The sequence below is a fragment of the Leucopleurus acutus genome (genome assembly GCF_964270905.1).
Source record: "Leucopleurus acutus genome assembly, chromosome: 2".
Lineage (NCBI taxonomy): Eukaryota > Metazoa > Chordata > Mammalia > Artiodactyla > Delphinidae > Leucopleurus > Leucopleurus acutus.
This window is the reverse complement of record NC_139143.1, coordinates 147,589,595-147,661,088: the sequence shown is the minus strand read 5'-3', so window position 1 is coordinate 147,661,088 and position 71,494 is coordinate 147,589,595. Positions and strand designations below refer to the sequence as shown.

Genomic DNA, 71,494 nt, shown 5'->3' with positions numbered 1-71,494 from the left:
GAGGGATAAGCTGGACAGACCAGTGGGGCCCCAGTGAAGTCTGAACTTGGAACTGAAGGTCTGAGCAGTGGCAGAGGCTCACAGGCCCACAGTGCTGTGTGTTTTGGGGGGCAGTTAACACACAGGGACTCTGAAAATCCCGTTACCCTCTGGAGGGCATCTCTTCCTCAGGGGCACTCAGCAGCGCAAGGCGTGGGACTGACAGCCTTTATGTCCCTCCCTCTCGCCCCAGAACTACTATCCCGGCCCTGGAAGTTATGCGGAGAAGGGCAACCCGTGCACGAAGCTGGAGGAGAGTGCCTGGAACCGGTCTCATTCCAAGGGCCTCATGTGCAGGATGACCAACAAACCGCCCCCCTTGGCTCATCAGGTATCCCCCTACCTTGGCCAGGCCTCACCCACCTTGCTGCATAGACCTGGGGTGGGGGACTCCAGGGCAGATGGGGAAACTGAGGCCCCAAGGGGTGATGGACCTGCAGGGATTGTCCTCTGTTCCAGGGGAGCAGTCTGGCACTGGGCACCTACACCTTCAAAAGTGGCATCGAGACGTACCTGGCACGATCCATGGACACCCGCGGCCTCTATGACACTTTCTCGGGTGACCAAAGCAAGCTTCAGCCTTATGGACATTACTCTGTGCAGGTGTGTACCCAGGCGGGCTATGCCTTCCCTGGCAGGAAAACAGGCCTCACCTACCCACAGCACCCTGTGTGCCAGGCTCTGCGCAGGACTCTTCCCATAGCCTGCTCACTCCCCGCTCCCAGCTAGGGCAGGGTAAGGCACCCTGTGTTAGAGGAGGAGACTGAGGCTAGCCACGCAGCTGGTAGGGGCAGAGCCGGGATTGAACCCCACGGCATCTGTCTGGCTTCACCTCCAGTCCCCTCTCCTCTGTACCAGCACGAATTGCAGGGGAGGTGCAGGGGGCCCCAGTACCAGGCCTGGATGGGAGACAGGCTGCCAGGCCTGCAGGGACCTAGATGGTGCAGGCCTGGGTGTCCTGCTGTTTGGGAGACACTTCCCAGCCATCTCAGACCCAGCTAAGCTGACTGGGTTAGTGGCAGAGAACTGGAGGGCTGGGAGGGGAAGCTGAGGTAGAATTTTAGCTTGATGTCCCCCTTTCCTGCACCAGTCAGATTCCTGTTGTGTGATCCCGAGCACCGTGGGCTTTGCTTTCACAGTAATTGGACTTAAGTATTTGTCTAACTGTTTATTTTGTCTCTACTGTGCCTTCACTCATGTGTGCCTTGGGCCAGGTAATCGTCTAAGTGCAGGGGAACCTGCCCCAGTGGTGCTTACTTTCTAGTAAGTGCTTACTTTCTAGTGCAAAAAGAAACACAGTCGCAAGTGAAAACAATATAGAATGTCAGCAGGGAGTGGGTGCTGTGGTAAAGGCATCAGGAGCGCTAGGAAGTGGCGGTGGTGAAATGTTGAAATTCTTCGGGACCAGCTGGTAAATAGCCACTGAATGAGCCCTGCAACCTGGCTCCTCCCTGGGGCTTCCCAGGCCTCCCCATGACCAGCTACGAAGGTGTCCTGTCAGCAGAGCAGGGGCCTCAGACGCTCCGTAGGCCCTAGAGCCAATGCCCAGGCCACAGGATATTATTTTGTGTTATCTAAAATATAGACATTTTAAAGAGCAGTTTTAGGTTCACAGCAAAATTGAGCAGAAAGTACAGGGTTCTCATGCTCCCTCTGTCCCCGCTGCATGCCCAGGCCCCCACTATCAGTAATCAGCACCAGAGGGGAACATTTCTTACAATCAGTGAATCGACACTGACACATTATTATCGCCGAAAGTCCGTGGTTTACATTAGGACTCACTCTTGGCGTTGTACATTCAATGGGTTTGGACAAATATATAATAACATGTATCCACCATTATAGTATCATACAGAGGAGTTTTGCTGCCCTAAGAATCCTGAGTGTTCCCCCGTCACACTGGTTTTTAAATATTTGGACTATCGCTCCTGCTTAGAACAGTGCCTGACTCAGTAAATGTCCACGAAACAAGTGAAAGAAAGAAGAAATGGATGAAGGCAAGCTGGGCTGCAGGGCACCGCACGGAGGAGTGGCTGTTAGAGACCCCATCAGACTGACCCCACCCCTGGCTGGGGGGCTTTGTCTCTGTCGCCCAGGTCAGGGTGGACTGGCCTGGCCATGGGACAGTGGCAGGCATGGGGGAGAGTGATGCCTCATTGGACCACTGCTTGTCTCTGATTGTGGTAAGGGTCCAGCATCGCAGCTCTTGCTTTTCCCGACATAACACATTCTTTTTCCTCCTCTGTTTCTCAGAAAAAACAGCCCAGGGAACTGATGAATTTCAAGAGCTTCGTGGAAGAACTTAACTGATGTCACAATAAGAAGCATGGAGTTTTTTCAAAAGTTCCCCGCAACCCGGAAGCCCCTCCAGAAAGAATTTATTGGGCCACACTTAGCCAGTGTCCCCCAAAACTAGTCACAGTGCCCCTATGGCCTTCCTTCCTTCTTCTCTTGGAAGGGGGCTTTCCTGCGGGGGCAGGGTGGGGTGGAAGTGGCTATTTCAGCCGAAAGCTCACCCTTGGGTACCAGACTCACCTGGCTCCCAATCCTGGTATTGTACTTACTAGTCACATTGGATCAGTGTCTGTCACTCTCTGAGCCTTGGTTTACATGCTTGTCCCGTGAGCATGATCAGGTGGCTGTGAGAATTCATTGAGGTTAGTACTAGAGCCTATAGCATGGAGCCTGGCACCCGGGAAGTGCCCAGTGGGCATTGATCTCTGCTCTCCCTCCCCTGCAGAGAGGATGAGGGGAAAACTGGAGCGGGACCAAGTGTGAATAAGGGGTTTGCCTGACAGAAGGCCGCACACCGGTTCTGTTCAGGGGAGCGGTGGGCTCCTTTCTGGGGTTCCGGCAGCCAGTCATCTGAGTAGGCTCTGGACATCAGTCGACCCCCAAGCAGGTTCTGCCTCCCAGGGAGGGAACTGCTAAGGGCTTGGGAAGGTGGGCGTGTCCAGAGGAATGAAAAAGGGTACCAACATTTCCTGAACACCTGCTCTGGGGAGCGCACATTTCAGCCCCCTGGAGGGAGGGATTGTCTTTTGCATTTCATGAAAGGAAACTGAGGCCCAGAGATAGGAAGGGATTTGCCCAGGCTCCCAGCAAGGGGGAGGAGCCAAGATTGGAGCCCAGCTCATTTAGCTGCAAAGTCCGTGTGGCTTCTGCTCCCCAGACTGGGGTCTGGAGCACCTCTCTGGACCCTGCCAGACCGGGAGAGCCCTTGGGAACCTGGAAAGAGGTTTCAGGCTGATGGGTGGGCATAGAGTGGGTGGCAGGGGTCATGAGAGTACCGCAGGACCCCTTCACCCCCAGAGGATGGGCTCCTGGTAAGTTGGGAGGTGGCCAGGTACCTCCTACCATCCTTGGCTCAAGTCTCAGGGCTGCCAGGGGGGTGAGGTCAGCTGCCCAGAGCCCTCATCAGGCCTGGCCCCAGGCTGACCACCGCCAGACCTCGCCAAGCTTTCAGCCTTTGTTCCTCACCTCTAGGCCATGTCTGGTCCCAGTATGTGGCTTCCTCCAGAGAAGGAATGCAGACACATCAACCAACCACCGTTCCTGCTGTCTCCCAAGCGGATAGGCATAAAGGCCTCCCCGATGATTCTGGGAACCTGGGTGAGTGTGTCTGGGTAGGGGATACACAGTGAGAAGCAGGGAACACTCTCCTAATTCTACAGGCAGCCCCAAGTTCTCCTTCCCCCTGGGAACTGATGCTCTGAGGGAGCCCATCCTACCTCTTTTTTTTCTACCAGGGACTAACTCCCACTCCCACTGTCTCATTTCTCTCAGGCAGTGGTTTTTCAAACTTGAGCGGGCATCAGCCTCACCTGGAGGGCTTGCCCCACGCCAGACCTTCTGATTCAGTAAGCCTGGGGTGGGGCCTGGGAACTTGCATTTCTAATGAGTTCTCAGGTGATGCTGATCCTGTGTTCCAGGGATAAGTTTGAGAACCACTGTGCTAATGGACATCACCCAGAGCCATCCCACTCTCTTATTTTCTAGGGAAATGCTCCCTCCATTCTCTTCATATTTGTCTTGAGGCCTCAGGGGCAGCTCAGGGAGTTGGCCCATTTCTCATCTCTGGTTGAGCAAGGACCCTCTCCTCCCCCTCCCCTCTCCTCCCCTCCCCTCTCCTCCCCCTCCCCTCTCCTCCCCTCCCCTCTCCTCCCCCTCCCCTCTCCTCCCCTCCCCTCTCCTCCCCTCCCCTCTCCTCCCCCTCCCCTCTCCTCCCCCTCCCCTCTCCTCCCCCTCCCCTCTCCTCCCCCTCCCCTCTCCTCCCCCTCCCCTCTCCTCCCCTCCCCTCTCCTCCCCCTCCCCTCTCCTCCCCTCCCCTCTCCTCCCCTCCCCTCTCCTCCCCCTCCCCTCTCCTCCCCCTCCCCTCTCCTTCCCTCCCCTCTCCTCCCTCTCCCCTCTCCTCCCCCTCCCCTCTCCTCCCCCTCCCCTCTCCTCCCCCTCCCCTCTCCTCCTCTCCCCTCTCCTCCCCCTCCCCTCTCCTCCCCCTCCCCTCTCCTCCCTCTCCCCTCTCCTCCCCCTCCCCTCTCCTCCCCTCCCCTCTCCTCCCCTCCCCTCTCCTCCCTCTCCCCTCTCCTCCCCCTCCCCTCTCCTCCCTCTCCCCTCTCCTCCCTCTCCCCTCTCCTCCCCCTCCCCTCTCCTCCCCCTCCCCTCTCTTCCCCTCCCCTCTCTTCCCCTCCCCTCTCTTCCCTCCCCTCTCCTCCCCCTCCCCTCTCTTCCCTCCCCTCTCCTCCCCCTCCCCAGAGGCAGCCATCCCCCATATATGACGTAATCTTCGGTTTGTTGGTGTTCGTGTAAGACAGCTAAGCTCTTGCCTTCGTGTGCCTGCCTTCTTCATGCACCAGATGGCATTGGGCATCAGCCTCATTCCGTTTCTCATTCCTGTCCTTCATTTTTTAAGCCCACCTTTTACTGGGGTCTAATAACCATACAGAAGGGAGCATGAGTCCTAAGTGAAGAGTTCCATGAATTGTCACAAAATGGACTCACCATGTAACCACCCCACAGAGGATTGAAGGGCACGTTTCCAGCACCCCAGGGCCACCCCCCAACCTCCCTCCCCGTCAGGTGGTTCCTCTCCTGGCTTCCAGTAGTGCAGGTTAGTTTTGCCTGGTTTTGAACAGCTGTTTTTTTTTTAATTAATTGAGATATTTAATAGACAGTGCAAACCATAGTTTCATCTGATTATAAATGTATGAGTTATCTATCAGTTATCACAAACAGCAACAAGGACCTTAGAGCTACGTTAGAAAAATGTATAGCTGGGACTTAACTCTAACAATCTCACGCGCTCTCAAGAGAACACCATCCGTTTCAAATCAGTGTCACAAACTCCAAAAAGACCAGGGGAGTGGGAGTGAGGAGTGGGCCAGAGTGGGAAACACAGGGGCCAGTACACAGGTGATGGACAGAAATACAGCTCTCAAGGAAACCAAAATCAGATGCATTATTACAGCTAAGGACAAGGAAAAGCTTATGGCTTTTAAAAAACAACTCCTGGGCTTCCCTGGTGGCGCAGTGGTTGAGAATCCGCCTGCCAAGGCAGGGGACACGGGTTCGATTCCTGGTCCGGGAAGATCCCACATGCCGCGGAGCAACTAAGCCCGTGTGTCACAACTACTGAGCCCGCGTGCCACAACTACTGAAGCCCGCGTGCCTAGAGCCCATGCTCCGCAACGAGAGAAACCACCGCAATGAGAAGCCTGCACACTGCAACGAAGAGTAGCCCCCGCTCGCCGCAACTAGAGAAAGCCTGGGCGCAGCAACGAAGACCCAACACAGCCAAAAATAATTAAACAAAATAAATAAATTTATTTAAAAAATACAAAACAACTCCTGCCAGTACCATACAAGTCTTACAAAGAGATGTGTGACAAGTCAGCTGACTTAAAAGGACAGAGGCTACATCTTCAGGTCATTTCAACTGCAAACAGTCGACCCTATCCATTGAGGTTCAGCAGTGGAGTCAGTGTAGTCCAGAAGCTCAATGTTGGATTTGCAAATACAGTTTATTTTACAGAAAGTCAACATTATAAACAGCAGGCACCTCCCCCACCCCTTGCCTGTCCCACTGGGTGCAGACCATGCTATGCAGAGTGAGAGTGATGCTGCCCTACTGCTTTGGAGGAAGATTCAAGAGTGATGGAACCTGCCTGCCCTGCACACGCACGTGCCTGCCCGCCGCGCAGGCCATCAGACTGAGCCCAGCCCGCACTGACCGGTTAAGTGGATCCAGCCCAGGTCTCCAATTCCTTCACGTCGTCGTCTTCCTCTTCCTTCTTCTTGGTGGGTTTTGTTGGTAGGGATATAGAGGGAACATTTGGTAGAGGGACTGTTTCCGGTCCACTGATTTCCAGCATATTCTTGTCTAGTTCCTCCTGTTCTAGTTCTTCTAACTCTGTCACGAGCTCCTCCTCGTCAAACTGTTCTCCAAACCCTACAGATTTTGAAATAGCTGTTGAAGTTTCTTCTGCAGGTTCCTGCTGGTCAGCAATGTCCTGCGTTAACTCCTCAGCTTTATCGACGTCCATGTTGTCGTGGGCAGCCTTCATGGCCTTGGTGGCATAGCCCACGTTCTTGAGCACCTCGGTGTTGGTGTTGGCATTCTCCAGGGCCTCTCGCTGGAACTCGACGGTTGACAGCGTGCTGTTGATCTGTACCGACTGCTTTCCATACCTCTTTTTGCGCTTCAGTGCCTAGAGGGCAGCACGCTTGATTTTGGTGTCGTGCTTCTTGGCGGCCATCAGCTCCTGCTCTATCTTCTTCTCCAGGAATTCTTACTTCTTACTTAGCATCTCCTCTGTGTTCCAAAGCCTCTGGATGGCCTCCCGGGGGTGGGGGTGGGGGGCGGGTTGGGCCGCCCTTGCCGGCTTTACCCCCTGCAGCCCCGAACAGCTGCCCAAACACTGACACTGCTGCTGCTGGACGTGCCAGCCTGCACTGCCCGCTCCCCGCCCTGCCACCCCCTGCCGCCGCAGCCCTCCTGAACAGCTGTGTATTTTTAAGCTGTGGCTTTCTCCTGGTTTCCCTGGGAACATCTTGCTTGGAACCTGCCTTCCTACTAAGCTCCCCCTGCCCCATCCCGCAGGCCCACACCCCAGCTCTCCCTCTTCCACTCCACCTCCTTGTCTCCCGAGCGATGCCTTGGCCCCCAGTGTGCCCACACCCCCTGCCCTGCTCGGTTCTTGTGAGGTCCAGACGGTCAGGTCCCTACATTCTTCCTTTTCTCACCTCCAGCCTGCACCTCCTCCAGGGGAGAGAGTCTTCGCTCGGGGACCCAGTCTGACCTTGGGACAGATTCTATACAAGTGGCAGGTCCCTGTCCTGCCATTCTCCTGCCCTCACTCGTCACTCTGGACAGGTTACATCTCCTCTCTGAACCTCTCCACTGGCGTTTCTTGTACTACAACCCGGGTTTCTGGGTGGGATGGTGTATTCATTTCCTAAAGCTGCCATAACAAAGTATCACAGACTAGATGGCTTAAAACAACAGAAATTTATCCTCTCTCAGTTCTGGGAGCCAGAAGTCTCAAATCCAGGTATCGACAAAACCGCATTTCCTCTGAAACCTGTAGGGGAGAATTCTTCCTGGCCTCTTTGTAGCTGCTGGTGGTGGCTGGCAGTCCTTGGAACTCCTTGGCTTGTAAGTGCATCACTCCAGCCTCTGCCTCCATGTTGTATGGCCATCTTCCCCCTGTATGTCTCTGCTTATGAGGACACTAGTCACATTGGATTAAGGACCCACCCTACTCCGGTATGAGCTCATCTTAACTGATTACATCTGCAGCTATTTCCAAATAAGCTCACACTCTGAGGTCCTGGGGATTAGGACTTCCACATCTCTTTGGGGAACACGATTCATTGTGTAACAGATGGAGTAAGGAGGAGCCTAGAGGGAGGGGAGGAGGCCTGAGATCAGGTTTCCAAGCCAGACATCCAGCTTGTTAATGTCCTGCCTCTTCTCCCTGGTGCAGAACCCGGTGGGTGTGGGTCGCTACCTCAACACCCAGCTGATGGAGACAAAGGACCATCGGCAGCGATACCGGTCCCTGTTCATGGGTGGATCCAAGCGCTACCTCTCGGACACAGCCCAGGACAGGCTCATGCAGTGAGTGCCACTGGAGCTCCAGCAGAGGGGCAAGGGCACAGAGGGGCTTACTCTGGGCTGGGCTGGGGGCTCCAGCATCTTGTGCTTGGTTCCCATGGGAGCACAGCTGCCGCTCCTAGTGCCAGGCAAACAGCTGTGGCAGTGGAAAGAGTTCAGATCCTGGCTCTGATGCTTACTGGCTATGTGAGGTGGGGCACATCGCTTAACCTCTCTGAGCCTCACTTCCCTCAGCTGTCAATGAGCAGGGGACGGTGGAGACCCAAATGGAATATTCTGTCTAAAGTTGGTGGTAAGGAGAAAAGGAACTCCATCGAGGCTAACTCCTCCACCCACAACCCACACAGTCTAGGATTGCCTTGCATGGCATCACCACATGGAATCTGCTTCTTGGTGTTGAAAACGGGGCTGGTAAAACTCACCTCAGGAAGTTGTTGTGAAACCTAAAGAAAAAAGTGCATGGAATACTGTGGCTAACTGTAAAACAGCTTGCAAATGTTAGCTGCCGCCGTGTCTTATTGACCTAAGAGACCATCAATTGCCGTATAATCTCAACTTCAGAAATGTTAAAATATGAATAAACATGCACTTTAGAATTGGAAATTCTGTCATTCTGTCATCGGAAATTCTGGTGAGAGCATGAGGACCAGATTCTGGGGGACCAGATCTAAATATTTAAAAACAGCTTTTAGGGCTTCCCTGGTGGCGCAGTGGTTGAGAGTCCGCCTGCCGATGCAGGGGACATGGGTTCGTGCCCCGGTCCGGGAAGATCCCACATGCCGCGGAGCGGCTGGGCCCGTGAGCCGTGGCTGCTGAGCCTGCGCGTCCGGAGCCTGTGCTCCGCAACGGGAGAGGCCACAACAGTGAGAGGTTAAAAAAAAACAACAAAAAAACCCCCCAGCTTTTAAATATTTTTATCAAAGTAGACCTGTGTCTTCTTTTTTTTTTTTTTTTTTTTGCGGTATGTGGGCCTCTCACTGCCATGGCCTCTCCCGTTGTGTGAGTGCTACAGGATTTCCCTTGTAAACTGGCTTAGAATTCTGTGTCTACTCCTCAGCTGTGCGACCTAGGACATGTTACTTGGAGACAGACTTTCATCTGAAAAGTGAGAGTAAACAAAATAACCACCTTGTAGAGTCTGCTTTAAGGACTGAAGGCCATAATGCATGTAAATGTGCCCTGCCCTGTGGATGATGTTTTGTAGGTATGTTGTAAGTGCTGGCTTCCTGGGCCCTTAGCTACCGCTAGGCCTTGGCCGAATTCCGTCATGTTAATACAAGGGTAAGTTCCTTTTTTTTTTTTTAATTTTTGAATTTTATTTAATTAATTTTTTTATAGAGCAGTTTTTATTAGTCATCCATTTTATACACATCAGTGTATACATGTCAATCCCAATCTCCCAATTCATCACACACACACACACACACACACACACACACACACACACACACCCGCCGCTTTCCCCCCTTAGTGGCCATGCGTTTATTCTCTACATCTGTGTCTCAATTGCTGCCCTGCAAACCGGTTCATCTGTACCATTTTTCTAGGTTCCACATATATGCGTTAATATACGATATTTGTTTTTTGCTTTCTGACTTACTTCACTCTGTATGACAGTCTCTAGATCCATCCACGTCTCAACAAATGACCCAATTTCGTTCCTTTTTATGGCTGAGTAATATTCCATTGTATATATGTGCCACATCTTCTTTATCCATTCATCTGTCGATGGGCATTTAGGTTGCTTCCATGACCTGGCTATTGTAAATAGTGCTGCAATGAACATTGGGGACAAGGGGTAAGTTCTTTACAGAGGCTGAAAATGCACATCACCCAGGAAAAGAAACTACAATGGCTTAAATCACCCTTTGTTGTCAAAGACCCAAGGAAAAGACTACTAAGATGGAGATTTGATAGAGACAGGGAGAAACAGGAGGGCATTTCACCCTGAGGGAGGGTGGGAGCTTTGAAAGTAGAGGCCAAAAACATTAAATGTGACAGTGAAATACCAAAGGTTTCTCATGAAGTCAAGAACAAAACAGGGATGCCTATATCAGTGGCATTATTCAACATTGTTCTGGAGGTTCTAGCAAATGTAGTAAGATAAGAAATAAAAATATTGGTAAAGAAGAGCAAAATCATCACAATTTATAATGGTATGTGTGTTTACCTAAAGAAATCCAAGAGAGTTCATTTTATTTATTTATTTAAATTCACTCTTTTTTTAAAAAAAATAATTTATTTTTGGCTGTGTGGGGTCTTCATTGCTACATGCGGGCTTTCTCTAGTTGTGGCGAGCAGGGGCTACTCCTCATTGCTGTGCATGAGCTTCTCATTGCGGTGGCTTCTCTTGCTGCGGAGTACAGGCTCTAGGCGTGCAGGCTTCAGTAGTTGTAGCACACGGGCTCAGTAGTTGTGGCACGCAGGCTTAGTTGCTTCACGGCATGTGGGATCTTCCCAGACCAGGGATCAAACCCATGTCCCCTCCATTGGCAGGCGGATTCTTTACCACTGCGCCACCAGGGAAGTCCCGAGAGTTCATTTTAAAACTGCAAAGTAAGGAAGCAAGTGCAATAAAGTGTGTAAATAGTTTCCTTTGATACTGCAGCCACAACAAATAGAAAACTTAATTGAGAAAAAGAAAAAGATTCTATTCTTATGAGCTACACAATCCAATGCATTGGGATAAAGTTAATCAAGTATATTCAAGGCATAAATGGAGAAAAATATAAACCTTTACTAAAAGATGTTAAAGAAGGCCTGAATAACTGGAGCGAATACCAGGTTCATGGATGGAAAGGCTCAATATTGAAAAAATAGTAATTCTCCCCATTGATGTACACATTTAGTGCCATTTTTAATCAAATTGTAAGGGGGTTGGTCGGGGGAATTGAATACATTTATTATAAGCTTTGTTTGAAAGAGCAAATACATATGAATATTAAAAAATAGGAGACTAACAATCCCATTAACAAATGCGTTGCCACATGCATTTGACAACACACCATGGAGGACTAGGCCCCAGACTGTTGACCATGGTTACACCTGGGGGGTCTTTTGCATTCTACCTTGTTTTATTTCTGAAATGTTTGAATTTTTCAAAGTAAACATATATTATTTTTATAATTAGAAAAAAACAAATAAAAAAAGGACAAGAACTCTTGAGGGAGACTACACCAATTATGGGTTCTTGTGGACCCATCTCTAGCCAAGAGTCACCCTTTGTCTTCCAGACCTCAGTTTTCCCATCTGTAAAAGGGAAATACTTTATACCCTACAGGACATGGCTGGGCATAATTAAGGCTTATGAATGCTACTGAATGGAAGCCAACCATCAGGTGCCTGTGGGTGTCTGATGGTCAGGCCGGCGCATGATTCTCACTGGGACTCAGGTTCATTGTTCGCGAAGCCCCAACTCAATTGGACTCTTGGGTCAGGAGGACTTTGCCACGAGGCACAGAAGGTAAGTCATAAGTTGGGAAGAAGGATTTCCTTATATGCTCTTTCATGGATTGATTCATTTGAAAGGCCTGTTCTGTGCTTGGTTCTGCCCTGAGTATTGCTGCGCTGCTGACTGTTTTCAGGTGATGAGAAATGTTCTCTCATTCATTCACTGAGTTTTTTGTTTCTGAGTTCATATTTTAATTTCTAAGAGTTATTTTTGTTTTCTGAATGTTCCTTTTAGTAACAACATGCTCATATTTCATGGATACAATGCTTTCTTATCCTTTGAAGATATTATTAAGACAAATTTGCCTGACATAGTCTCCTTCCGTTTCAATTTTTTTTTTCACATGTTTGTTTTGGCCTCAATCTTCCATATCAGAGATTTTTCTCAAATATCTGGTGATCCTTGACAGTGCACTCATGTCTAATTGAAAATCCTGCTAGAGACGCTGGGGCACTTGTTGACCATTGGTTCACCATAGCATGACCAAGCTGAGTGTTTTCACTGGGGGAATTTCAGTGTCAGTGTTGTTAGATCTTTTTCTCTTGGCCTTGGCTGGAGAAAGCTCTTCTGAGAGATGTAAACCTGGCTGCCAGAATGTTACGTGGGGGAGAAGAACGTAGAGATCTCAATATTTAGTGATCAAACTCCCATTTGATTCCCTGTTTTAAATAGGATACTCGTGACATCAACTCTTCCCGGTATCATCCTGTACAGAGAACCTCTCTGTCTCCAGAGAATAAATTCTGCAATCTTCATTCATGAAGGGTATTCATCTGGCTGCAGAGAGTGGAGAGGGAAGGTGATATTACACAGACATTCAATCCATATCCTTGTGTTGGTGCACTCCCAATTCCAGAGGTACCTAGTGCTGCCAATTCCTCGGTCTTTTGGAGTGAGGGAATTCTTAGCTTTAACTTCTTCTATTTTAGGATTTAGCTTTCTTGGGTATGCTAACATAGTTACCATTCTTCCATCTGCTTTTCAACTTCCTAAATATTCTCTCTTACTGCTGTTGCTTCTATGCTTTTTGTCCTTGTGGGTATATGAGTTTAAATTTGTATTCCTTTACTCCTGTTTTAGTGAGATTTCAGGAGGGATGGAGGTTAATATATGCATTCAATCCACTAAAAGTGTGGTGAAATTTCAGAGTTTCAAAAGTAAAATAAAAATCTTGGAGATGTCAGATCTAAGAAGACAAATAACCTATGATCTAGATAAAAGACAATCAGACATGTTTTGGGCCTCTCTTCTGAAACATGAATGATAGAAAACACTGTTTATACCACAAGAAAAAGACTTGAGACTAGAATTCTCTATGTAGCCAAACTATCATTCGTGGGCAAATAGAGATGCACAAGAATTTGGGATGTATACCAAATGTACCTTTTCTGAAAATATTACTGGGGGATATACTGAAAGTGAAAAATGAATTAGCATAGGAGCTCAACAAAGGGGAAGACATAAAATGTAAGAATATATCTAGCTATGATTTACCAGATAAATGTGAACAACAGCAAAAAGTGGTAATACAAATACCAAGCAAAATAGAATTCAAGGCAAAAATATTAAATGGGACAAAGATGAGTATTTAATCATGGTAAACAATGAAATCCATGAAGAAGTTATAAAAACCGTGAACCTTCACACACTCAAAATAACAGCAACAAACTCCCACAATCATAATGGGAATTCCTTTTTTTTTTTTTTCTTTTTTGCGGTACACGGGCCTCTCACTGTTGTGGCCTCTCCCGTTGCGGAGCACAGGCTCCGGACGCACAGGCTCAGCGGCCATGGCTCACGGGCCCAGCCGCTCCGCGGCATGTGGGATCTTCTCGGACCAGGGCACGAACCCGTGTCCCCTGCATCGGCAGGCGGACTCTCAACCACTGCGCCACCAGGGAAGCCCGGGAATTCTTAATAGACCTGAGAATTTGACAGATAAGGACATGTAAATAATTATTTAGAGGATTTGAATAGGTGTGTTTTACTCCACATCATTTTCAGATATTCATGGAACACTTATAAAAGTTAATCTTCTAAGAAAATTTCAGTTAAAATATCTAAATTAAAAACACCCTACATAGAAAAATTTAGGTTACTTTTTCTAAACAGAGTACAATAAAACAAGACATTAACAATAAAAGGATAACCCTCAAAACCAAGTACTTGGAAACTAGTAAGTAGTCTTCTTAAAAGCTCTTGGGTCTAAGAGAAAATCTAGTTTGAAATTACAGTCCATTTAGAAATTAATTACAATAAAAACTCTATATCAAAACCTATGTAATATTGTCAAAGCACCCATTAGAGGAAAATTCATAGCTTTAATAGCTTTTAATATTAAATATGAAAGATTGAAACCAACAGAAGCAATCATTCTACTCTAGAAGTTTAAAAACGTCAAAATAAATTTAAAACTAAGGCAGGAGTAAAGAATTAATGAGAACAAGTCGAGTCTGGAAGGGTGGAGGTGCTCTCACTGGGGCCTCACAACTCCTCCATGTTGATGTGCCATTGTCAATCCCTGCTTCGGCTGTAGGATGCGGGCCACGACTCAGTGTGGGTGTGGATGGAGAAGTGTAGGGTCCACAGACTGCGAGGCTGCTGTAGAAAGGCAAAGAGCGATGGTCAGGGCTGTCTTCCCATCTTATACATGAGTGCCTGCAGAGGTGGGGGAAATGGCTCAGAGGCCCGCAGCCAAACAGGCAGGGCGGGGACCAGGGCTCTGACTCAGGTCCCGTACTTCAGCCTCTCCTCCTTGGCCAGGTTTGCAGAGGCCATGGGTGTGGAACACAACTTGGCCTTGAACAATTTGCTGTCTTCAGTCCAGGCGAGGGAGGGCGTGTGTGGGAGAGTTGTAAAGTCTCCTTCTGGAATGTGTAGTGACAGCTAATCTTTCTCACCTGTCACTGCCAAGCCTCACCTGCTTCTTCCTGCCAAACCGCTGGTTCTGGGCTTCCAGCGAGGCAGCCTGGGATTTGACTCCCATGTGGAAAGGCAGCCTTTTGCTTTCCATTATTTACAGCTATACACACAGGAGGTGCTTCATAAATGTGGCTGATGGACCCATGGAGCAAGTTTTCCACCTGGTCACCTTTCTGGCTGTTACAGCCTGGTCTCTTTACTCCATCTGGCCACCCTCTGGCCGTGTGGACATGCTCGCTTTGCACTCCAGCCAGGCCACGCTTTGGCCACACTGTGATCTGTTCTTGAAACACTCTTCTCCTAGTTTCTGTCTGGAAAATTCCTATTTCTCCTCCACAACTCTGCTTAAATATGAAGGCTTCCCTGATTTTTCCAGACGATGCCTCCTTACTCTCAGCCTCTTGTGCATTCCCAGTTTGGAGCACTTTCCCTTTATATTGTAATTATTTATTCACATGCCTGTGGTCCCTACTAAACAACTTCTCTATTCTCAAACTCCAGCGTCTGGCTGGCACGTGTAGAAGGAGCTCAATGCAGATTTGTTAAAGGATGAGTCAGTGCTCCACGCAAAGGAAACTTCCAGTTCGGTCTGGCAGAAGCTTATTTCTCCTAAGTGTTTTCACTTGACATTTTTTTACGAAAAATTTAAACGTACACCAAAATAGAAAGGATTTTACAGTGCACCCTTGTATATGCATCACTTAGATTCTACCATTAATGTTTTATTCTTCTTGTTTTATGACATAGCTTCCTGTCTGTTAATCTATGAATCACCTATCTATGATCATCCTTCTACCCATCTATTAATTACCTTACAATCTGATAAATTTCAAAGTAAATGGCAGACATCAATACTTCCTCCTAAATACTTCAGTAGGCGTACTAACTTTTTAGTATTTTTAACTAAAGTCACATTCCTCGTCCAGAAATCTGACATTGAAATCATAAGTATCCATTTTTATAACAATAATAATAATAAATTCTTATATCACTAGAGTATATTTATAATATTCAAAGTGATTTTATATGTATTTAATGTATACGATAACTTTAAAAGGTAGGAATTACTCTCAATGTTTTTCAGTTGAGACAACTGAAATTTGGAGAGAGAAAGGGATTTCCTAAAGCTGCTGCTAGGCGACAGCATTCATGCATGTAATCTTCAAAAATGAATTGAGAACTTGCTATGTGGCAGGCACATCTTGGGACATGGCAGAAGAGAACCAGACAGACAGCAGTTCTGTCCCAGAGTGGCTCCCACATTTCTGAGGAAGGCACTCAACCCCCGTTCTACAGTTACAGGGTAGTGTGAGAAGGATGAGGGCAGGAGGGGCCTGGGACTTTTCTATGTCCAGAATGCTCTCCTCACTCTTTTACCCACAGCGTTCTGGAGGGTGAGACCAGGAGAGAAGGCCCTTTGAACCCAGGAAGGCTAAGGCACAGATAGCCTTCACCATGGCCAGTCTTCCTGTCCTCGCCCCACCTGCTCACACCCGGTCACTCCCCTTGGACCTCCTGGGTCTCTGTGCATGCTGCTTTGGTGGGAGATTTGGAAGTTTGAACAGGAAAGGGGGACTCTTAGGAAATTCAGCACAGAGTCCCCCTTCCCCAGGGTTCCAAGCTGTGTTCTTTCCACAAGTGTTCACTTCTTTCAGGGAGGAGAAAAATTAGGACAAAGGAAAGAGCATGAACAAAGGAAAGGAAGCCAAAAAGCTCAGGACCTGTCTGGAAAACCCTAGATGGTTCGATTCGGATGATGTATGGAGTGTGTAAAGGGGAATCGCAGAGAATAAGGCAGGTGAGATTGGTTAGGTCAGTCCTTAGAGGGCTTGATTGTGAAGCTAAGCTGCTCAGACTTTATCTGACCTGTGAGAAGCCACAGAAGGATTTTTGTAAAAGTTAGATTTATAACAGTAAAACTTACAGCCAGTAAAATTCACCCTTTTTAGGTATATAGCTCTATGAGATTTTTTTTCCAGTTCTGTGAGTTTTGACAAATGTATATAGTCATGTAATTAATCACCCAAACAAGCAAGATAAAGGATATTACCATCACCCCTAAACGTTTCCTCGTGCCATTTGTAGGTCCCAGCCCCTGGCAACGACTGATGTGATTACCAGCCCTATAGTTTTGCCTTTTCCAGAATGTCATATAAATGGAATCATGCCGTATGTAAAATCTTGTTTCTTTCATTTTGCATGGTGTTCTTGAGATTCATCCATACTGTTGCTTATATTAGCAGTTTGTTCCTTTTTAATGCTGACTTGTGTTCTCTTGAATGGATATACCACAGTTTATCCACTTTCAAGGAGAGGGCCATTTGGGTTGTTTCCAGTCTGGGCAATTTTGAATAAAGCTGCTATAAGCAGTCTCATATAGGTCTTCATGTAGACATATGCTTTCGTTCTTCTTTGGGAAATCTCTAGAGTAGGATTTCTAGGTCACTTGATAAATGTATGTATAACTTTATAAGAAACTGCCCAACTATTTTCTGAAAAGGTGGTATTCCCACTAACAATGTATGTGGATCTAATTGCTTTACATTCTTGTCAACATTTGGTATTAAAAGGCTTTTTTTCCTTCCAAATTTAGCCATCCTAATAGGGGTATTTCCTTGTGGTTTGAATTTGCATTTCTCTAACGACAAGATGTTGGGCATTTTTTCATGTACCTCCTCCATATCTCTTCTTTTGCACATTTTAAAAAATGGTTACTTGTTTTCTTCTATTAAGTGTTGAGAGTCCTTTATATATTCCAGGCATACATCCTTTATCAGACATGTATTGTGCAAATATTTTCTTCCGGACCCTCAAAAGGGTTTAAATGGGAAGTAACTCTTGTGTTTTAAAGACGTACTCTGTGGCATTGTTGGGTAGGGGAGTGGGATGGGGCCGGATGGAGACAAGGAGGGCGACTTAGTGTCAGGTGAGAGCTGAGGCTCTGAGCCAGGCCAGGGGCAGTGGGCTGGGGAGGACTGAAGAGCAGAAGGCACGGAGACCCACCGGATGATCATAAAGGCCTCTTTGGCCCTGTAAGCCCGCCCTCCTGCCTGCCTTCCTTTGACAGATATTTGTGGACACCACCTTTCAAGCACCTGAAACAGTCTAGGCATAGGGGAAATATCAATGAAGACATCAAAGTCCTGTCTTCATCAAGTTTACGTCTTGGTGGGAAAGACAGACAATGAACAAACACATACATGTGTGCACCATAATGGCTGGTATATGCTGTTGGACACACAAAGCAAGGGGTTCTTATAAAATGCCACCTTCCAAATGGCTTCTGAGATGAAACCAGAGAGAGTCCTCATGGGTTCCACCCTTAGGAAAGAATCCGAGCAATGGGAGGGATGTTGGACTGTGGTCAGGGGCTCTGGGCTGGAATTCTGGTCATCAGGGTGACCTCAGACAAGTTCCCTCCTTTTTGTGACCCTCAGTCTCCCTATTGGGATGGTCTTTTAGGTGCTAGGATTTTGTATTTGAAGTTCTTACAAACCGGTTTGGGGGCTCTGATGAGCCAAAGTAGGTGCATAGCAGAGGAATTTCCTCCTTAGAACCAGGCTGTTTTGTTGGAAAAGCTCTAGAGGTTATCAATTTTGGTACTAGGAAGCACCCTGTTCATCCCCTGTGGGTGCCCCGCCAGGGATGGGGGGCTCAATCTCTTCCAAGGGACCAGTTCCATTTTCTCTTTCTCTGTCTTTTAAAGGGAAAGAATCACACCTTTTACTAGGGGGAAGTGCTCTCCAACTGTGGATTACAATTCAGATCCTATTCCTTAAAGTCGCACATGAAGGACAGCCTGCAGTGACCGGAGGACCCAAAGGCCTGAAGACAGATCTGGGAATGGGAGGGTAGGAGTGGGAATGGGGGGTCTTGGAGAAAGGACACATGGGAATGCCTGGAAGAGGGGAGAGGTGTGGTGGGATCACTTTTGCTGGAGATGTCTACCGGGAGGTCATGATGTCTCCTGGACCAGATATCTTTTGATACGAGAGATCAATTATCCTGAGAATTGGCTACTGACATGAACATGGGAGCCAGACAGCAGATGGACTAAAGGGGTGGAATGTGGTTGACACTCTTGGAACCCCTTTTATTCTAAAGCCAAAGTCCTTGGATCCCTGATCAATAAAACCCAAAGAGAGTTGGGAGAGTGGAGCATATGTCCTAAGGTGGCTGTAGGCCCTCTCTGGGAATACTCCATCTCCATCCCAGGATGCTCCTGGAAGCTCAGCAGGGCCAAATGCCATGAGGAGGCTGCTGACTTCCAGGAATCATGCAGTCATTGGGAACAAACAGTTCCAGTCCCAAAGTCAGAACTCGTGGGCATGCCAGTCTAGCCCAGAGGTGGGTCTGTGCGGGTTGGTCACAATGTCCTGAGCTTCTGCCCTCACTGTTTTTGGACAGTGAGAGATTGGGTGGGATGGCAGGAGTGTGTTGTCTTTAGAAAAGAGGAGACAGATTCACAGCCTCAGCCACAAAGTTCACATAATGATAAAAAATACTTCAAACAATCTTAAGAGCATGAGTGCCTTACAGAAGTTACTTCGTCACTCATGTCAAAATGACTGTTTTGGGAGAAGTAAAACTGAATTTATTCACAGGCATGTTGTCTATCGAAAAAAAAATACTACTGAATCCTCAAAAAGGTTGATAAGCCAAACTAGGTGCAAGTAGGTCTAATAAGTCTGCAACGTTTCAGGAAATAAGATCAATATACCCAAATCAACTATTGTTATACACTAGCAATAAACAACCATAAATTGAAAATTGAAAATGCCATATATAATAGCATCAAAACTATCAAATACTTAGGTATAAATTTGACAAAAGAGGTATAAGACTTGTACAGTGAAAACTATGAAATTTCTCTCTGCTGAGAGAAATTAAAGAAGACCTAAATAAAGGGAGAGACATACCATAATCATGGATCAAAAGACTCAATGTTGTTAAGATGCCAATTCCCTCAAATTCATCTATAGATTCAATACCAATCAAAATCCTAGTAATTTTTTTATTATTACTTTTTTTATACAGCAAGTTCTTATTAGTCATCAATTTTATACCCATCAGTGTACACATGTCAATCCCAATCACCCAATTCAGCACACCACCATCCCCACCCTCCTGGCGTTATCCCCCTTTGGTGTCCATACGTTTGTTCTCTACATCTGTGTCTCAATTTCTGCCCTGCAAACTGGTTCATCTGTACCATTTTTCTAGGTTCCACATACATGCGTTAATATACGATATTTGTTTTTCTCTTTCTGACTTACTTCACTCTGTATGACAGTCTCTAGATCCATCCACGTCTCAACAAATGACTCAATTTCGTTCCTTTTTATGGCTGAGTAATATTCCATTGTATATATGTACTACATCTTCCTTATCCATTTGTCTGTCGATGGGCATTTAGGTTGCTTCCATGACCTGGTTATTGTAAATAGTGCTGCAACGAACATTGGGGTGCATGTGTCTCTTTGAATTATGGTTTTCTCTGGGTATATGCCCAGTAGTGGGATTGCTGGATCATATGGTAATTCTAATTTTAGTTTTTTAAAGAAGCTCCATACTGTTCTCCATAGTGGCTGTATCAGTTTACATTCCCACTAACAGAGCAGGAGGGTTCCCTTTTCTCCACACCCTCTCCAGCATTTGTTGTTTGTAGATTTTCTGATGATGCCCATTCTAACTGGTGTGAGGTGATACCTCATTGTAGTTTTGATTTGCATTTCTCTAATAAATAGTGATGTTGAGCAGCTTTTCATGTTCTTCTTGGCCATCTGTATGTCTCCTTTGGAGAAATGTCTGTTTAGGTCTTCTGCCCATTTTTGGATTGGGTTGTTTGTTTCTTTAATATTGAACTGCATGAGCTGTTTATATATTTTGGAGATTAATCCTTTGTCCGTTGACTCGTTTGCAGATACTTTCTCTCATTCTGAGGGTTGTCTTTTTGTCTTGTTTATGGTTTCCTTTGCTGTGCAAAAGCGTTTAAGTTTCATTAGGTCTCATTTGTTTATTTTTGTTTTTATTTCCATTACTCTAGGAGGTGGATCAAAAAAGATCTTGCTGTGATTTATGTCAAAGAATGTTTTTGCTATGTTTTCATCTAAGAGTTTTATAGTGTCCAGTCTTACATTTAGGTCTTGAATCCATTTTGAGTTTATTTTTGTGTATGGTGTTAGGGAGTGTTCTAATTTCATTCTTTTACATGTAGCTGTCCAGTTTTTCCAGCACCACTTATTTAAGAGACTGTCTCTTCTCCACTGTATATCTTTGCCTCCTTTGTCATAGATTAGTTGACCATAAGTGCATGGGTTTATCTCTGGGCTTTCTATCTTGTTCCATTGATCTATGTTTCTGCTTTTGTGCCAGTACCATATTGTCTTGATTACTATAGCTTTGTAGTATAGTCTGAAGTCAGGGAGTTTGATTCCTCCAGCTCCATTTTTTTCCCTCAAGACTGTTTTGGCTATTCGGGGTCTTTTGTGTCTCCATACAAATTTTAAGGTTTTTTGTTCTAGTTCCATAAAAAATGTCATTGGTAATTTAATAGGGATTGCATTGAACCTGTAGATTGCTTTGGGTAGTATAGTCATTTCCACAATATTGATTCATCCAATCCAAGAACATGGTTTATCTCTCCATCTGTTGGTATCATCTTTAATTTCTTTCATCAGTGTCTTATAGTTTTCTGCATACAGGTCTTTGTCTCCCTAGGTAGGTTTATTCCTAGATATTTTATTCTTTTCCTTGCAATGGTAAATAGAAGTGTTTCCTTAATTTCTCTTTCAGATTTTTCATCATTAGTGTATAGGAATGCAAGAGATTTCTGTGCATTAAATTTGTATCCTGCAACTTTACCAAATTCATTGATTAGCTCTAGTAGTTTTCTGGTGGCATTTTTAGGATTCTCTATGTATAGTATCATGTCGTCTGCAAACAGTGACAGTTTTACTTCTTCTTTTCCAATTTGTATTCCTTTTATTTCTTTTTCTTCTCTGATTGTCGTGGCTAGGACTCCCAAGACTATGTTGAATAATAGTGGTGAGAGTGGACATCCTTGTATTGTTCCTGATCTTAGAGGAAATGCTTTCAGTTTTTCACCATTGAGAACAATGTTTGCTGTTGGTTTGTCGTATATGGCCTTTATTATGTTGAGGTAGGTTCCCTCTATGCCCGATTTCTGGAGAGTTTTTATCGTAAATGTATGTTGAATTTTGTCAAAAGCTTTTTCTGCATCTATTGAGATGATCATATGGTTTTTATTCTTCAAGTTGTTAATATGGTGTATCACATTGATTGATTTGTGTATATTGAAGAATCCTTGCATCCCTGGGATAAATCCACCTTGATTATGATGTATGATCCTTTTAATGTGTTGTTGGATTCTGTTTGCTAGTATTTTGTTGAGGATTTTTGCATCTATATTCATCAGTGATATTGGTCTGTAATTTTCTTTTTTTGTAGTATCTTTGTCTGGTTTTGGTATCAGGGTGATGGTGGCCTCACAGAATGAGTTTGGGAGTGTTCCTTCCTCTGCAATTTTTGGGAAGAGTTTGAGAAGGATGGGTATTAGCTCTTCTCTAAATGTTTGATAGAATTCACCTGTGAAGCCATCTGGTCCTGGACTTTTGTTTGTTGGAAGATTTATTTATTTATTTATTTATTTTGCGGTATGCGGGCCTCTCACTGTTGTGGCCTCTCCCATTGTGGAGCACAGGCTCAGGACACGCAGGCTTAGCAGCCATGGCTCATGGGCCCAGCCACTCCACATCATGTAGGATCATCTAGGACCGGGGCATGAACCCGTGTCCCCTGTATCGGCAGGCAGACTCTCAACCACTGCACCATCAGGGAAGCCCCTGTTGGAAGATTTTTAATCACAGGTTCAATTTCATTACTTTGATTGGTCTGTTCATATTTTCTATTTCTTCCTGGTTCAGTCTTGGAAGGTTATGCCTTTCTGAGAATTTGTCCATTTCTTCCAGGTTGTCCATTTTATTGGCATAAAGTCACTTGTAGTAGTCTCTTAGGATGCTTTGTATTTCTGCACTGTCTTTTGTAACTTCTCCTTTTTCATTTCTAATTTTATTAATTTGAGTCCTCTCCCTCTTTTTCTTGATGAGTCTGGCTAATGGTTTATCAATTTTGTTTATCTTTTCAAAGAACCAGCTTTTAGTTTTATTTATCTTTGCTATTGTTTCCTTTGTTTCTATTTCATTTATTTCTGCTCTGATCTTTATGATTTCTTTCCTTCTGCTAACTTTGGGTTTTCTTTGTTCTTCTTTCTCTAGTTCCTTGAGGTGTAAGGTTAGATTGTTTATTTGAGATATTTCTTGTTTCTTGAGGTAGACTTGTATAGCTATAAACTTCCCTCTTAGAACTGCTTTTGCTGCATCCCATAGGTTTTGGGTCATTGTGTTTTCATTGTCATTTGTCTCTAGGTATTTTTTGATTTCCTCTTTGATTTCTTCAGTGATCTCTTGGTTATTTAGTAACGTATTGTTTAGCCTCCATCTGTTTGTGTTTTTTACGTTTTTTCCCCCTGTAATTCATTTCTAATGTCATAGCATTGTGGTCAGAAAAGATGCTTGATATGATTTCAATTTTCTTAAATTTACTGAGGCTTGATTTGTGACCCAAGATGTGATCTATCCTGGAGAATGTTCCGTGCCCACTTGAGAAGAAAGTGTAATCTGCTGTTTTTGGATGGCATGCCCTATAGATATCAATTAAATCTATCGGGTCTATTGTGTCATTTAAAGCTTCTGTTTCCGTATTTATTTTCATTTTGGATGATCTGTCCTTTGGTGTAAGTGAGGTGGTAAAGTCCCCCACTCTTATTGTTTACTGTCAATTTCCTCTTTTATAGCTGTTAGCAGTTGCCTTATGTATTGAGGTGATCCTATGTTGGATGCATATATATTTACAATTGTTATATCTTCTTCTTGGATTGATCCCTTGATCATTATGTAGTGTCCTTCCTTGTCTCTTGTAACATTCTTTATTTTAAAGTCTATTTTATCTGTTATGAGTATTGCTACTCCAGCTTTCTTTTGATTTCCATTTGCATGGAATATCTTTTTCCATCCCCTCACTTTCAGTCTGTATGTGTCCCTAGGTCTGAAGTGGGTCTCTTGTGGACAGCATATATATGGGTCTTATTTCTGTATCCATTCAGCAAGCCTGTCTCTTTTGGTTGGAACATTTCATCCATTCACGTTTAAGGTAATTATCTATATGTATGTTCCTAGGACCATTTTCTTAATTGTTTTGGGTTTGTTTTTGTAGGTTCTTTTCTTCTCTTGTATTTCACACTTAGAGAAGTTCCTTTAGCATTTGTTGTAGAGCTGGTTTGGTGGTGCTGGATTCTCTTAGCTTTTGCTTGTCTGTAAAGCTTTTGATTTCTCCATCGAATCTGAATGAAATCCTTGTTGGGTAGAGTCATCTTGGTTGTAGGTTCTTCCCTTTCATCACTTTAAGTATATCATGCCACTCCCTTCTGTCTTGTAGAGTTTCTGCTGAGAAATCAGCTGTTAACCTTATGGGAGTTCCCTTGTATGTTATTTGTTGTTTTTACCTTGCTGCTTTCAATAATTTTTCTTTGTCTTTAATTTTTTGCCAATTTGATTACTATGTGTCTCGGTGTGTTCTCCTTGGGTTTATCCTGTATGGGACTTGCTGCACTTCTTGGACTTGGGTGCCTACTTCCTTTCCCATGTTAGGGAAGTTTTCAACTATAATCTCTTCAAATATTTTCTCGGGTCGTTTCTCTCTCTCTTCTTCTTCTGGGACCCCTATGTTGCGACTGTTGTTGCGTTTAATGTTGTCCCAGAGGTCTCTTAGGCTGTCTTCATTTCTTTTCATTCTTTTTTCTTTATTCTGTTCCACAGTAGTGAATTCCACCATCCTGTCTTCCAGGTCACTTATCCGTTCTTCTGCCTCAGTTATTCTGCTATTGATTTCTTCTAGTGTAGTTTTCATTTCAGTTATTTTATTGCTCATCTCTGTTTGGTTGTTCTTTAATTCTTCTAGGTCTTTGTTAAACATTTCTTGCATCTTCTCGATCTTTGCCTCCATTCTTTTTCCAAGGACCTGGATCATCTTCACTATCATTATTCTGAATTCTTTTTCTGGAAGGTTGCCTATCTCCACTTCATTTAGTTGTTTTTCTGGGGTTTTATCTTGTTCCTTCATCTGGTACATAGCCCTCTGCCTTTTCATCTTGTCTATCTTTCTGTGAATGTGGTTCCTGTTCCACAGGCTTCAGAATTGTAGTTCTTCTTGCTTCTGCTGTCTGCCCTCTGGTGGATGAGGCTATCTAAGAGGCTTGTGCAAGTTTCCTGATGGGAGGGACTGGTGGTGGGTAGAGCTGACTGTTGCTCTGGTGGGCAGAGCTCAGTAAAACTTTAATCCTCTTGACTGTTGATGGGTGGGGCTGGGTTCCCTCCCTGTTGGTTGTTTGGCCTGAGGCAACCCAACACTGGAGCCTACCTGGGCTCTTTGGTGGGGCTAATTGCAGACTGTGGGAGGGCTCACACCAAGGAGTACTTCCTAGAACTTCTGCTGCCAGTGTCCTTGTCCCCACGGTGAGCAACAGCCACCCCCCGCCTCTGCAGGAGACCCTCCAACACTAGCAGGTAGGTCTGGTTCAGTCTCCCCTGAGGTTACTGCTCCTTCCCCTGGGTCCTGATGTGCACACTACTTTGTGTGTGCCCTCCAAGAGTGGAGTATCTGTTTCCCCCAGTCCTGTCGAAGTCCTGCAATCAAATCCCACTAGCCTTCAAAGTCTGATTCTCTAGGAATTCCTCTTACCGTTGCCGGACCCCCAGATTCGGAGGCCTGACGTGGGGCTCAAAACCTTCACTCCAGTGGGTGGACTTCTGTGGTATAAGTGTTTTCCAGTCCATGAGTCACCCACCCAGCAGTTATGGGATTTGATTTTACTGTGATTGTGCCCCTCCTACCGTCTCATTGTGGCTTCTCGTTTGTCTTTGGAAGTGGGGTATCTTTTTTGGTGAGTTCCAGTGTCTTCCTGTCAATGATTGTCCAGCAGCTAGTTGTGATTCTGTTGTTTTCACAAGAGGGAGTGAGAGCTCGTCCTGCTACTCCACCATCTTGGTTCAGGCCCTTGACATTGTGGCTTTATTGTCAATAACCTTTTGATTTGTTCACTGTCGTACACATTTGCTTTTTATCTTAGTAAAGAAATTTCTGAAAATAATTAGAAATAGCCAAATTTTAGTATTTTTCTATTTTTATGTAACAATCTACCTTGATTTTGCTCATCCAAAACAATAATTCATCTTATTTGACTCAGTCCTGTGGAATCACTCATTTTCTCAACATTCAGTTCAACCTTTTACCCACTTGCCAATGCCTCTTTCCTACACTCCTTCTTGCTCTCATCCTGTCTTCCTAAAAACTTACTCCTAAGTATTTTATTAACAAGGAGGCATAATTGATGAAAAACAACTTAATGTTTTCCTTTCTGAAATTATTTGCATTTTAACCCTTACATTAACAAGATGGGACTCTAATGGAGGAATTGTAGGCATCCATCAGAAGGTTGGAGCAGATCCCTACAAGCAAATCCTATAAAGTGGTGCTTATTCTTCTTATTTTAAGGATTTGGGGGTATTACCCGCTCTGTTTACTCATCAGTTAAGCTGCAAATATGCTTGATATACCTCAAGTCCTTCATATGAGTCAAGGTGGCAAAACAGAGAGTTCGCAATTTCAGGCAGAGATTACCTGTTGTTGCAATGCTGGGATGCCTAGCACAGGGCCAAGCCTACAACGAATGCACAACTATCTGTTGTTTAACTGGTCAACCAAGATTGATTCAGGCTGTGGTCATTGATCCCTAGATTGCTGACTTTATTTGCTTTTACTGCCAATCCCTGCAATTCTGTTATAGATTATATGCAGGAGATGGTTGTGAGCTCTGTTCATGGTTCCTTCATATATAGAAGAATGAATGGTCTTACAAAATCAGGAACATGCCTAATCAGGCATGATCAATTATTAACTCCATTTCCAGCCCCTCTCCCCACCCTGGAGGATGTGGGTGGTGGTGGCAGGGGCTGAAATCATGGCTTGGCCTTTCTGATGACCAGCCCCCATATAAGAGCAATCCAGGTGCTCACCCAGAGTCACCTCATTAGAACAAAAGACACCCCATTACCCAGGAAATTCCAAGAGATTTAGGAGTTCAGTGTCAGGAACCAGGAGTGTCTATCAGCTATCTATCTATCTATCTATCATCTATCATCTATCTATATCTCTATCTATAGATAGATATACATTTATATCTATATTTATTTATATTATCTTACAGTGCCCCATTTTTTTTTTCTTTATCATTCCCTTGGATCTGCCCCCTAGGGAAACCCATGGGGAGGAGTATGATGGGCAGAGCAGGATTCAGCTATTTCTGGGTTCCTTGGCTCAACTATCTTCAAACCATCTGTCATCAGCAGTTCAGGCTGCTATAATAAATTACCACAGATTGCGTGGCTTATACAACAATTTATTTTGCATGGTTCTGGAGGCTGGGAAGTCCAAGATCAAGGTGCTGGAAGATCTGATGAGAGCCCTCTTCCTGGTCTGCAGATGGGCATCTTGTATCCTCACAAAGAGGGCTAGCTGTTTCATTTCTCTTCTTAGGACACCACTCCTATCATGAGGGTAATTACCCTCATGGCCTAATTACCTCCCAAAAGGCCCACCTCCCAATTCCATAACACTGTCAACATATGAATTTCAGGTCACAAACAGTCCATAGCATCAAAATACCACCTCCTAGAAATCAACAAAGCCTCCCCATCTTTCACAACCTGCAATGACTGCAGCGGTCCTACAGGATGAAACCTGTAGGCCATCTTAACACCAGGACATAGCTAGAAAACATGTTTTTGAAACACATCTACATTTAACTTGTGTAGTGTGTGTACGTGTGTGTGTGTGTGCATGCGTGTGTGATTTTTCTTATATAAGCCAAGTTTGGAGAACCAACTGTTGCAACTCTGGCATGAATGTTGGTGTCTGGACACTGCCCACAGTGCCCACAGGGTCTGGTGGGGCAAGACGGTTCCCTTGCAGAAGGAACTGCTTTGGGTCAAAGCAGGACCCTCTGCTGATCCCTAGTGGCTTCCTTTCTGAGCTGAGTTCACGAAGAGATTCCTGACTCCCCACTATGTGTGTGGCTCAGCCAAGGGTCTCATTTCACTGTTTCTAGACCTGGAACTACGGTCTTAACTAGCTCGGGGTGAGGCTCTTGAAGCATTTTGATGTTTTAAGACTAATGAGTCTGCATCCTTGTTTAACTCGTTAATGGCCTCAGTGTGGCCTCCAAGCAAATCACTTGACCTTTCCTGAGCTTCACTTTCCTCATCTGTAAAATGGGGATAAAAACTGACCTGCTTTTGTTACAGGACTGTGAGGATTAAAGAAGATATTGTATGTCGCATGCTATTCAAATGTAAGGTGATATTTCAGGTTTCAACTACAAAATCTGTTTTAAGGACATTAAAGGTTTCTCCTCCTTTAAGGAGAATTTACAAATCCTGATTTGTGAAACTGAACAATTGGAAAAAGAATTTCCTAAGGGGTTCCTCTCAAACAACTTTAGGATGGGACCCTGACATCACATATATTTTAGGAAAATGTCCATCATGAATATCTATGCATTTGCATAAAACTTTATTGCACTAAACTCAACCCGTGTGTCTCTGTTCATTTAAGCCTGACGACCTGTAACAATTAGGGTGAGCTAAATTGCTCTAACAATTAGTCCTGAATACGCAGTGACTCAACTACAGTGAAAGTTTATTTCCTGTTCCCAGACCAGGCCTAAGTTCAGGTTGGTGGGCAGTTCTCCATACAGTGATTCAGGCACCTAGCTCCTTCCCCTTGTGACTCTGCTACCACCTATGGCCTGGTTGTCATCTGCGTCCAAATAACAGAAGAGCCAGGAGAACCTCACACAGGGCTTTACCACTTCCGCTCACAGTCTCCTAGAGCGACTCTAACCCAAGGGCCCATCTGAGGGCGAGGGAGGCTGGGAAATGTAGTCCAGTGGTGTGCTCAAAGGGAGGAAGGGGTTTTAGTGGACAGTTGGTGGTCTCTACCAGTGTGTAAATGAGGAAAGAGTCTCAGTAGGATTAACTGATTTGCCAAAATTAGTTAGGTCATCCAAGTGACAAAGCCAGGACTGCGGCCCAGAGCTTCTGTCATGTCTGGTGCCTTAAAAAGCACAACCCCACCTCGATCTGAGCCCCACCTCACCTGAACTCTTCTCACTGGTCTCCTAGCTTCCAAGTTTCTCCTTGTACTCTGTTCTCCACCCTGCAGATAGGGGAATATTATCAACATCTACGCCAGATCATTGTGACGGGGACGGAAATTCAAAAACAGTTAAGAAAATCACCCTGGTCCCTCTGCCCTAACACACCTGTTCCTTCCCCCACGCCATCTTCTAGCCCTCGCGGGTTCAGAGGGAAATTAGAGCCTGCACTTGAGCCAGGAGTGCCTCTACGTCGGGGTCCCCAGAGCAAGACACGACAAAGGCTACTTTCCAGATCACACTTTTATTCTTACAGAAGCGGGGGCCACACAGCCATAGGGACATGAAGTGTTCAGGCAGCAGGCACAGCGCCTGCAGCTGCAGAGCCTGCTGGGGGGTGGGGGGGACCCAGGCCTTTTTCCGTGGTCCCCACGATTAAGGAAAAAACTAAAAATCACACAGCATTCACTGCCGCCCCCATCCCCACCCCTTCCCTCTCAGTAACAGCTAATTAGATTATGCATCCTTCCAGCCAAAGAAACTGGCTAGAATCCGGATTTTACAGAAAATCTTCATGCAGAGAAACTCAGCGTTCCGGAAGGGAGAGGCCTCTTCTTATACTTTCCACACACGCTGCCCCACTCCCGCCACATGCCAAGTTTAATTCCACCTGAAACCACCATCTGGATGGGTAGTGACGAGACGGGCTACAAGAGCGAGCTGGTCACTCAGCTCAACATGCTTGGAAGACTGACCCTTTCTAGGCAAGATATCACAGAAGCGAAACACTAACCTGAGGCTGGTGTGATCCCCAGACCCTCCCTCCCTTCTGAGCCCCGGGTTCCGAGTGAGGGCTGCGAAGGGCAGGATTTTTGCTTTGTAGGACTGAGGGTAACAGAAGCTGCTGGCATCTCTGGCCACACTCCCAGGGGCCCAGGGACGGAGGCCCCACTGGTGAAAGGATGGGACCTTATCTGTGGGGCTAACCTAGCTCGGGCTCCCCATTCCTCTACAGTAAGTAGGATCATCAGTTTAGCGCCGAGCGGGAAGCCCACGGGCCCACTAGGAGAGCTAATGCCAGTATTCACGTGCTTTGCATACAAGTGAGAAAATGAGGTTTCTTATTTTTTTCTTACGCCCCCTCCAGAGGCCAAATGGGGAAGAGTGGTTCCTCTGCCATCTGAGTGTCCTGAATGCGCCCAGAACTCCCAGGACCGCGCCGAGACGCTACAGCGTGCCAAGCCCAGGCAGGATGAGCGAGCCTTGGCAGCCAAAGCACGGCTCTGGGAGGATCCTGGCAACCTGTGGTGACAAGACTGACACTTCCGTGCAGGCCATGGCTGCGCCTTTCTGAAAGATGAGAGCGGGCCTTGGGCTGAAGGAAGGACCTTAAAGGGGAGACAACCCCCAAGCGTCCACTTGGATCATTTGTTTTTCCTCTGACTATCCACACAAGAGGCTTTTCATGGGGTCTGCAGTCGTGGTGTTTAAGACAGCTCTGCGCTCCTACAGCAGAAGGGCCTCAGGTGGTCTTGTGTGCGCTGATGTGACAGATGAGGAAACTACAGCTCAGAGGGACAAATGACTTGCCCACGGGTGCAGAGCTCGTGAGGAACACAGCAAGGACTGAAACCCAGGCCTCCTGGCTCCTGGTGCAGTGGTCTCTCTCTCTCTCTCTCTCCCAAAATGTCACTGCCTGGCACAGTTCACTTAATTCCAGCTTCCCTTACACAATTCCCTCTCAGATTCTGGGTTTTCAGCAGAGGCTGGGCAGTTCTTAAGACAGAGCTGCACAAACAACCAAGCTCTACTAGGCGGGCAGGGACCTGGGAAGGTTTCCTTCCCTCTGGAACGGAAATGGAGCTAACTTTTCTCTGAGCTTAGGATTTGTAAGGCACTAAAATTAACTACAGTTGGGGGCCGGGGGAGAAAGAAAAAAAGGGGGAGATGAGTGGTTGGAGAAATCAAGTTGATGCTGTTTTCTTTCAGCCCCGCAGTGAGGAACCCCACGAAGCCGAGTGACGGCGGGCTCCATTTTCCTGCTTGGCGCGGTCCCACCCCCCCCAACTCCCACCCCTACTGCAGAGCAGAGGACACAGCCCCACCATGGCAAAGCGGGTTCTGGGAACAAGAGCCATGGAGGGTGGAGAGGCAAGAATGAGCCCAGGTCCTCTGGATTCAATTCAGAGCAGAGACCGCTCACCCAGCCTGGGCAGGTGTCCCAGGCCTGGGCCTGGCCAGGATTCAACCCTGAAGTGTCTTCTCCAAGGACACAGTCCCCTCTGAGTGGACTTGGGCAACGGCTGCAGTGGGTCTGCAAGCCTGAGCGTGAAGGAGGAAGGGGCAAGGCGCCACCGAGCACGGCAGGGAGAACTTTGGAATCAGACCTGGCTTTGGCACAGCGCATCTTGGGCCCGCCCGCCCGCCCGCCCCATCTGTTGCCCCCCCAAGACCCCAGGGATGGAGAGGAAGCTTCCTTCCTTCCCTCCGCGAGGAGGTCTTGCAGCTGACAAGTGATGGCAGCGCAACTCGAGGGCACCCCCTTCAGCCAAACCCGAGCCCAGGTGACCTAACATGGAGCCTTCCCGGACTCAACCACTGGATCCAAAGCACTTAGTCCGACGTGACGCTGAGTGGGAAGCCGTGCTAACAGCAGCTGCCGCTTCTCCGGCGCCTCTGCTGCGACAGGCGCTTGACTTAGATGACAGTAGCAGGAAGACGGCATTACCCCCTTTCAACAGATGAGGAACAGGGCTCAGAGTGGCTGAGTGACTCACTCAGAGTCACACAGCTAATGAGTGGCAGAACTGGGAACTAGACTCGGGTCTGTCTGACTCCAAATCGCATGTCCTGCCCACTCTGCTTGGCTGCCCCTGGAGGCTGGGAGCAGCTGTCGGGGCCGCCTGGGTGGGGGTTCTGGAGGGGTTCTTTCTGAAAGTGTGGATCTGGCAGAGCAGCCAAGCTTGAGTGAAGGGAAGATAGATGCCTTCTGGCCCTGGGGACAGGGTCCGCCCTCGCGTCCGCCTCCTTCCGGGTGGGCTCCGGCTCAGTGCCTGGCAGCCTTGCAGATCTTGTCATAGACCTCCGGGAAGGCGTCCTGGCAGCCGAGCTGTTTCCGCAGCCTATGGTACAGGGAGCCGTCAAACATCTCCCAGAACTCCTCCCGGTCCATGTAGCAGTCGGCATACAGCATCTGGAACCTGCAGCGCAGACACAAGGGTGAGGACTCGGGGACGGGGGTCAGAGGGGCGGGGAGGGGAAAGGGGAGCAAAGAACCCCAGCCATCCCTAATGCGCCCCTCGCGCACCGCCTGCTCTGCAGGGCAGGACGCGCTTTTGGAGGATTTCTCTCGTTTAATCCCCCTAATGAGCTAGTGGTTGAGGCTGGTGCAGGAATTCTGATCCCCATTTTACAGACGGGGAATCTGGGCTCAGGGCTTTAAGTGGCAGTGGAGGCAGAGTCAGGAGTAGAATGCAGGGCACTGCGTGCCCGTCTCCCCGATATGCTCACCAGGCTGCTTTCTCTCTCTTTTTTGACGGTCAGTAAACTGCACATAAGGAAAGTGTACAACTTGAAGCTACAAGGATATATGGCACAACACAGGGAATACAGCCAATGTTTTATCGTAATTATAAATAGAGTATGACCTTTAAAAATTGTGAATCACTAAATTGTACACCTGTAACATATAATATTGTACAGCAACTACACTTCAATAACATAAATAAATAAAATAAGCAAAAAAATTTTTTTTAATAAATTAAAAAAACAAGAAACGTACTGCTTGATAAGTTTGATGTCTGTCTGTAACCTTGAAACTGTCACCTCAGTCCAGGTAACGGCCATATCCATCACCCCCAAACTTTCTTCATGCCCCGAATTCCCCTGTGTTGTCTGTCCGTCACCCTCCACAATCCCAGGCAGAACTGCCTTCTGTCACCATGGGTTCATCTGCATTTCCCAGAATTTTATATAAATAAAAAATATATATCTAAATAGAATCATACAGTACTCTTTTCTCCTGGCTTCTTTCCGTCAGCATAATTATTTTGAGATTCGTCCACATGGATTTTGCACGTCCACGGTTTGTTCCAGGACGTTTCTGAGCAATGCTCTGTCCAGGCCTCTGTGTGGCTTTCGTGGTCCTGAGTCCCCCCCGCTCCTCAGCTTTGGCCTCCAACCTGGAGTGGGAGCCCCTGGACACGTCTAAAGAACCCCCATCAGTGCTCTGTGGCTGACGGCCACACTCTGGGCACTCGCTCACCCGTGCACACTTCGGACGAACTTCTCCAACTGCCTCATGCAGGACCGGGCTTCAAAGTGCTTCACGCGCGGCTCCCCGTAGGCACCAATGTCGACGTAGAGCTCGGCCTCGTTTCCCTTGGGGTGCACCAGGCCCGGCTGGCTGGGCAGGATGAATGGGCACAGCCAGATGGGGTAGACCTGGGGGGCCAGGGAGGGCGTGTTGGTGCTTTTCCTCCCCCAGGAGGCAGGCTCTGCAGCACTCCCCTCTCTCTGCTGCTCACACGCCACCCTCACCCCGCGTCCCCGCTGAGCTCCCGGCCCGGCTCACGTGGATGTCGCTGTGGAAGGTGTGCAGGGCCTGCGGCAGGCATTTCATGGGCACCAGCATGTCCTGCACCACGTGGTGCTGCTCGTACAGCTTGCGCAGCGTCTCGCCCTGGGTCAGCTTCAGGAGGGAGATCTTGGGAGGCACCATCCAACCAAAGAGGTAGCGGAAGACGGGGTTGTTGCCAAAGGGGATGATGTCCTAAAAGACAAGGGTTGGGGATGGAGAGAAGGAACTCAGCAGGGCCCAGTGTCCCCACGTGCCAGGGGCTGGGTCCTCCTCTGGTACTGGACAGAAATGTGACGGGTCCACTCCTATCTGGGGGGGCGTGGTGGTACCCAGCCGGATCTGGGTTTGATTCCCAGCTCCGGCATTTACCAGCTATGATGATGATCTTGGGCTGGGGACTTAACCTCCCTGGGCTCAGTTTCCTGATCTGCAAGATGGGGCTTGTGAGAATGAATGGTAAGATACCAAATGGAAGGCACTCAGCCCATTGCCTGAAGCAAAATGACAACGAAGCTACCGTTGCTGTTCTAGTTGCTGAGGTCAGTGTGGCCGGCACAGAGCAGGCACTCCATAAATGTTTGAGAATGCCGCTGAATGGCAAGAGGGATGGATACTCAGAGAGCTTAAGCAATTTCCCTAAGGTCACACCGCCAGAGACGGCTCCCACCGAGGTGGGGAAGGTCTCGCTCAGGTTCAACGATGAGCCCTTCGGTTTACAGCATCTCCCGAGAGGCCTTCTCTGACGCCCCTATTAAAATGTCACTGCTTCCCACCCCTCCACACACACAAACAGCAAATTCTTGCTCACCTGTCAAGGCCAAGCTTGACAGCTACCTTCAGTCCTAGGCAGAGCTAGCCACTTTGTCTTGTTCCTGTGGCCCTGCACAGTGCGACCCCGCCTGCCTCCTGCAAGCTGGCCTCTTGGGAAACCCCCCTGAGCAGGGCTGTCCTTCCTCTTCCACTCCTCAAACCTCCACAAGGGAGGAGCCCCCCATTCACGATCGTCCTCCCTGCCCCCAGTCTGCCGTCTTCCCGAGGGCTGCCAGCGTGCACCTGACACCCCATCCTCATAGCTCCTGGGCCCTCGAAGCCAAGGATATTCCTTCACTCGTTAGACAATTACGAGGTGCCTGTGTGCTCAGGTGCCAGGTTCTGTGCTGGGTGCTGGGGATACCCAGATCATTGAGACGTGGTCCCTGACCTCAGGTGTGAAGAGCTGCAACAGAGAGATGCAGAGGCAGCTCATAAAAGGGTCCACGTCAGACTAGGGTCAGTGGTGGCTGCCCAAAGAAGCCCCCATGCTAAGCTTCAGAGGCTGCATGACTCTTCCTCTCCCCTCCCTTCCCCTGGAATCATCTCCTCTGATCACCAGCCCACTCCCATGAGGGAGGGCGGGGCCTGTCTGCTCTCTTCTCTGTTAGATTCCGGCTCCTACACCAGTTCCTGGCTCACAACAGGAGCTCAGGAAATAGCGTGGCTTTTATTGTTCCCTTGGTTGTCCTTGGAAAAGCCACACAGGCCCATAGGAGAAATCCCCCCTCAAAGGCTAAGCCCTGACCCCATTTCCCTCACAGCCCTGACCACTCATCATTCCTCCTCCATCCCAATCTCTTTCCCCTCCACAAAGGCAACCATTCTTAGGAATTATTTGTGTACCCTTCTAGAGACATTCGATGCACAGACAAGTCCATGGGCTTAAAAGAAACACAAGTCGCAAATGGCAGCGTCTACTAGCCTCCTGTTCATCACTGTATCCTGGGTGTCAGCACACAGAGCGCTACTGCATTCTTTGTCCTGGATGCCTGACACTGTACAGACAGACCTCATTTTATTGCACTTCTGATCTGTGATCAGTGATCTTTGATGTCACTACTCTGACTTGCTGACGGCTCAGATAATGGTTAGCATTTTTTAGCAATAAAGTATTTTTAAATTAAGGTATGCCCTTTTTTTTTAGACATAATGCTAGTACCCACTTAATAGACTACACTATAGTGTAAACATAACATTTATATGCGGCGGGACAACACTGTAAAGCAATTATAGTCTAATAAAGATATTAAATTAAAAAAATATATATATATATGCACTGGGAAACCAAAAAATTCGTGTAACTCACTTTATTGTGATATTTGCTTTATTGCAGTGGGCTGGAACCCAACATGCAATATCTCCAAGGTCACCCTTCACGGGGTGGGGCTGCAAAGTCCTAGTCCCCTGGCCTCAAGGTGGGACAGCCCTGGAGGGCCATCCAGCCCCAGAGCTCCCTGTGGGTTGGCTGAGGTCTTTGTTGTGGCTGCCTGACACCTCCGCTTTTCCCTCTGCCCGGCCCTGCTTCCCTTTCCTCTCGCAGTTGAGGATCGCCAGAGTTCTCCTGAACAAACTTCCTGTGCGCACATCTTGGCAGTAAAACACCCATCCTTCCAGATTCTTCCTTTAACTTCAGGCAGTACAGGCTAGAGTTTAACAGCACAAAAATAGAAGACAGACCTCATTTTGAAACCTAGCTCTGTGGTTTTAAAACCCATCCAGGAGTTCTCTGCTACTCCTTTCTTCAAGAGGTGGAGCTTAATTCCCCCCTCCTTGGGTGTGGGCCAGACTTGGTGACTCGCTCTAATAAGAGAGTATGGTGGGAGTGGCGAGGTGACAAGACTGGGTGATGGAAGGCACTGAGGACCCCTCCTTGGTCTCTCTTGGATCACCTGCTCTGGGGGAAGCCAGCTGCCCTGTTGTGAGGACACTTGAGCAGCCCAGGTGGCAAGGCACGGAGGCCTCTTGTCAACAGCCACGTGAGGGACCCTTCCAGGAAGCAGATTCTCCAGCCCTACTAGAGCCTCCAGCACACCAGCCCTGCCGACACCTTGACTGCAGCCCTGAGCCAGAAACACCCACATCGTCGCTCTCCAATCCCTGAGCCTCGAAACTGGGCAGTTGTTTTAATCCTCACAATTTGGGGTTAATTCATTATGCAGCAATAGATAACCAATACACTCTTATCTCTTACTGAGTTGTGTTACTCTGGATAACCTAAACCAGTTTCTTCATCTGTTAAGTGGAAACAGCACTAGGACCTACCCTCACAGGGCTGTTAGGAAGACGGCGAGAATGCATGTAAAGTGTCTGGCCTAAGAACTAACATGTAAGGAGTGATTCATGTTAATTGCTGCTGTTACCATGCTGATGTGCTCACGTACTTTGCTGGCCCCTCTTTCCTTTCCTGTCTCTTAAATATCCCTGCTCTTGACAAAACCACACCTCCCACATCCTTAACACTGCTCCTGGCAGGGATAAAGAGGGACTCGGGGGTCTTCTGCCTTTGGCAAAACTTTCCACCAAACGTTCTGGGCCTGGACACTGCTCAAAGGAGGACTAACAGGGATGGGGGAAGCCCAGAGCTCCCCAGGCCTTGATGAAGCCTCTGCTGCCCACTCCTCCATCCCTTACCACTGCCCTGTCACATCCTGCCTGAGAGACCTAGCCCACGATTAGAAGTGACCCGACACCTCCTCCTAGGAGACCACCAGGTGTAATTCCTTCATGCCTGACATCCCTATTTATCTCAGTCACGGTGGACTTTTGGGTGCCTCCCACAAGCACCCTTGATGTGCTACAGCGATGCAATGTCTTTTAACCTGACCCCACTGGCCGCTGTTCCCCCATCTTCCAAACCCCTCCCCTGTGCTCTCTCATGGTCTAAACAGCAACCCCCCTCCATCCTCAAGCTCTTCTCTCGACCATCGTGTCCTCTCCTTGCTCTTAGCTCGTACCTGGCTGGCCCCTGCAGCCCTCCGAGGTGGTATCATTTTCTCTCCATGACCCTCTGGGGTAGACGGAGGTGAGGTGGGCTCCTCATTACTGCTTCTAGGTCTCTGCCCCTCCCATTCTCTGAAAACCCTCAGCAGCTTTGCAGCCACCTGCCCATCATCTCCACTCCCATCATCTCCCTCTTTCCCAGATCACTACCACCTTCTTCAACACTCATCTTATCACTGATGTGATTTAATATCCACCTCTATGATCTTTCCCACGCCCCAGCCTCCTCTCTGTCCTCCAGCGATCTTACCTTCCACCTGGCCTCTGCCCTGACTCTCATGTCACACTCCAGAGCAGGGGATGACGAACTATAGCCGGTGGGAGTCGGTCTGCAAGCGGATCCAGCCTGCTGGCCAAATCTGGGCCCTGCCTGTGTTTATACATAGTATCACTGGAGCACAGCCATGCACGTTTGTTTGTGCACTGCCTATGGCTGCTTTTGCGCTACAAGGGCAGCGCTGAGCAGCTGCGACAGGACGTATGACCCACATACGTCATATGTATGACCCCTAAAGCTTTTGCTATTTGGCCCTTTAAGAAAGTTTGCTGACCTCTCGATGTTGTCCTATTGTCTGTATTCATTGCCTCTGCTGACTTGGAAAAAGAAAAAGCACGTCAGAGCTGTGAGCTGAGTTTATTCAGTGTCTCACTGACTATAGCCTGGGAGACCCGCTCTCAAACAGCTCTGAGAAACCGTTGCGAAGAGGTAAAGGCCAGAGCAGTATGTATGGGATTTTGGGGAAGCGTACATGTAATCAGGCACTGGTCTCGGTCGAAGGTTGTTGCTAGTTATGAGGCACAGCCGTCTTCTTAATGGTTTTGGTACTTTTCTAAGTATGGGAAGATCCAAGAATTTGGGTTCATAAAATTTTCTCCTCAAAATATCTACCTATCTGAAGGCTGTCTTTATCTGCCAGTTTTCCCATAGCACAGAGTGCCTCATTACTGACCTTTGCCCTGAATTCCTTTCAGGGGGTGTTGACGGCAAGGCCTAATGACTTCATTCCTGCAGAACTGGATGGTAGGCAACATTCTTCATTTGGCATCTCCATAGTTTCAACTCCAAGCGTTCGCCCTCTGGCCATCCATCACTAACTCTCCTTCCTGCTGCCCATGCCCTCCAGTGCTCTGACGTCAATTCTTCACCCCAAGGGGCACCCAGGCCACCATATGAGTCCCTTCAGCCCCGCACATCCTCACTGCCCTGCCTCAGCTGGCTCGGATTTCATCCCGATCATGTCCTGGCTTTTCCAACCCTGCCCCACTTGTCATACTCATTTGCAAAACCTCAACCGTGGTTAAATCTAACTTTCTCCCTATGCTGTACCCCGTCCACAGAGCTGAACGTGTGAAAATCCACAACCACCAGGGCTGGTCTCACTGTAAACTCGTCATGAATATTTGGCAGGCCCAGTGCTGCCCAGCAATCCTATGACATTTCCCCAGTTAATTCATTCCCACTCTCCAAGGGACAAATTTCCCATCTCCTCTCTCCTCAGTCCTTCAACAACCCCTCACCCCTCATCTCAGCTAAAATCCTTGCTTCCTATCTCACTGAGAAAACAGAAGAACTCCCACACCCTCCCACCACCAAATGGTCCTCCTGTTTGTATCAACTGTTCCATTAACACTTCCTCCCTCCTGTCCAGTGGGTGAATCTCTGTGCTCTCACCTAAAGGCAACCTCTCCACCTGAGCACAGGATCCATCCATCCTCAAGGTTCACCCTGTGAGCACACCCTCTCCCCTGCACTGCCAGCACGTCAACATGCAGTAACCTCTCCCTTCTTGAAAGTCACACATGGACTTCCCTGGCGGTCCAGTGGTTAACACTCTGCACTTCCACTGCAGGGGGCACGGGTTTGATCCCTGGTTGGGGAACTAAGATCCCATGTGCCGTGCGGCACAGCCAAAAAAAAAATAAAAATAAAAAATAAAACAGGCACACAAAATATTTCCTCTCGATCCTGCATCCCCCTCTGGCTCCCACCCTACTTTTCTGCTTTCCCTTATACTGAGCCTTCTCAGATTTCCATTTTCACTGTCTCCACTTCCCTGTCTCTGTTTTCTCTCGAACCCACGTCAGGCTTTCAGCCCCATGGCTCAAGGTCATGAGTGACCTTCTCACGACTAAGACCAGGGGTCGATGCTTTGTCGTCATCTCACGCAGGGGCATTTGACACAGCTGTTCATCTTCCTTCTTGACACGCTGTCCTCAGGTAGCTTCCGGGATGCCAGTCCTCCTGGGTTTCTCCTCCCCTCGGGCTGACGGCGTCTTCTCCTCTCCTGGCTGCTTCCTCCTCCCTCAACTTGCAGGGCTTGGCTCTGGGACTTCTCTTCTCTAACCTCCCTCACTCATCTAGTCCCACGGTGTTAATTAACATTTCTCTGCTGATGATACCCAGTGATATGGATTTCTTCGACCTCTGACCTGAAGATCTGACATATGTGCCAGCTGCCCACTCAACGTCCCACCTGGATGTCTGAAAAGCATCTCACGCTGACATGTCCCAAGCCAAACTTCTGATTTTCCTTCCCAGACCCCTCCCCCATGTTGTCCATAGTAGTCAATGGCACCTGGGGTCACCCAGTTGCTTGGGTCCCTAACCTTGGAATCACACCCAAGGGCAATCTGTGGGAAACCCCGTTGGTTGGTTCAACCTTCACAGCACCTCCCAGATCTGAGACCCCTTTCCTCCTCCACCGCTACCACCCCGGACGACACAATCTTCTTTCTTCCACTCTCCCACTCCTGCCACCTCCACCCCGTCCACTCTCCACCTAGCTGTCAAAATTATCCTTTTAAAACAAACATCAGGTCATGTCACTTTTCTGCACCAAGTCCTCCACTGGCTTCCTTACCACACAAGGTAAAACATAAAGTCCTCCCCGACCTACAAGGACCCACATGATCTAGGCCATGGCTGCCGTCTGACAGCATTCTCCACCATGGGTCTAGCTCAAGGGCCTTCTTGCTGTCTTCAGAAACACGCAGCCCTGCTGTGACCACCTGCACCTTGCTGTGATGCAAAAGAATGGAGCTGGACCCCCACCTCACACCATATACAAAACTTAACTTAAAATGGATCAAGAACCTACATATAAGAGCTAAAACCATAAAGCTTTTAGAAGATAAGGCAGGAAGAAATCTTCGTGATTTTGGGATTTAGCAATGGATTCTTAGATATGACACTAAAAGCACGAGTAACTAAAGAAAAAATAGATCAGCTGGACTTCATCAAAACCAAAAACTTTCGTGAATCAAAAGACATTATCGGGACTTCCCTGGCGGTCCAATGGTTAAGACTTCGCCTTCCAATACAGGGGGTGCGGGTTCCATCCCTGGTCGGGGAGTAAGATCCCACATGCCTCACGGCCAAACAACCGAAACAGAAGCAATACTGTAACAAATTCAATAAAGACTTTAAAAATGGTCCACATCAAAAAAAATCTAAAAAAAAAAAAAGACATTATCAAGGAAGTGAAAGACAACCTACAGATTGAGAGGAAATATTTGCAAATCATGTATTTGATAAGGGTCTAATATCCAGAATATATATAGAACTCTTACAACTCAACAACAAAGATCAATAACTCAATTAAAATTGGGCAAAGGATCTGAACAGACACTTCTCCAAGAAGTATCCAAATGGCCAACAGGCACATGGAAGGATACTGAACATCGCTAGTCATTAGGAAAATGCAAATCAAAATCACAGTGCGATTCCACTTCTTACCCACTAGGATAGCTATCGCAAAAAAACCAGAAAACAACAAGTGCTGGTGAGAATGTAGAGAAACTGGAACCTACACATGCTGCTGTTGAGAATGTAAAATGGCTCAGCCACCATGGAAAACGTCTGGTGGTTCCTCAACAGGTTACACACAGAATCATCACACGACCCAGCAGTTCCACTCCTAGGCGTGTATCCTCCAAAACTGAAAACTAGTACCCAGACAAATTCTTGTACATGAATGTTTGCAGCAGCACTGTTCACAATGCCGACAGGTGGAAACAACTCAAATGTCCACCAGCAGGTGAGTGGAAAAACAAACTGTGGTCCAGCCACACGATGGAGAATTATTCAGCCACGAAAAGGAATGATGTGCTGATACATGCTCCAGCATGGATGAACCTTGAAAACAGGCTCAGTGAAAGAAGCCGGGCACAAAAGGCCACATGGTGTATGATTCCATTTAAATAAAATGTCTAGAACAGGTAAATCCACAGAGACAGAATGCAAGACTGATGGTTGCCAGAGTCTGGGGAAAGGGAATGGGGAGTAACTGCTTAACGGGTGCAGGATTTCCTCTTAGGGCAAAGAAAATATTTTGAAACTAGATATAGTGGACACACACATCATGAATGTACCAAAATACCACTGAACTGTACACGTTAAAATGTTTGATTTTATGTTTTCACTTCAATTAAAAAAAAGAAATAAAAAGCTACCCACTCAGCCCATCTGAGGACCTGTGCTCTGGCTCCTCCTCTGCCTGGCGTGTCCTCCCTATGTTCAGGTCCCGCTCACAAGGCATCTCCTGAGAGGCCTTCCCTGGCCACTTATTTAAAATGTCACTGCTCCCCGTCGCTCATCACACAACAGCAAATTCCTGCTCACACGTCAAGGCCACGCTTGACAGCTACCTCCAGCCCTGGGCAGGACCAGCCACTTCCTCTTCTCGGGTCGCAGTCTGTCTGCTCGGCTGGGCTACAGCTCCTCAAGGACAGAACAGGTCTGTGTTCCCCAAAGCACGGGGCCCCGCGCCCCACCTTCTGGCACAGGCAGGTGTGTGGGGAGAGCCCACTGCTTTAAGGCAGTGGCCGCTCCTGAAGAAGGAAGCACTGTGCTGCTGGGTAAGACGCTGTTCTGGTCCCTAGGACAAAGCCACTCTTTTCCCCCAAGGGAGGGGAAACCATCCCGGTTGCCAGCCTGGCCAGGAGCCAGGACTACCAGGAAATCCTAGCCTCACCTGGAGCTCCCAGAAGATGCTGCGCGTGTGGCGGTGGTAGTAGTGTCTCAAGGGGATGTACTCCAGGCCCTCGCGCTTTGTCTTCAGGTAGTTCTCCACGTGCTTGAAGAACCAGGGCTTGTAGTAGTTGCCAATGCTATTCAGCTGCAATGACAGAGGGCACTGTGTCAGGCCACAGGCAAGCCCCAAAGCCATCGGGGCGTAACAGTGATACCCGGCTTCTGTTCAGCACTCCTGGCCTCTCCAGAGCTCTTTCATGTCTAGTATTGCCTTGGAGGCTCTTGAAAGCCGGGAGAGGTTACTAAGCAGAGCCGGCATTCTCTAGCAGAGAGAGCAGAAGCTCACAGAGGTTAAGTGGTGAGCCCTGGGCCCAACAGCGAACTCCTGACAGGCTCGAGAGCTCAGCCTGCTACTCCTCCTCGGTGAGAGAACTGAAGTGCCGATGTCTGTCGCCGTCGGCCACAGTGCAGCGCTCCATACAGGCGTGTTCCTCCCCACCTCCCTCCCACGAGGCCAGCGTCGGCACGAACACGGAGCATGGGTCATCCTCCCCACTGGGTCCCACAGCCGACAGCACTAACTGACCACGTTGCTCTCCCTGCTGCCCTGGACCAAGCTCCACATCCTCTGGCCACAGCGCTCCCCCCCACGCAGCCACCATCAACGGAGGAAGCTCACAGTAAAGCTACCGTCTTCCCCAGCACTGGGCCCCGTGGTCTCCAAGCCTAAATCATATATTTAGCTGGTGTTTTCTTCAGCCCTAAATGGTTCAGGACTCTATCTACTGTGTGCCCTGGGATGACTTAGCTTCTCTGAGCCTCAGCTTCCTCACCCATGAAAGGAACTGTGGGCCGATGCTTTTGAGACAGGCAGGGCAGCAACCCGGAAGGGTCATGGGCTTCAGGTTGGGCGGCTGAGGCCAGACCCTGGCTGTCACCCACTAGCTGTGTGACCTGGCGCAGGACACTCTGAGCTTGTTTCTTCACGTGTAAAATGGCAATAAAAGTAAGTACTTTGTGGGAGATCTCTGTGACTATTAGAAATTACATACACACACACTGCAGAAGCTCGGGCCCATGTCATACCAGCTTCTCTTGGGGTGGGAGAGGCACCCGAGTTTTATGGGGCAGGTGAGATCACACCCAGCAAAGGGACAGGAGGAAGCAGAGAGTGGAGGCCGCGTAGGAGAGGTAGAATGTTGCCAGGGGACCATCAGGGAGGGAAAGACAGGAGCAGAGGCAAGAAGTAAGCAAGCCCAGGGTGGCTGGAGGATAATCACAGCACGGGCTAAGCGCCCACACTCCAGGGAGGCAGGACCAGTACCCGAGTATTCACTCTTTGTCCCGTCCATGACTTTGCATACATTCATTATCTCTTCCATGACCTTGCACACATTCCTTCTTTATCTCCTCCACGACCTTGCACAGCAGGGCTGTCCCTGCTTCACTAACCAGGAGAAAGAATCATCAAGGTCGAAGGGACTACCCGAGGTCACAAGGCTGGCAAGAGGCAAGGACTCAAGCACATTCCATGTTGCAAAAGAAGGCCAAGGCGGACGGCAGAGAACCTTGAATGGTGGGTTCTGGAATGTGGGCATTATAAAAAAAAAAAAAACTATTAATTTTTTTCCTGATTCTAAAAGCAACGTACGCTCCTTGTGAAAACTTCAGACACTGCAGTAATGTGTCACCTGAGAGATGCCCCTGCAGCCTCACCCTCCAGAGGGAACTACTAAAAACCGATGTGTATTCATTAGGTTTTATTTTCACACACACACAGATTTATATAAATGGGACTGCCGTGTGCCTACTGTTTACTGATCTGCTGTCTCCACTTATAATGCACTAGGCTGATCCTGGCAGGTTATTTAGCCGCTCTGAGCCTCATTTTCAGTACAGGCGAAATGGTTAGAGAGACCACAAGAGATAAGGCAGGAAGAGCCAACACAGGGCCTGCCCACAGCAGGGGCACAGTATTCAGTTCCCGGCCCTCTCACTGCACCCAGCCCCTCGGCAGCTCCCTCCACCCTGGAGCCAGGCAACCTCTGCCCTCCACCTCTGGCAGCCAACACTTGCAGCCCATCTGGGGGTCACCGCTGTGTGCACTAGGCCACTCTGCAGTGGGGAAACCAGGCCACAAAGTACCAGGAACCGGGCTAAAGAGCCTGCCTGTCCAAGTCAGTTAGAGCGTGGAAAGTGCAGGGCAGGGCAGAAGTCACCATAGGCTGGCCTCCACCTGCGAATGCAAAGGGGAGTCAGATCCAACAGGAACAGAGCAGCTTGATCTAACCCCAGGTGGACCTGGTCACACACCGGCAGAGGCACCAGCTGCGTGATGAACCCGAGACTCGGGGGTACCTACACTCCCGGTGTTCGTGGACTCATCGGTAACTCTTTGTGCCAGAGAAGCCCGGGACATGATAAAGAACCTGGATGGTACGTCTCTCCTGGGGCACACGGCGGCCGTGGCAGCCAAGAGGCGGCAGGAGTTCCAGTTCCAGCCCAGGCACTTAGATAACAAGCCACTTCCTATCTCTGGGCTCCCCTGTAAAACAGGGGTGGCTGCCTTCCCCCAGGGTGGACAGTGCCTGGGCACGCAGGGACAAATGCCCGAGCAGCCTGCCGAACAGGCATGTTTGGGAGAAATGCTCTTCAGATGAAACACGCACATGCCTCTGGCACCCGTCACTCTCCCCCGGCCCCAGGCCCCATTCTCATCCGGCATCGTGGGAACACTTTGCAAAAGTCTATGGCCCGAGGCCCGGCCCCTCTGCCACCGATACCAGGCAAGCCTCTGGGGAAAACCTTGGTCTTCCTGGGAAATAAGGGAACTGGTCAGAATGTTCAAACGATTTAAAAGCTGTACAATCCCTTTTGCCCAACTGCAACCTTAGGTGGTACCTAATACATCAGAGAGATGACTTTCAGTACAAAGGGGGTGGTGATACCCCTTGGTCCCGGCCCTTAGCTTATCACCACTGGTAGCCTCCAGAGGAACATCTCAGACGAGGTGGAAAACCTCTGGACGAGACCTCCTTGCCAGGTGACTAGGTTCAGAGTGACACACTGCCTGGCCTTTGGCCCGACCTGAGCTCAGGCAGAGCCAGGGCCCGGGGACACCAGAACATTTGGGCTCAGTGTCTGAAGCCCCACTCCTTCTCCAGGATCTCCATCCTCCAGTGCTCACGAGTGTCCCATAAAGAATGGTGCTCGATCAAAGTCTGCAGATGATGACAAATTCTAGAAGCTGGTATGGCGGGAAACAAACACCCAACCAGGAGTCAGAGACCCAAACTTAAATCTGCCCCATGCTTGCCATGGGTCTTCAGAGGAGCCTCTTTCCCCTTCTGGGCCTCCGTTGCTTATTTGGAGAGGGAATTGTATCAGATGATTTTTGAGTCCTTTTGGATTTTAAAATGCTTTAAGTATATAGGGATAGATCAAGAGCCTTAAATGTGCCTATCCTTTGTTGTACTAATTCTACTTGAAGGTATTATTCAAATTATAGATAAAAGATGTCCACTGCTAATTAATTAAAATAATGAAAACCAGGGTGCCACTTTAATTTCCAACTATGGGGCAGTGGTTTAGTAGAGGATAGGGCATTTGCTCACTGCAATGTTTCTGCAGTCATTACACATGAAGGTAATGTAACGATATGTAGAAATGCTTATCGCACTAAACCAGAAACTACAAATTTGAACTGGTGATCACAGCTGAAGACAAACAAACCGAAACTGTGCAAAGAGATGGTAACCTTGAAAGTACCTGAGAACTGCAAAATAAGACAAGCTACTATTTTTAACCCTATCAGATTGGCAAAAATGAAAGAGTGATGCTATCCAGCACTGGCAAGAACGTGGGGGAAAGGTATTCTCACACACCACTGCGTCGCTGGAAGTGGACAGAAGCACACATTTCTGGCAGGTCACTGGTCATGTCTATCAATATTTAATATATTCAAACCCCTGGGTCAGGCGTTCCTTTTTTTGGACTCAATCCTACAGAAATGCATGTACAAGAGGCCAAGGATAGATGCGAGAGAATCTTCAATGCAATATTATTTGTAAGAGCAAAACATTTTAAGCAAAATAAATGCTCATCGGGAAGCAATGAGTTAGGCTAATTACAGGCAACAACAGAAAGCACGGGATAAAACGAGGGCACGGGCATGTACACACGCGTACACGCGCATGCACACGCACAGGCCTTGAAGAGTGCAGTGTTACAAGTGGTCACCCTGGGAGCATGCTTGGGTGAAGACATGCACTTTAACTTTTTCTTTATATATTTCAACATTGTTGTACTACTTTTGTAAAAGCTTTAAAAACATCTGTGCATCGGAAGGAGAGGAAATAAATCTATCAAACACATTAGCAAGAGCCGGATTGGGTCATATTTATAGGTGGAGTCTCTTCTTTCCTTTTACTTCGGTACACTTTCCAAGTCTCTCATAATAAGCACAAATCCTTTCTCAATGGAGAAAGAACGGCTATTAAAAATTACACAGTGGGGCTTCCCTGGTGGTGCAGTGGTTGAGAGTCCACCTGACGATGCAGGGGACATGGGTTCATGCCCCGGTCCGGGAAGATCCTACATGCCGCGGAGTGGCTGGGCCCGTGAGTCATGGCCGCTGAGCCTGCGTGTCCGGAGCCTGTGCTCCGCAACGGGAGAGGCCCGCGTACCGCCAAAAAAAAAAAAAAAAAAAAAAAATTACACAGCGTACGCTGAAGGGGTGTGAATCTGAGGCATCAAATCAATTACTCAAATCTTGGCTTTGTCGTCTTGTGGAAGTTTACATGGCCTCTTGGAGCCTTGGTTTCTTCATCTATAAAATGGGGTTACTGTGAGGATCAAAGATTACGCCTATCAAGAGACACACACGTTACCTGGCAGATGGTAGGGGCAGAGTAAATGGATACTTTGGTCACAGCCTAAGACGGCGGACTACAGATCCTGCTGCCCAGGTGGGCTGACCCAGGTCGCAGCCTCAAAGAGCGTGGCTGCCAGGGTTAGGGTGGGGAATCAGGCTCTATCCCAGCCCAACCAGGCCCTCCTCCTCCGGGCCTACCTTGCCAGGCTCGGCCTCATCCGTCATGACACCCGTCATGATTACAGCTTCCTCCAGGGAGTAGAGCAGCCCTTCCACGAAGTGGTTCTCCTGCCGCTGGGACTCTCGGGTGAACCTGTCACAGATGGCCTCCAGGCCGCACACCGGCTCAAACCGCAGCTTGACGTACTTCTTGGCGGGGATGATGCGGATTTCGGCGGCCACCAGGAAGCCCAGGGTCCCGCAGGACCAGGGCACAGCGTAGAACAGGTCCGAGTTTTCCGACTGTGAGGAGGAGTGGACACATGCTGAATGTTTGACCCCCAAACCCCGCGCTGCAGCGAGTCATCAGCGGGGCGCAGAGGACCCGGGGCCTGGGCTAAATCCCTGTCCTGGCACTATCTGTGTCAACCTGAACAAGGACCTCGCAACTGCACTTTCTGGGCCTCAGTCCTCCCCCTGCAGCTTCAGCATGACATTTGACCTTACACTGCCCTCTGTATCAGGGATGCTCAGGGAGAGTGCATCCTCTCTCCTCCACCTGGGCACAGCCCCTAGACCACAGGCTACCCAGGAAGAGGCCAGGACCAGCTCTGCCCAGAGTCCTAAAATGAGGGACCAAGGGCCAGGGGTCCCAGGCCAGGCTAGAGAGAGATGAACCCTTAATGAGGGTCAAGGTAGCCAGGGGACGTTAAAATGGGCCATTACGGAAACTTACAAAGCCTTTTCCATTCCATTAGCTGTGAATCCCCCCCTCCCCAACCACAGTCCAGGGAGAGCAGTAACATTCCTGCTTGAATGGGTAAGGAGAGGGAGGCTCCAAGAGGTGACACTGGCTCACCCAAGGCTTCCCCCCAATTCAGTGCAGCAACGTCGGGCTCAGGCAAGGCCGCCTGACACCTGATCCAGCGATCCTCCTTCTAACCTCATGATTTTCTTGTTTTGGTATTTGTCTTGGAGACAAACAACTTTTCACCTGGCTGTTCTAAGGCAGCTTCTTTGATTCTAATAAAGCTCCTTGTGAAGAAGTCTAGCCTTGTCCAGGCTTTATGGAGAGGACAGTCCTGTGTGGTGTCTGCTCACGCTGAACGCCCTTGGCGCTGGTGTGGTGGGTGCAGCGAGGTGGTGGGGTGAGGGCCATGCTGGAGCAGGGGAGCTCTGCAGCAGGCTGGCAGAAGTCTCTGCAACAGCAGACATGGGCCACCCGATGCCCATCTGGGCCACCGCCTGATCACACTGTCAGCTCATAGCAGTAATAAGCAGGTGTCTGCCGCACACCCGGCTCTGTGCTAGGAGCTTAACATACGGCATCTATGTTCTCCTCCTGACAACGCATTTGCCAGATTAGGAAACTGGACCTCAGAGAAGGGAAGTAATTCATGAATGCCTGTCTCCTTTCTCTGCTCATAATAAACAGGTTAGAAGGCAGGGCCCAGCGAGCGTTTCGGGAAACGTGCTGAACTGGTGTGAATCCTGAAAGAGGTCTATCTCGTCCAGACCAGAGCTCTCAAGCCTGGAGTCCTTCCCTGGACTCTGTGAGGCCAACAGCTCTGGTGGCTCTCAGAAACATTCACTTCTAAAGGATCACTCTGTTCCTCCCATCCCAGGGGCTCCTTAGATATGCTCTGTGAGATCTGAGTTTATTTAAAGTTTCAATCTGTCCTGCTCCGTAACTGTTTGCATCCTACTTTGGGCCGTGGAATTGCCTTTTATTTCTCCAAAACAGCCCCTCTTATTACTGTTGGTTACACCTCACCACTGGCATAGAATGTTGATGCTTGGGCCTGACTTCAAGACAGTATGGTGACATGAATTGCTAAGGGCATTGACTTGGGAGCCTGATAAGCTGGGTTTGAATCCCAGCCGTGTGGGATTTACTAGCTGTGTGATCTTGGGCAAGTTTATTAACCTCTCTGTGCTTCAGTTTACTATCTGTAAAATGTGTCTAATAATAGTACCCACCTCATAAAGTTGTTTAACAATTAAATGCCTTAATATACATGAGGCATTTACAACAGTATCTGAACACATATCAGGGGCTACATAAATCTCTGTTATTATTATGGATACAGACCCAGACTGGACAGGTGTATTTGAAACGAAGCGCCCCCAGGGGAGCCACCTCCCAGGGGTCCTTAATGCCCAGAGCAGGCTGGTGGGGGCATCCCCCATCTCTGAACTCACCGGTGTGCATCGCACAAAGCTGCCATCGGCCAGGACCAGCTCGTAGGCAGTGCAGATGTGCTGGAACAGGCCATACTTGTGGGATGAAGACTCGATGCCTGTGCCCATGATCAATCCCCCTGCAGAGACATGTGCATTAGCCAGGCAGAGCTGGAAGGGGGTCGGGGAGAGCTGGGAAAAGGACACCTTGCTGGAGCTGGGGAAACTCAGAGCATGAAGGAGGCATGACAGGGCTGGCAGATCTTAGGGGAGATTTCCCATCTCTATGGATATAGAGAGCAGGAGAGAGAAGGAGGGCCTAAGATGTGGGCATGAGGGCTTGCTTAGAGGTGGAAGATGGGTGGGAGACCCCATCAAGGGCGCTCACGCCATCACCTCTGGCCAGACACAACCCAGAAACCTGTGCATTCATTTCAACAGGGACATTGATGAAAGGAGGGTTGGTTGGGTGGGGGAAGCCGTGTCCCTTGGGAACAGTTAAAGGACCTGAAGGTGTTTCCCCTGGAGAAGAAAGGCTCTGGGACCTTGAATCCTATAGAAGGAGAGACTAGACTTATTCTGTGTGTTCCACGGGGCAGAAATGGAGCAATGGGTGCAAGTCACAGGAAAGCAGGTTCCAAACAGCGATTGAAAAGTGCATTCTGATAACGTAAGCTGTTCAGACATGGACTGACAGGCAGTGAGTGCCCTGTCTTTGGTGCTGGACGAGCAGACAGGGTGACATCTGTCACAGATGGGACAGTGGTGACTCCTGGACCTGACGGAAGGTGGGCCAAGGTTCCTCAGCTCTGACGCTAGGACTGTCTGAGTTCTCACCCACTGTGAGGTCATCCAACTCGGGCAGCACAGGCAGAGTCCAGCCAATGGAGGTCAGCAGGGCAGTCACCTGACCCATGGTCACCAAGGGCTCCACGCGGACAATCTGCTGACACAGAAGAGAGACCCTGGGTCACAAGGAGGCTGCCAGGCCTAATGGGGGCTTCTGTCTGCAGAAGGTGTTATCCCAGACCTTCCCAAACAATCAACATGGGGATTCCTATATGGGCTTTAGAGCCTCTTTCCAGAGCATTCCACCACCTTTAGTTACAGTGAATGGGGTTTCCGGTGCTGGGTTAGATAGTGTTTAATCTTGTTCTTTCAAATACCTTTATATTTAATACTTAGTTTATTTTTCTTCTAGAAGAAGAAATACTCATTTATTTGGAAGAAACAGCATATACGAAGAAGACAAAAATCATTAATCCTAGTTCTTCGAAGTTATCAATGTTAATACTGGAGTATATCTCCTTTTAGTCTTTTCCCATGCATATCTATATTACTACTTTTATGTTTTAATACAACACACACACACCAATGCAAACACACATAACACAGACTTTTTAAAAAAAATTTAATGCTATACTGTGACATGATCCCTTGTCATTAAATGCTCCTGGAAAACATGATTTTTGTTCAAAGGACAGGGCAATATTAATTCAGTATCTGGCATCATTGGTTTTCTTGGCTTTGTGCATGTTAGACCTGGTATTTCTACCGATACAGTATTCCTATAGTTTCTCAAACTGTTCAATTTGACATAATCTTCAATAGGAACTAATGCTTCTCTTTTTCTAGGGTGTGTAAAATTCAGAACCAGGAAGATTCATCCCCTCTGACCCTAAACACGGTCCTAAAGTAAACTGCTTGGGGAAATTGGATCCCAAAGATTACAGGTGGGGAATTTTGTAGTGTGTCCATATTCCACTGTAGATCAAAGAAGCCCAACTAAAAGAATTGCGGACTGAGTGACAAGACAACTGTGTATTGAGCAAAAATTCTTTTTGAAAGGGCTATCTTGAAGATTATGACCCAAATATTGGAGGAACTGAGGTGACCGGCAGTAGAAGGAAATCCTTAAAAATTTATTGACTTAAATAATTTTGCCTACGTTACACATAATAAAAAAATAAACAAAAAACATTTGCGCTTAAAAAAACCATGATTTTTAATGGACACACGAATACGCCATCAGGAGGACTTCTGCTTTCAGTCAAGATGGAGTGAAAAGAACCAGTTTAACCTGCTGCCCGGAGAAAAAAAGGACAAAATATATGAAACAGGAGTTTTCAACACAGTAAACATCAGGCAGGGAAGTTAATAATTGCTGACAGGAAACAAACAGGGTGAGCTCTATGAATGCCCCAGCTAAATGCCTGGAGTTAGGCGGTACAGGAAGGGAGAGCCCAGTGCACTCTGAGTCGAGAGCCCTAGAAGACCAAGGTGAATAGAGTCTGCAGGACAGAGTACTGGAGAGGAGAGAACCGCAGAGAGAAAACTCTGAAGTACTGCGAAGAGTGCCCGTTGAGTATTCAACTGAGGACTGATTGGTGCGTACACAGGACGAAATTACCAGAGGCTGACGCCAGGGGAAGAGCCTGGCAGGTAACAGTGCCAGGGGCTCACACAGGGCAGGAAATAGTATCTGTTCCCACAAGCCAGACTGGAAAACTTCATGACTCCCAGGGCACTGGGTAGAGTACTCAGAATATTCTTGCCTGAGCAGCGGGGAATAACTGCCCCTAGATTACATGCTGCTCCAGCCCCACCTGAAAAATCAACACCAAACAGGATCAAACTGTTTCTCACTAACTCGGCTCTATCTTAGAACGAAGCTCACGAAGGTCTACAGGGGTACAAAAATATCCAGCACCCCACACAAGGTAAACTTCATGATGCCTAGGATGCAATCAAAGTTCACCAGGCACGCAAAGAGGCGGGAAGAGTCAACCCATAATGAGGAGAATAACCAATCAATGTGTTTTGATCAAACAGACCCAGAATTGACACAGATATTAAAATCAGCAAACAAGGACATTAACATAATTATTGATACTGTATTCCCTATGTTCAGAACGTTAAGTACAGACATTTAAAAGGCAGTAAAAGGATCCAAAGCAAACTTCTAGAAATGAAAACCACAATGTTAGAGATGAAAAATACACTGGTTGGAACTGACAGCAAATTAGACACTGCAGAAGAAGAGTGATGAATTTAAATACACAGCAATAGAAACTATCCAAGATGAAACACACAGAGGAAAAAAACCTTTAATGAACAGCGTATCAGTGAGCTGAGCTGCGGAACTACTTCAAGTGGCCCAACATATGTGTAACAGCAGTCCTCAAAGGAGAGAGAGGAAGGGAAAGAAAAATATTTGAAGAAATAATGACCCCCAAAATTTCAAATCTGATGAAAAATTATATGACTCCGAGCACAAGAATTATGAAGAAAACTATACCACAGCACATTGTAATAATTGCTCAAAACTAGTTATAAAGATAAAATCTTAAAAGCAGCCAGAGGAAAAAGATAAGTTACATACAGAGGAACAAAGATAAGCACGAGAAATTTCTTGTTAGAAATAACGCAAGCAAGAAGACACTGGAGGGCTTCCCTGGTGGCGCAGTGGTTGAGAATCTGCCTGGCAACACAGGGGACACAGGTTCACGCCCTGGTCCGGGAAGATCCCACATGCCACAGAGCAACTAAGCCCGTGCACCACAACTACTGAGCTTGCGCTCTAGAGCCCAGGAGCCACAACTACTGAGCCTGTGTACCACAACTACTGAAGCCCACGCACCTAAAGCCCGTGCTCCGCAACAAGAGAAGCCACCACAATGAGAAGCCCTCGTACTGCAACGAAGAGTAGCCCCTGCTCGCTACTAGAGAAAGCCCGCACGCAGCAACAAAGACTCAACGCAGCCAAAAATAAAATAAATAAATAAATTTATTTAAAAAAAAAAAAAGACACTGGAGCATCTTTAAAGTACTGAAGGAAAAAAACTGTCAACCTGGAGTTCCATGCCCACTGAAAATATCTTTCAAAAATGAAGGCAACCTCATACCCATTAGGATGGCTATTATTAAAAACAAAACAAAACCAGAAAATAACAAGTGTTGGTGAGGATTTGGAAAAATTAAGACCCTTGAGCACTGTTGGTGGGGATGTTAAAATGGTGCAGCCACTATGCAAAACAGTATGGCTGTTCCTCAAAAAATTAAAACTACCATGTGATCCAGCAATTCCACTTCTGGGTATATACCCAAAATAATTGAAAGCAGAGTCTTGAAATGCTATGTGTACACCCATGTTCATAGCAGCATTATTCACAATGGCTAAAACATAGAAGCAGCCCAAGTGTCCATGGATGAATGAGTGGATAAGCAAAATGTGGTATGTACATACAATGGAATCTTATTCAGCCTTAAAAAGGAAGAAAATTCTGCAATATGCTACAACATGGATGAACCTTGAAGACATTATGCTAAGTCAAATAAGCCAGTCACAAAAAGACAAATACTGTATGACTCCATTTACATGAGTTACTTAGAGTGGTTAACATCACAGAAACAGATAGTAGAATATGGTTGCCAGGGTCTGGGGGGAGGGGAGAATGGGGAGTTATTGTTTAATGGATATAGAGTTTCAGTTTTACAAGAAGAAAAGAGTCATGGGGATGGGTGGTGGTGACGGCTGAATGACAAGGTGAATATATTTAATACCACTGAACTGCACACTTAAAAGTGGTTAAGATGGTAATTGTTATGTGTATCTTACCACAACACAAGTTGGAAAAGAAATGAAGACAAATAAATTATTTCAGACATACAACAGCTGAAAGATTCATCACCAGCAAAATCACCATATAAGAAATGTCAAAGGAGGTTCTTCAGGCAGAAGGAAAATGAAACAGATGGAAATACAAATTTACAAAATGGAATGAAGAAATGGTAACTATATGGGTAAGTATATAAGATTTTTCTTATTATTTAAATTTCTTTAAAAGATAACTAGTAGTGTGGGGTTTATAACATATATAAAAGTAAAAGGAGGACAGCAACAGCACAAAGGTGGAAAGAAGAGAAATGGAAGCATATTATTCTAAGATTCTTATACTGTACATGAAATGGGATACCATCACTTGAAGGTAGAGTGTGACAAGGAAAGTGTATACCATAAATCCTAAAACAACTGCTAAAATAACAAAACAAAGGCTTATAGCTAGTAAGTCAACAAAAGAGCTAAGACAGAATCATAAAAATTATTCAGTAATCCAAAAGCAGACAGAAAAAAGGAACAAAGAACAAATGAGACAAATAGAAAACAAAGAGCAAGGCAACAAATTTAAACCAAACTATGTCAATAATAACATTAAATGTAAATGGTCTTAAATCTGAATTAAAAGGCAGAAATTGCCAAGATTGGATAAAAAAGCAAGACCTAATTATATGCTGCCTACAAGAAACACTTTAACTATAAAGATACAAATAGATTAACAGGAAAATGATGGGGCTTCCCTGGTGGCACAATGGTTGAGAGTCTGCCTGTCGATGCAGGGGATACGGGTTTGTGCCCCGGTTCGGGAAGATCCCACATGCCGTGGAGCAGCTGGGCCCGTGAGCCATGGTCTCTGAGCCTGCGCGTCCGGAGCCTGTGCTCCGCAACGGGAGAGGCCACAACAGTGAGAGGCCCGCGTACCGCAAAAAAAAAGGAAAACGATGGAAAAAGATACACCATGTCACCACTTAGTCAAAAAATGCTGGAGTGGCTTCATTAATATCAGACAAAGTAGATTTCTGGGCAAAGAATATAACTAGTAATAGAAAAGGTCATTTCACAGATACATGCACCCCTATGTTCATAGCAGCACTATTTACAATAGTCAAGACACAGAAACAACCTAAATGTCCACTGACGATGAATGGATAAAGAAGATGTGGTATATATATATACATTGGAATATTACTCAGCCATAAAAAAGAATGAAATAATGCCATTTGCAGCAACATGGATGGACCTAGAGATTATCATACTAAGTGAAGTAAGTCAGAGAGAGAAACACAAATACCATATGATATCACTTACATGTGGAATCTAAACTATGACACAAATGAACATGTCTACGAAACAAACAGATTCATAAACATAAAGAACAGACTTGTGGTTGCCAAGGGGGAGGTGGGGTGGGGGAGGGAAAGATTGGGAGTTTGGGATTAGCAGATGCAAACTATTATACATAGGATGGATAAACAACAAGTCCTACTGTATAGCACAGGGAACTATAGTCAATATCCTGTGATAAACCATAATGGAAAAGAATATGAAAAAGAATATATATATGTATAACTGAATCACTTTGCTGTACAGCAGAAATTAACACAACATTGTAAATCAACTATACTTCAATAAAATAAATTTTTAAAAAAGGTCATTTCACAATGATAAAGAGATCAATTGGGCTTCCCTGGTGGCACAGTGGTTAAGAATCCGCCTGCCAATGCAGGGGACATGGGTTCGAGCCCTGGTCCAGGAAGATCCCACATGCTGCGGAGCAACTAAGCCTGTGTGCCACAACTACTGAGCATGCTCTCTAGAGCTTGCACGCCGCAACTACTGAAGCCCGCAAGCCTAGAGCCTGTGCTCCGCAACAAGAGAAGCCACCACAATGAGAAGCCCACGCACCGCAACAGAGTAGCCCCTGCTCACCGCAACTAGAGAAAACCCACGCGCAGCAATGAAGACCCAATGCAGCCAAAAATAAATAAATTTATTTAAAAAAAAAAGATCAATTAATCAACAGGACATAAAAATCCCAAACATTTATATACCTAATAACAGAGCTTCAAATTACATGAAGCAAAAACTGAAAGAAGTTCAAGAGATATAAACAAATCTACAATCACAGGCAGATTTCAATATCCCCCTTTCAAGAATTGATGGAATAAGTAAAGAGAAAATTCATAAGAATATAGAAGACTTGAACAACACTATCAACCAATTTGACCTAATTGACACTTACAGTACACATCACCCCAAAACAGCAGAATACACATTTTTTTTTAAAAAGGCACAAGGAACACTTACGAAGTAGACCATATTCTGGGCCATAAGGTATGTCTCAATAAGTTGAAAAGCATTCTAATCATATAAAGTATGTTTTCTGACAACAACTAAATTAAATTAGAAATCAGTAACAGAAAGAGCTCTGGAAAATCCCAAATATTTGGAAACTAAATAACATACTTCTAAAAGACCTCTGGGTCAAAGCAGGTATCAAAAAGGAAACCAGAAAGTAGTCTGAACTGAATGAAAATGAAAAGGTAAGATACCAGATTTGCGGATGGCTCTAAAACCGTGCTTAGGTGGAAATTTATAGCACTAAACATCTATATTAAAAAAAAAAAAGAAAGGTCTAAGTCAATGGCCTCTGTTGTCACCTTAAAAAACTAGACAAAGAAGAGTAAAATTAAACCCAAAGTCAGCAAAAGAAAGAAATTAACAAAAATCAAACAGAAGTCAATGAAATAGAAAACAAACAAACAAAAAGAGAACAATCAATGAAACCAAAAGCTAGTCCTCTGAGATCAGTAAAACTGATTAACCTCTAGCCAGACTGCTCAGGAAGAAAAGAAAGCAGACACAAAATGACCAGAATCAGGAATGAAAGATATGACATCACTACAGATTCTACAGATGTTCACAGGACAGTAAGGGAATATTATGAATAACTTTATGTCAATCAATTATACAACTTAGTGAAATGGACAAATACCTTTAGAAACACAAACTGCCAAAGTTCACTGAGGAGAAACAAATAAATTGAGGGGCCCTGTATCTATTAAAAAAAATAACTTGCAGTTAAAAACTTGCTCACAAACAGAACTCCAGGCCCAGATGGCTTCACTGGTTAATTCCACTAATTATTACAGAAATGATACAAATTCTATACAAACTCCTTCAGAAAAGTGAAAAGGAAGGAATACTTCCCAACTCATTCTTTTGGACTTATTATTATAAAGCTACAGTAATCAAGACAGTGTGTTCTTGGCATACAGATGGGCGAACAGATCAATAGAACAGCAGAGTCCAGAAACAGACCTGTGTATATGGACAACTGATTTCAACAAAGGTGCAAAGGCAATTCAGTGGAGAAAGGATTGTGTTTTCAACAAAATAGGCTGGGACAATTGGAAATCCACGTGCAAAAAAAATTTTTTGGGACCCATATCTCACATCATATGCAAAAATTAACTCAAAATGGATCATAGTTCTAAATGTAAACCCTGAAAAATATAATACTGCTGGAAGAAAACAGAAGAGAAAACCTTTGTGACATGGAGTAGGGCAAGATTTCTTAAATAAAATGTCAAAAGCACAAGCTATAAAAGAAATTATTAAATCCGACTTCATCAAAATTAAAATTTTCTGGTTTTCAAAAGACAAGCCAAAGCCTGGGAGACAATATTTACAAATTGTATATATGATGAAGGTCTTGTTTCTAGTAAGAAAACAAACAACCCAATTAAAAACTTTTAGCAAAAGACTTGAACAAGCACCTCACCAAAGATATACAAAGGGCAAATACGCACATGAAAAGATGCCCAATATCATTCATTAGTCATTAGGAAAATGCAAGTTAAAACCACACTGAGATACCTACTATACACCAACTGAATGGCTAAAATTAAGACTAACCACACCAAGTTTACGATGACATGGAACAACTGGAATACTTGCGGGAATGTAAATGCTACAGCTACCTCGGAAAACACTTTGGCAGTTTTTAAAAAGTTAACCATACACCTACCATATGACCCAGCTATTCCACTGCCGGGTATTTACCCAAAAGAAACAAGAGCATATGTCCACCCAATGACTATATACAAACTCTCCTTGCCACTTTGCTTGTAACAGCCCCAAACTGGAAACAACCCAAACATCCATCAATAAGTGAAAGAATAAACAAACTGTGATATATATATATATAAAATATATATAAAAACAGAATGTACTTCTGATACATGCTTCAACATGGATGAATCTCAGAATAATTACGCTGAGTGAAAGAAGCCAGACAAAATAAAAGAGAGTACATAATGCATGATTCTATTTATATAAAACTCTAAATACAAACCCATCTATAGTGATGGAAAGCAGGTCATTATTTGCTTAGGGATGTGGGGAAAAGAGGCAGGGAGGAGCCTGAGGGAGGGACTACAAAGTGGCATGAAGAAACTTTTGGGGTGGTGGTTCATTGTCTTGATGGTGGTAATGGTTTCACAGGTGCATACACATGTCAAAATTTATTATCAATTGTACATTTTACGTGCAGTTTATTGTACGTCAAGTATATGTCAAGAAAGCTGTTAAGGGAAAAAAGGCACAGGGAAATTAAGCAACTTGGCCAAGGTGTCACAACAAAATGCCATGACGTGGATATACCATATTTAACAACTCACTACTATTCGATATTGTGTTGTCTTTGATTAAAAACAAAGCCGTGACACAATCTCTCTCTCTGAGTTGTTTTTGATTTAAGTTTATTTCCCTTTTCCTTGAGCCCAGTTTCAAGAAGTAGAAATACGAGATAGGCCAAAGAGTATGCACACATCTAAGGCTATTAACAAGTGGGTCCCCAGAAAGCTTGGAATGAGGCCCACCCTCTGAGCCACCTCCACAGCCCAATTTTTACCAGCATGCTTCCTTACTGGGAAGAGGTAAATAGGTTCATTTTTGTCTCTCATTTTTGCCCATGATTTCCCCATCCCTGTCTTCCTGTAGAACTGCAGATAATCAAAGAATCCCCCTGAGCTCTCACTTTGCCCACCTGTGAGATGGGCTATGACCATTCTCTTCCAAAGCTGTGAGGCTCTAGAGGATGGCAATGGTGGCCAGAGCCTTCTGTGATGACCAAGGGCCTTGGTCCCGTCCACTCTGAGACGCCTGTGGTTAAAATCATCTCCCCGTGAGTCATCTGCACCAGGGGCAGTGCCCCACCCACTCCCAGAGCCAGGGAACCATGCCACTCTCACCTGTTTCTTGGTGTCCACCTCCAGAATGTCCATCAGGTTGATCATGATGTTTTTGTGTGTCTTCTTGTACTTCCCAACCCGCAGTGAGACGGTGAGCCAGCCAGGGCGCCCTGTACACATGAAGGTCTTGCTGCCCTGCTCCTTCCATTCCCGCACCTGCAGACATGAGAAGAGGCTGAGCTGGGCCTGCCAGAGATCCCCTGGGCAGCTCACGGCCTTGCTTTCAGGAGAGGGAGCTGGGAATTTACCGAGGCCCTGAATCCTTCCAGGTACCAGGAGGAGCGGAATGATGAAACACCCACTGGCCCTATCCTCTGGACTCTCCCCGGCTAGTGAGGCCGACAGAAAAGCCAAAGTGCTGCCACATCACAAAGCAGAATGAAAAAAGAGCAAGAGAACAGGATCAAAGCACTTTGAAAACATTTATTCTCACTGCAAAGTTCAGGACAGGTTTCGTAATGGTAGTAATAACAACTGCACAAATGATAACTATTTACTAGCTGCCATCATTGTACCAAGCACTGCTGTATCTTGTCTTACTTAATTCTCACAACAACCCCAGGTGCCTGGGATGACCTGCCTCCTTTTGCAGACGAAGAAAATGAGAGGCAAAATAACTTGTCCAAGGTCACACAACCACTGAAGGGCAGAGCCCAGATTCACCATCAGAACTAACTAACTTTAGGCCTGGAAGGATAAATGGGCTTAAATTAATAGTCAACAGAGTAACAGCTAACATTTACTGAGGCTTATTAGGTGCCAAGCCCTGTTCCAAGCATTTGCGTGTGTTAACTCATGCATCACTAGCAGGGGGAGAGAACAGGCAGGGGAGGCCCACCAAGCCAATGGAAGGAAGAACTTTTGCAAAACCCTTCTGTAAGTGACCAGAGCACAAAGTACAGAGAAGAAATGGCCCAGGAAATGACAAGCCCATCAGGAACATGGGAGGAAGCATGCCCTTCCTGCTGATGGACAAGGGCAGGGAGGTGGATATCTGTTGCTGTGACCTGCGACCACCCATGTCCTCTTCATCTGCTTGTAACACTCCCATCTTCCTTTGGTCCAGGGGAAGGTGATTCCCCTCCTGCCCCAGGACGTGGGCACATGACTGAGGTCTGATTCTATCCCCCTGGCCACAGTGACTGGTTCAGGGATGGGTCTGTGATCCAAGTGAAGCCAGTTAAGACCGATCCTGGGAGAGGCCCTCTCACTTCACTTGGGTTTGCTAGGCTGGTTGGATGTAAGCCAGAAACTGCTGGGGCCTCCGCAGGGAGACGCCCTCCCTGAGAGTAAAGTCAACTCAGAGGAAAGCGGAGCCAAGGGATGGCAGCTGGAGACGAATCCTGGATCCGGTGATGTCTGAGCCACTTTTACTCCTGGACTTTTCAAGACCTGGGTCAACGAAGTCCCTTTTTGCTCAAGGCAGTTGGAGTTGGTTTTCTATCACTTGCAACCAAGAGTCCTTGGAAGAAGCTGGATTGAAGCTGGTCAGGCAAACAGTTCAACGTGGGGAAGAACTGTTCTGTGATTGGAGAGGCCAGGGTGCCAGGTGAAGCAGAGGTGTTCGCGCAGAGGGGTGTTACTGAGGAAGGGATTCCTGTGAGTAGGGGGTAAAGGGATGACCAGGCAGACCTTGCCCCTGCCTGACTCTGCAGTCCCAGGACTTAATACAAGATCAGAGGTGTGGAGGATGGATTGGGAGAGCTGCATGCAGCCTGGAATGGGAAGGGGGGCAGTGGGGCATGAAGTGAATGTGGAGACCATCAAGCCTGAAACATTGGTTGGGTTGGATCCTGACCCGAGCCAACCAAGATTTCGGGCAGGGAGGCAATCCTGTGGAGTGTTGCCCTTATGACTAAGGGCAGGCCAAGGAGAGGTGGGGAGGGCCCAGGGAACAGGCAACTGGTCAGGTAGCTATTATCACATTCCAGGTGTGAGTCAATGGAACCAGACCTCCAGGGTGGAATGAAATGGGCTGGGAGAGAAGAATGTCACAGTTCAGGCTCTGAAATCAAGCTGACCTGAGTTCCAGACCCATTTACTAGCTATATCATCTTGGGAACAGGACTTACAGTTTGAACCTCAATATCTCCCACCTGTAGAACAGGTACAAGACCTACCAGGGTGGTCCTTTTCCGGTAAGCTGCCTGAGGTGACCTCTAAAAATGATGTGGTATTCACTTGACCCAGAAAACCCCACAAAATCATGCAAATCAAGAGGTTCGAATCTTCGTGTTCACTTTAAGAACACTGCTGAAACTGTCCAGGCCGTTAAGGGTATGCATAACCAAAAAGCCACCAAGTATCTGACGGATATCACTTTACAGAAGCAACGTGTGCCATTCTGTTGTTACAATGGTGGAGTTAGTAGGTGTGCCCAGGCCGAACAGTGGGGCTGGACGCGGGGTCAGTGGCCCAAAAGGAGTGCTGAATTTTGACAGCACATGCTCAAAAATGCAGAGAGTAATGCTGAACCTAAGGGCTTAAACGCAGATTCTCTGGTCATTGAGCACATCCAAGTGAATAAAGCCCCCAAGATGCGGCACAGGACTTAACAGAGCTCATGGTCAGATCAACCCATACATGAGCTCTCCCTGCCACACTGAGATGATCTTTACCGAAAAAGAGCAGATTGTCACTAAACCAGAAGAGGAGGTTGCACGGAAGAAAAATATATTCCAGAAGAAACTGAAGAAATAAAAACTTATGGCCTACGGAACTTCCCTGGCGGCACAGTGGTTAAGAATCCTCCTGCCAATGCAGGGTACATGGGTTCGAGCCCTGGTCCGGGAAGATCCCACATGCTGCAGAGCAACTAAGCCCATGCACCACAACTACTGAGCCTGCGCTTTAGAGCCCGTGAGCCACAACTACTGAGCCCACACACCACAACTACTGAGCCCATGTGCCACAACAACTGAAGCCTGCGTACCTAGAGCCCGTGCTCCACAACAAGAGAAGCCACCACAATAAGAGCCCCCGCACGCCGCAACTAGAGAAAAGCCTGCGTGCGGCAACAGAGACCCAATGCAGCCAAAAATTAATTAATTAATTAAACAAAACAAAACAACAACAACAAAACTTATGGCTTGGGAATAAATGCCACACACAAAAAAATGCAGGGCTTCCCTGGTGGCGCAGTGGTTGAGAGTCCGCCTGCTGATGCAGGGGACGCGCGTTCGTGCCCCGATTCGGGAAGATCCCACATGCCGCGGAGTGGCTGGGCCCGTGAGCCATGGCCGCTGAGCCTGCGCGTCTGGAGCCTGTGCTCCGCAACGGGAGAGGCCACAACAGTGAGAGGCCCGCGTACCGCAAAGAAAAAAAAAAAAAGCAAATAAAAGTTAAAAAAAGAAAAGACCTAAGTTTAAAAAAAAAAAAAAGTGTTGCTGTGAGGATGAGAAATAATGGTCATCAATGGCATGGGGTGTGGCACAGGGCAGGTCCTCAGCAGCGGGCCAGTCTGGCAAGGCCCCTCATCTTCCTGTCCCTAGTGAGCCCTTTGGTTTAGCTTAGGTTCCTAAGCACTCACTGTGCTGCTTTGGGCCCCGGCCCATGGGATAGAGGGGAGTCAGATAGCAGTCTCTGCCTTCAAGGAGCTCACACTCTGATGGGGCAGACAAGCAGGTAAATCAAAAATCTGAACACATAGAAAGAACTAGGTAACAGGGTGCATTTGGGACAGAGGGTAGGCTGGGCTCTGGAGCTGTGACTGTGACCAGCGCAACCCATGGCAGCCTGAGTAAAGCGCTTCCAGATGTTGCCTGCTCCCACCTGGCCCAAGGTCTATCCCTCACAGGGATGGCTCTCCGCATCCATCTTCATGCTGTTGGAGGCAGAACCCAGCCAGCAGCAAACAGAACATGGAGGCTGCTACACCTGTGGCGAGGGTGGCAGCAGGAAACAGAAGCTCTTTGCAACCTGACGCCAGTAAGAGAGGAACATAAGGAGGGGCAGAGGGAGCCAAGAAACTGCCCAGGCCTGATGCCCAGGCCTGATGCCCATGCCAGCTGTGGCCATGAGGGAGGAGGCGCGGCTGTGAGCGGCAGCAGGGGCAGGGGTTCTGTGGGTGCTGACACAGGGGAGGACGTATAGAGTTACTGGGAGGTGGGCACTGCCTTGTCAAGAGTGAGCGCCTGGCGCAGGGTCTGTGAGGCTCCCCACCCTGCTGTGGGGCTACCTTCTCACTTTAGTCCTCTATTACAAGAAGGCGGAAAGCTCCTTCTTGCTAAGGAGTAAACTCCAAACTGAAGGGCCCTCCCCAACCTAGTTCCAAACTGACTTTCCAACCTTCTGCCTCTCTTCTCCTATGCTCACACTTTCCCCCAATCACTCCCCCTGCTTCCCAGTCTCCAGCGCCAGGTGAACCTTCCTGAAGACCCCCTTCTCCTCTGAAATCGATTGGGCCGGGTGAGAGCTACTTGAGCATGGCTCACCTACCCTCTCTTATGAGTCTTTACATCCCTGCAGATCCCCGCACGTACTCTGCACATAGTAGGCACTCCATAAATGTCGGAGCCATGCTCTGTTCTACTCTTTTGCTTACTCCATTCCCTCTCCGGAAGCACCCCTCCCCCCAGTTACATTTTTGTTTAGTTCAAATCCCGCTCAGACGCCACCTCCTCCGTGAAGCCCTGGCTCCCCTGCGCCGCGCACCACTTCGCGCCTGGCTCCCGCCCCACCCGGCTCCGCTCACCTGCTTCTGGATGTCCCGCACGCGCTGCTCGTGCAGCCGCGGCGCGCTGCTGAGCTTGAACACCACCCAGGCGCGCACATAGTAGTAGATGTCGAAGATGAGCGAGAGCGGCAGGAGGAAGAGGCACACGAACACCCAGCGCTGGTGGATGAGCACGAACTCCAGCCCCTTCACGCGGACCCAGAGCAGGAAGAGCAGAGCGCACACTGCCAGCGACACGGCGGGCTCCATGGTGGAGCCGGCGGCTCACCGCGCGGGGGAGGGGATGCCGGCTCGCGCCGCTGGTCACCGCCACCCGCTCTTCGCCGGCCTGCGCTCGCTGCTGCCCGCGGCCCGCTCCCCGCGAGCCCCAGGACACCTCGCCGCCTCGCGATTGGCTCGGGTCGCAAAGGTTCGGTGGGCCGAGACCCGGGTGGTGACCAATGGCGAGCCGCGCCGGGGATCGGACCAGGAACCTGCTGCTTTTATTGGCTGCGGGAGTCAGGCCGCTCCACCCTCTTCTCCTCTCAGACACGCTGGGAGGGGGTGGCCGGGGACCCTGGCGCTGGTGGGGTCTACGGCGCTCTGCGGCTCCGGGATTCAGGTTTCCCGGCCCTGGGGACTGACGAGTCGCCCCGCCGCTGAGGGGCGCGGCTGCAACCTCCTCCCCTTCTCCTTAGGTGGCGCCTTCTCGTGAGGCGCGTTAAGCGGTCATGCGTTCGGTTACCTCCCGGGGGGTCGGGTCGGGGCGCCCCACGCCTTGGGTCCGTCACCCTGCAGCTTGGCCGAGAATGCCCGTACCGGCCAGGGAGGGTGGAAACTTGGCCTCGACCTCCACAGGTCGTGTCACTCTATGCCCTCATGGCCACGAGATGCACCTTTTCATTTTTCGAGGCGCTTTCTGTAAATTCATTTGAGTTACGCAACAGTCCAGCGGCGGGTAGTTGTGAGCCCGTTTTATAGATGAGGAAACATCCTAGAAGGGTGAAGGCCTGCCTCTGAACTCCCGAGGACTTAAGAAGCGTAGGCTAGGGTTGGCGCTCTTCCCCCTCTCCCGCTATACTGAGGGGGAGGGGAGGACTGGGGGAAAGGACTGAAGGAAGGTACTGGCTCTGTAAACTTATAGTTCCCGCTCTGCCAGGCAGCGTTGCAGGCCCTGGGACAGGGTGGTGAGCAAAGCAGACGGCCCAGCCCACGAGGAGCAGCCAGTCCAGAGGAGCGTGACTGTTAGCAGCAAAAGCTTGAATCCAGTGTCATTTGCATTCCACCGCAATCCTGTAGAGAGACAGTTACTTCTTATGACATTTTAGGAAGTGTAGATTTTTTTATTTTAGAAGCCAAACATGACTTACCAGGCCCTTCAGTGGCCTTGCTTGCCTCCACACTTTCCTCTCTTTCGTCTCTGCCCTAACAGGCATTCTTTGGACGTTCCCGGGGCCCCACTATCTCTCATTTCAGGCCTTTGCTCAAGCTGACACCCCTGGAATGCCCTTTCCCATCCTCTTCATAGAGCTAACATTACAGGTCCTTGAAGTCAACTCAGGGACACCTCTAAAACTACATTGATGGTACTTCCTTCTCCTTTCAAGTGCTCATAAAATAGAGGGTGTCTCTGTCATGATTCTTTTACATTATTTCATAACCATCTCTGGGTGTCTCTCACCCTCACAGACTGAGCTTTAGGATAAAATGTCCACTCTTGTATTTCTGGTTTCTAGCATAATGCTTGGTGCATAGTGGGCACGCCAGTGTTTGCTGACCAGTGAATGAAGGAAGAATGTAGACAGAGGCTCAAATATTCAAGTAAACGTAAAAGTCAAAATAGAGGCTGTTTGCATTAGGCTTCAAAAATGAATTGTCTAGACTTGTACTCTCTTACACAATAGCTTCTAGCTACTGGTATGTGGCTAGTCCAAACTGAGACATACTTTAGGTGTAAAACACACACTGGATTTCAAAGACAGTGCAAAAAAGAGAACGCAGAATACCTCATTAATAATTTTGATATTGATTACTTTTCCTTTTTAAGTCTGAATAATATTCCATTTTATGTACCACATTTTGCTTATCCATCCATGGACCCTTGAGTGGCTTCTATGTTTTAGCTATCGTGAATAATTCTGCTATAAACATGGGTGTACCAATATCTTTCGGAGACCCTTTTAATTCTTTTGGCATATACCCAGAAGTGGAATTGCTGGATTGTATGGTAATTCTGTGTTTAATTTTTGAGTTGCCATATTGCTCCACAGTGGCTGCACCAGTACTTGTTGCTTTCTATTTTGACTTTTTGACAGTAGTCGTCCTAATGGTTGTAAGGTGGTATCTCACTGTAGTTTTGATTTGCATTTACCTGTTGATTAATGATGTTGAACGTCTTTTCATGTGCTTTTTGGCCATACCTCTATCTTCTTTGGAGAAACGTCTGTTGAAATCCTTTGCCTATTTTTGAATTGGGGCTTTTTGTTGTTGTTGTTGAGTTTTAGGTGTTCTCTGTGTACTCTGGATATTATCCCTTATCAGATACATGATTTGCAAATATTTTCTCCAATTCTGTGGGTTGTTGGGCCATTAATTTTTGCACAAGTCAAGGAAGCTCCCTTTGAGAGGGAGTCTACTCATGAATTACTGTTAATAAATGTATATTATTTACATAAAAACCTAGTTAGAATGCTTAGGAATAGGATGTTCTGGTTAACAAGTACTCAGGTTAACTGGAAATTAAGCAAAATCCCTTTTACAGTTTGACCATGAAACAATCTTTCTAAAATGTGAGTCCCCATTTCTTGCTTAATGAATAGAGCCTAAGGAACACAAATAATTTTACTTATTAAGGAGCTCAGTAAACACCAGAGTCCTAACAAAGAGCATTTTATTATATTTGTACAGTACAGCTACTGAGATCATCTGGTCTTCACAGCCAGTCTGAGGGGTGGCAATACAGAGAACTATTAATCTGCGTTGTTTTTAATAAACGGGGTCATTCAGACAGAGAGAGCTTGAGAGACTTGCCTGATCAGCGTCTTATTCTGGTGAATAGAGAAGCCCAGATATGGCTCCCATTTTCTGGATCTTTCCATCACTTGAATCTGCTCCCTTGATTATTGTGTGAAACACCATATCTTGTGGTTAGATTCTAGAGATACGGAGTGCAAGCTTTAGAATAGGGTTTCTTGGGCTTCCCTGGTGGTGCAGTGGTTTAGAATCCGCCTGCCGATGCAGGGGATATGGGTTCGAGCCCTGGTCTGGGAACATCCCACATGCCGCGGAGCAACTAGGCCCGTGAGCCACAACTACTGAGCCCACGTGCCACAACTACTGAGCCCGCGTGCCACAACTACTGAGCCCGTGTGCCACAACTACTGAGCCCGTGTGCCACAGCTACTCAAGCCCGCGTGCCCAGAGCCCATGCTCCACAACAAGAGAAGCTGCCACAATGAGAAGCCCACGCGCAGCGATGAAGAGTAGGCCCCGCTCGCCACAACTAGAGAAAGCCCATGTGCAGCAACAGAGACCCAGCTCAGCCAAAAAAATAAATAAATAAAATAAATAAATTTATTTAAAAAAAAAGAATAGGGTTTCTTGAAGTGTGGTCTGAGACCATCCACATCAGATTGCTGGCTAAAATGCAGATTCCAGGACCCCACCACATCCCACTGAATCAGAATCTCCCCAGGTGAGGCCCAGGAGTCAGCTTTTTAACAGGTCTCCAAGTTATGACTACACGTGCTAACATTTAGGAGATTGGACTGAATGTGTATTGACTCTGAAACATCTCTAAGAATATTCTTCGTTTTCAAATGAAGCCCTAATAAGAGATTCTTTTCCCTTGCAAAGTGCAGCTTTTGCCTAAAAGCCCAGTTTATCTGGAAAACCATAATAAGCTAACTTCCAGATAATCAAGACTTTGTTGTCTTATCACCTTGTGTATCTTAAAAACAGTGAGCAGTTTTTGAAGTCTCCAGGACAAGACTTTAACTCCATTCTAGGGGAGCTGGCTTTCTTATGCTCGTGGTCAGTCATTCATTCATTTGTTCCCTCCACCTCTCACTGGTGATGCTTTATAACTCAAACAGCAGCAACAAGAAGGGTGTTTATTCTCTCATATAGCCAGAAGTCTGAGTGTAGTTTGACCCAGAGTTGGTTAAGTCATTAGCTCAATGAATTTTTTTTTTTTTAATTTATTTTTGGCTGCGTTGGGTCTTCATTGCTGCACGAGGGCTTTTCTCTAGTTGCGGCCAGCGGGGGCTACTCTTCATTGCAGTGTGTAGGCTTCTCATTGTGGTGGCTTCTCTTGTTGCAGAGCACAGGCTCTAGGCATGTGGGCTTCAGTAGTTGTGGCTCATGGGCTCAGTAGTTATGGCGCACGGGCTTAGTTGCTCCACAGCATGTGGGATCTTCCTGGACCAGGGCTCGAACCCGTGTCCCCTGCATTGGCAGGCAGATCTTGACCACTGCGCCACCAGGGAAGCCCCTCAATGACTTCTTGAAAGACCCGGTTCTTCCTGTCTTCTGCTTATTCTGTCTTTCCTGGGTCAGCTTCCCTGATAATGGCCAGAGTGGCCACGGTTCCAGGGGCTCCATCAGGTACAGCAACATCCTGAAGGAGAAGGGGAATCAATTTTAGATGGAAATTAACCGTGTCTGCATTCTTCAGTGATTATTGATGTGCAGGAATCGTGCAAGGTACTGGGGATACAGTAGTAAACTAGACACAATCATTGTCCTGACAGATCATTGTGGGGGATCTGGACAAATGAATAGGCAATTATGAATCAATGTGTTAAGTACTATGATAAGGAATTATAGGGTACTATGGAAGCACATGAAGAGTTGTATACATTTTATATATATATGTGTGTCTATACGGTTGACCCTTGAACAACATGGGTTTGAACTGCACGAGTCCACTTATGTGTGGATTTCTTTCACTAGATACATACTACAGTATCACCTGATTCCCAGGGGGTTGAATCTGTGGATGCAGAACTGCACACATGGAGGGCCAACTGTAAAGTGATAGGTTGGGGGCAGAGTAGGAGAAAAGATGAGTGCTGTGGACTGCATGTTTGTGTCCCCTCAGATTCATAAGTTGAAACCCTAATCCCCAATGTGATGGTATTAGGAGATGAGGGCTTTGGGAGGTAATTGGGGTTAGATGAGGTCATGAGGGAAGAGCTAATCATGGTGCGATTAGTGCCCCTATAAGGAGGTGATAGGACCAGAGCTCTTTCTCTCTGCCATGTGAGGGTGCAGTGAGAAGACAGCCACCTGTGGACCAAGAGGAAGGCCCTCACCAAGCGCCCTACCGTGTTGGCACCCTGATCTCAGACTTCCAGCCTCCAGAACTGTGAGAAATAAATGTCTGTTGTTTAAGCTCCCCACTCTACAATATTCTGTTATACTGACTGAGAGAGTGAGTCTATGGTCGTTGGGTCTGGGGCAAAGAAATGATAACTGGACATCATTGGGGTAAGTAGTGGACAAGCCATCGGAGTCCATTTTCTGATCCTTTGCCTTTAGGGCACTGTTGTCTTCTTTCCAAGACGTTAATGAATCAATCTAGCAAATTAGCCCTTACTGATTTGTCGTGGCTATTTTAAAGGCATGGCTGTTTTAGAAGGAGCAATATTTTTAAAAAGCAGATTAATAATACTATAACTTATTATATTTTGTGTAAAAATAGCTTTATTCCTTTTGAAATGTGGGGTATATTCTTCTAAACAATTCAAACTACACAAAAAAAGCCAGAAAAGAGAGTAAAAAATCACCTCAAATGGTTCATCATCCAGAGACAACTGAAGTTCCCATATTCGTGAACATCCTCCTAGACATACCTCTGGGCCCATGTACATATATGTACATAATTTCCCAAACAAGATCAACTCAACATGAGCTTTACAGTTTGCTTTATAAAAACTGAACCATAGGCTATAGGCATTTTTTTTTTTTTTTTTTTTTTTACATTACGTGGGCCTCTCACTGTTGTGGCCTCTCCCGTTGCGGAGCACAGGCTCCAGACGCACAGGCTCAGCGGCCATGGCTCACGGGCCCAGCCGCTCCACGGCATGTGGGATCTTCCCGGACCGGGGCACGAACCCGTGTCCCCTGCATCGGCAGGCGGACTCTCAACCACTGCGCCACCAGGGAAGCCCGGCTATAGGCATTTTTAATGGTTTCCTTGTATTCCAGTGTGTGTTTGTATGTGTGTGTACGGGGGTATATGTGTGTGGCTTAATTTATTCAATCAGTCCTCTATTGAAGGACATTTATTTTCAAAGTTTTGTTATGATGGGCAAAGTTCCAGTGAATTTTCATTATCATGTTTCTGAACACAGTACACAAGTTGCACAGTAGAGGAACATAGGGTAGTAAAGCAAGGGACTTCATGAGGTCCAGTGCCTCTTACTCAAAATGTGGTCCTTGGACTGGCAGTGCCTGATTCACCCGGGAACTTGGTAGAAATGCAGAATCTTAGCTCCACCCCCTACCTACAGCATCAGAATCTTCATTTTAACAAGATCTTATCTGGGGGAGAAGGGACAGTTTGCCTGGGAAACCTGAAAAGTGAACAGGCATCATCCGGGCAACGACTGGGGGTGAGACTTGGTCAAGATGGAGGAAATAGCCTCCTGGAAGGAAGACTCTGGGCCTGGGAGGACCCACAGGAAGAAGTCCTGTGTGGCTGGAGCTTAAGGAACAAGGAGAAGAGTGGAGGAGACAGGCATGAGCTAGGCCACGGTAATGATTCTGGACTTCATTTGGGGGCCAGAAAAAACATTAAAAATTTCAGAGTAATACAGTCAGATTATTATTTTAACAAGCAACCTGTATCAACAAGGATATTCCCAGGTTTTATGGTGTCTAAGCTTGTTTGTTTTGGCTGTGCCATGAGCTCTCAAGATCTTAACTCCCCGACCAGGGCCGAACCCACCCCCTCTGCAGTGAATGCGTGGAGTCCTAACCACCGGACCACCAAGGAATTCCCAGAGTCTAAGTTTTATACAATTCGGGATGCTCTTTTTAAGGAAAAGACCACAAAATTATGAAGCATCATTGTGGTTACTTATTTAGAATGAGAAAAAAATCACAAATTATACATTTTAAGATGACAGGTACCACAAATATCACAAAATCTAGAAAAATAAAATTTTTATTAAACTGCTGGATATACCTGTCTAATACTTTTTTCTTATATTTTGGGGCCTCAATTCTCTTTTATCATTTCTTCATGTGAAAACAATTTTATAATATTATTTTATAAGCAGAGAGAATAAAATGATAATTCAGTCCTTCTTCCAACATGGCTGATCAACATTTGCTTTTTATCATTGCTAGTTTGGAAACGTTTTGGTATATAAGTAACTATTGTCAATGTCATGGCAAATTTTTTCGGATCATTATCAAATTCGGAAAAATCTCTATTAAGTTTCTTTCAATTATGAGCTGTAAGTCTTCAAAGCATTTCGAATTTTCTCATGCAGTGAATAATCTCTACTTTTTGAATTGAGGACACTCATTAACCAGGGATTCAGGAGGTGCTCCGGTAAGTGAGGG

At 47.1% G+C, this 71,494-nt stretch overlaps 2 protein-coding genes and 1 pseudogene across 3 annotated transcripts in view; 1 reads left to right on the top strand and 2 right to left on the bottom strand.

Annotated features, from left to right (window-relative positions):
* CIMAP2 (ciliary microtubule associated protein 2) overlaps window positions 1-18,304 on the top strand; it is a gene marked incomplete at both ends in the record, with an annotated part of 24,102 nt that extends 5,798 nt beyond the window's left edge. Inside the window, 7 exon segments of the mRNA XM_082832898.1 lie at window positions 233-370; window positions 499-642; window positions 2,293-2,346; window positions 2,350-2,454; window positions 3,526-3,651; window positions 8,022-8,155; window positions 18,232-18,304. Of these exon segments, the coding sequence (XP_082689024.1) occupies window positions 233-370; window positions 499-642; window positions 2,293-2,346; window positions 2,350-2,454; window positions 3,526-3,651; window positions 8,022-8,155; window positions 18,232-18,304 (774 nt within the window).
* LOC309958115 (charged multivesicular body protein 4b-like) lies at window positions 6,270-7,128 on the bottom strand (annotated as a pseudogene). Its single transcript has one exon. The product of its transcript is annotated as a charged multivesicular body protein 4b-like (transcript).
* Window positions 18,305-29,110: 10,806 nt separating the features above from the next.
* DHCR24 (24-dehydrocholesterol reductase) lies at window positions 29,111-64,301 on the bottom strand. The gene is made up of 9 exons (XM_082833554.1): window positions 63,959-64,301; window positions 59,266-59,421; window positions 50,230-50,335; window positions 49,414-49,532; window positions 47,251-47,514; window positions 42,181-42,324; window positions 33,389-33,586; window positions 33,080-33,258; window positions 29,111-32,015 (listed from the first exon to the last, which is right to left on the bottom strand). Exons 1-9 carry the CDS (start codon window positions 64,187-64,189, stop codon window positions 31,862-31,864), a joined length of 1,551 nt encoding a protein of 516 aa, XP_082689680.1. The 5' UTR covers window positions 64,190-64,301; the 3' UTR covers window positions 29,111-31,861.
* Window positions 64,302-71,494: the final 7,193 nt, after the last annotated feature.

Bases quoted from the DNA above. Each gene is read 5' to 3' on its own strand.
- DHCR24 (XM_082833554.1), bottom strand. From the start codon at position 64,189: ATGGAGCCCGCCGTGTCGCTGGCAGTGTGCGCTCTGCTCTTCCTGCTC. The intron at 59,422-63,958 runs GTGAGCGGAGCC...TCATGTCTGCAG, and splicing joins TGCGGGACATCCAGAAGCAG to GTGCGGGAATGGAAGGAGCA. The intron at 42,325-47,250 runs GTAGGCCCGGAG...CTGTCATTGCAG, and splicing joins ATGAGGCCGAGCCTGGCAAG to CTGAATAGCATTGGCAACTA.